Source organism: Rhamphochromis longiceps, linkage group LG16, assembly GCF_057381845.1.
Source record: "Rhamphochromis longiceps isolate RC_006_pf linkage group LG16, R_longiceps_female_GT1.1, whole genome shotgun sequence".
Lineage (NCBI taxonomy): Eukaryota > Metazoa > Chordata > Actinopteri > Cichliformes > Cichlidae > Rhamphochromis > Rhamphochromis longiceps.
Genome location: NC_140572.1, coordinates 20,671,992 through 20,728,178, shown reverse-complemented (window position 1 = coordinate 20,728,178; position 56,187 = coordinate 20,671,992). Strand labels below are relative to the sequence as shown.

Below are 56,187 nucleotides of genomic sequence, written 5' to 3'. Positions count from 1 at the left end.
GTAAACAAACAATGGTTCAAACCTGAGGGTTATCAGGTTTGAAGGGGCCCCCTCTAAAGTATACTGAAGAAACAGCATGGACCTACCCTCTTGCCCACTGCTGCAGGTGCCATAGGAAAGTAGTAGATAGATATATACATGAGTGCAGGTGGTGATCAGTGCCAAACATGGAATGATGCAGTGAACACAGTGTAGGGTCATGTGTTAGTGGTGGGAACAGTCATACGGTTATTGTTCATGAGTCCAACAGCAGAGGGGAAGAAACTGTTCTTATGGCGAGAGGTTCTGGTGCAAATGGACTGGAGTCTCCTGCCTGAGGGGAGCAGGTCAAACAGACTGTGTCCAGGGTGAGAAGGGTCAGCTGTGATCCGAGCTGCACGCCCCAGTGTCCTGGAGGTGTACAGGTCCTGCAGAGATGGGAGTCTGCAGCCAATCACCTTCTCAGCAGAGCGCACAACACGCTGCAGTCTCTGTTTGTCCCTGATAGTGGCTCCAGCGTACCACACGGTGATGGAGGAGGTGAGGATGGACTCGATGATTGCAGTGTAGAATTGCATCATCGTCCGTGTTGGCAGGTTGATTTTCTTCAGCTGCCTCAGGAAGTACATCCTCTGCTGGGCTTTCTTTATGACGGAGGTGATGGTGGACTCCCACTTCAGGTCCTGGGTGATGGTGGTACCCAGGAAGCGGAATGAGTCCAAAAAGGTGATGAGGGTGTCAGTCAGGATGATGGGGGGGAGTGGGGCTGTGTGCTTCCTGAAGTCCACAATAATCTCCACTGTCTTCTGGGCATTCAGCACCAGGTTGTTGTGGCTGCACCAGGACACCAGACGTTCAACCTCCCTCCTGTAGGCAGACTCATCCCCGTCTGAGATGAGTCCAATAACGGTGGTGTCATCTGCAAACTTGATTAGCTTGACAGACTGGTGGGTGGAGGTGCAGCAGTTAGTGTACAGGGAGAAGAGCAGGGGAGAAAGAACACAGCCCTGAGGGGAGCCGGTGCTGATGGTCCGGGAGTCCGAGAGATTCTTTCCCAGCCTCACATGCTGCTTCCTGTCCGTCAAGAAGTCAGTGATCCACCGGCAGATGGGATCAGGCACATTCATCTGGGAAAGCTTGCCTTGGAGATGGTCTGGAAAGATGGTGTTGAAGGCAGAGCTGAAGTCCACAAACAGGATCCTGGCGTAGGTTCCTGGGGAGTCCAGATGCTGCAGAATGAAGTGTAGTCTTTCTGGGAAGGTCTGTGCCAGAGTACTGCAGAGTCCGTCTGTTGAATGTCAGATTCCAGAGGAACAATGCGGTTTTCACTGCTGTTTCTTGTGTGGGTTGCTTTGAGAATGCCAGGTATGTGGCCATTATTATGAGACACTTGACTGCTGTACAGCCACAGTGGCAGGCTTGTTCTGCATTGTTGGTTGTATGTCAGACCAATTCCCAGTGGGTGATGGACTCCAGCAGGACTCAGTGTCCCAGCAGATGAGCAAAAGTCTGTTGATGCATATCACAACACTTCACTCCACACCCAACTCTGCTATGAAACTGTCAATCAGATAGGAGGAGAGTGGTTTATTTATTTGATCTGCCCAAAGTCCAAAACTTTCAGAACAGTGAACTTGAAAAAAAAATGGCCTGAGTGCTGAAATTAAAATTTGAGTTTGCTTCTGTAACACACTCAAATTAGTCCTCTCAGTCCACTGAACTGTTCACCTCTGCAGGAGAGACTGCAAAAAATGTAGTGAGAAATGTGTTCATCTTGAACCAAGGAAATATTAATGCTATCAAAAGTACCAAAGTAAATACTATCAGATATGTTTTAGTAAATTCTGGTTACTTTTCCATTTCGTTTCAAAGCTATTTTAGAAACAATTCTTTTACTGGCACAGCTCTGTTTATTAGGACCTTCATGTTTACGGTGCCTTTCTGTTTGAGATTTTGAAGCACAGAATGCTGTTTCTCATCACATTTTCCTCTAGTCATTGTCCTCTAATTTCAGGCCTATATTCACGGTTTTCACATACATAGCTCTAAATAGCTTGAAGCTCTAAATTAGAGGTATAGTGACCCTCAATAAGCATTACTGTTGTCTTACTTATTTTGTACTGAGTCCAAAATCCCAAACCAAGAGAATTATGTTTTATATTTCTGCAATCTTAGAATGAATCGCTGATTCTGCAGCATTCAACCACAAACAATTAAAATTGATGACTGAATAAAAATACATTTGTATTTTGTTTTAATTTTTTAAATTTTCTTTTATGTTTTTATTTTAATATTGATTTTTTTGACTATTGTAAGTGAGTGACACCAAATGTCACAATACCCCTCAACAAAGAGAAGTATGTTGACAAAGGTGTTTACAGAATTTTGATGTTGTGTCTTTTTTGTTAAAAATACCAATGTAGGGTTTTGTAAAGATTACTGGGAGTATAAAGATAAACAAATATATTTCATCATTAGATTAAAAAAAAACAAACCTCATGGCAAGATAAGGTTGAATAAAGTGCACTGAGTGCCTGAGGAAGTTTTGATGTCTTCAGCTCAGTAGCATCACCTTTTGGCTGAGTTTGTCATCCTCATATGTCTGTGAAGGTTCTCAGTCATCCAGGTCATCATAGTCAAAGGAGCTTGCAAAGAAAAGCGTCTGGACTTCTTTAAGTTGCTTGAAGACGTTTCACCTCTCATCCGAGAAGCTTCTTCAGTTCTAAGGTCAAATGGTGGAGAGTCCCAGATATAAACCTAGTGGGAGTAACCCCCCACAGAGGGACAAAAGGACCCCCTGATGATCCTCTAATCGCCTCAGCCAAGGTGTGAAACTGGGCGTGGGTCCCAATCAGCCAGAGTTTCGGGTGAGCTCATTGTGAAATCTGGCCCCACCTTATCATGCGAATTCCTGAGGTCAGATGGCCCAGGATGTGAGTGGGTGTTAAGGCGTCTGGGAAGGGATCTCAAAACTGGATTATAGATGGCAGAGAGTTGGTGTCGTAAACCCCCGCCTCTGTTCAAAGATGGTCGCTCACAGTGGACATAGATGGCTTCTTTCACTCCTCTTTCAAACCATCTGTCCTCTATGTCCAAAATGTGAACATTGGCATCCTCGAAAGAGTGTCCTTTATCCTTAAGATGCAGATGGACTGCTGAGTCTTGTCCTGTGGAGGTGGCTCTTCTGTGTTGTGCCATGCGCTTGTGAAGTGGCTGTTTGGTCTCTCCAATGTAGAGGTCTGGGCATTCCTGCACACTGTTAGAGCTCTGCCTCACCACTACATATTTCAAGTACAACGAAGGCTTTTACAGACAAAAACATGGCTGTGCCATGGGCTCCCCCGTGTCACCTATTGTAGCCAACCTTTATATGGAGGAAGTGGAAAGGAAGGCTCTTGGCTCTTTCAAAGGAAGAGTACCCAGCCACTGGTACAGATATGTGGACGACACCTGGGTCAAAATCAAGACACAAGAAGTGGAATCCTTCACTGTGCACATTAATGCTGTGGATAAAAACGTCAAGTTCACCAGGGAAGACACAAAGGACAACTGTTTGCCTTTCCTGGACTGCGCCGTGCACATTGAAGAGAACGGCAAACTCAACATCGATGTTTACCGGAAGCCCACACACACGGACCAGTACCTCCTCTTTGACTCCCATCACCCTTTGGAACACAAACTTGGAGTAATTAGGACCCTACACCACCGGGCAGAACATGTTCCCTCTAAGCCTGAAGGAAAAAAGAAGGAACACACACATGTAAAGGAAGCACTCAAAACCTGCGGCTATCCTAAATGGGCGTTCTTAAAGTCAGCAAAGAGGCACAGAAAAGAAGACCAGACACCAGTGAGGGAGGATAAGAAGGACAGACGCAACAACATTGTCACCCCCTATGTAGCCGGTGTATCAGAAAAACTCAGGAGAGTTTTCTCCAAGCATGACATCCCGGTGCATTTCAGACCCAGCAACACGCTCAGACAGAAACTGGTTCACCCGAAAGACAAAACGCCAAAACACAGACTTAACAATGTGGTGTATGCTGTACAGTGCAGCGAGGAATGCTCAGACCTCTACATCGGAGAGACCAAACAGCCACTTCACAAGCGCATGGCACAACACAGAAGAGCCACCTCCACAGGACAAGACTCAGCAGTCCATCTGCATCTTAAGGATAAAGGACACTCTTTCGAGGATGCCAATGTTCACATTTTGGACATAGAGGACAGATGGTTTGAAAGAGGAGTGAAAGAAGCCATCTATGTCCACTGTGAGCGACCATCTTTGAACAGAGGCGGGGGTTTACGACACCAACTCTCTGCCATCTATAATCCAGTTTTGAGTTCCCTCCCCAGACGCCTTAACGCCCACTCACATCCTGGGCCATCTGACCTCAGGAATTCGCATGATAAGGTGGGGCCAGATTTCACAATGAACACACCCGAAACTCTGGCTGATTGGGACCCACACCCAGTTTCACACCTTGGCTGAGGCGATTAGAGGATCATCAGGGGGTCCTTTTGTCCCTCTGTGGGGGGTTACTCCCACTAGGTTTATATCTGGGACTCTCCACCATTTGACCTTGTCAAATGTCTTCAAGCAACTTAAAGAAGTCCAGACGCTTTTCTTTGTCATCCTCACTTTGTCACCAGTGAGGCACCACTAAAATAAATCAACATGGTGGGTGAAAAGATGGTGAAAGTAATTCTCTGTCTCACAAATGTTTGTTTTTCATAGTAAGCAAGTTTAGAGGTATCTCAATCTTCTGATTTCCACTCGGAAACAAGGTGAAGATGCACGTTTATCTGCCTTCATCCTTCAGGGCAACATTGGATAACTGGAGAGTTCCATTTTTGTCATCAAAAATTACGACATATTTAAATCAGCCATCATGTCCATTGACAATCTGTAGTGCATTTCTGGGTTACATAGTAATAAAATTGCCATTGAGAGGTTTTTCTCTGGTCCTCCTCTGCCAGGTAATTTGTGTCAGGTCATCGTTGGTATCAGTGATATGACACGGTAAAATAGCGGTACCTCCCTGAACTACTGTCACACTTCCACCAATCACCTGGAGATCTGTAAAGACAAACACTATTAAAGAGATGAACTAGGAAAACCAGAAACAGGGGACCCAAGAAGATTTACAGGTTTAAACACTAAAGTACAAGTTTACTTGCGTCTGGCCTCCTCAAAAACTCTTGAGGGAGAGGCTGGAATTTCATTAGAAATTACTTGATGTATCAAACCTGTGTCATCCATTGCATCTTAGATGGAGCTAAACGAGAATCAGATCTTACACACCAAGTTTGATTGTCTTATTTCACAGGTTTGGCACATTCTTCATGAAACAAAAATAAAAATAAAGCCCACTTTGCACTTGTAGGGGTAAGTAAACTGGTCATAGGCAGTTGAAAGTCATGCCTGTATTGCTAAAAACAGGACTAGCTGGATTATATTCTATGCTCCAGCTACTGACACAACAAGCACACCTTTATCATGACTTGAATTTTCACAGCAGATTGGAAAAAAGGATAAAAATTAAACAACTCAACGGTGTGGACGATTGGCCTTCTCAGAGAATTACCCTATTTGAATAGAGTTGTTTCTGATTTAATGGTCTCATTCTTTGCCTATGCTTCATTTTTCTGCTTTGTGCTGTTTTGTATAACCTTGCTGAAAGACAAGTAACGACTAAGGAGAGTAATGAAAACATTTTTCCATTGCTCTCATTTTTTTACTAGCTTCCCACATCCTTGTTCAACAAAGCAAGATAAAAACCAATAGGCCCTAGATGTGTGGGACTGAGTCTGAGAGTAAAACAATGTGAAAGTTCATCTTCATCATGAAAAATTTCTTTAGTTATCCAAATTTAGTTAGGGCTCAAACCGGTGTCTACTGCCATACTGAGAAACTCTCAGCTCATGTGACAAATTATCACATAAAGGCAAATTTACAAATTTCACACATATATGAAGCATTGGAATTCTAACTGAGAAAGTAATCAAGCTTAAGTGTGAATTGATTTGCTGCATTGATGGAACTGTTCAACCTACAAACAGTTCAGAGACTTTCAGAAACACAGGGAGGCATAAAACTGTCACAGTTCCTAGGTGTTTGACTCAGTGTTTTGTTTTTCACTCTTTATTTTTTCAGTATAATTTATTATTGGGTTCTTTTTTTTTTTTTTTTTTTTTTTTTTTTTACATTTTTTTATTCTTTGCTTTGCTGCTTTATGTTGATCTCTATGCTATTCTTTTGCATATTGAGTCTTTAGTTCTTGTGAGTTTTAGTTATTGAGGATTTTCTGGCGCTTGTTGTCTTTGAGTTTTCTGTCAGTTCCCCCTGTACTCTCTCTGACCCTCTGTTAGTCTTGGTTCTGCGTTTGCCTCCATTCCAGTTTAATATCTTGTTAATATCTTGTTCCCTTGTTTAGTTATGCTTTGTGAAATAAATTTGATTGATTGTCTGATTGATCTGTGATTCCTAGAGTGCAAAAGAGACATAAACAAACAATAAAACAATATTTTATGGCTTTCTAAATCACCAAATTGATCTGCAGCCATCCCTGTGGTTTCAGTAAGGTACAGCTTAACAACTTGAATTCTGTCACAGCTGCGACGTTAGTTGTGTGATGTGGAGAGAAGGACCCAAGTGCAAGCACAGATGTAGGATTTGTTATGATATAACTTTATTTACAGAGGGGTGAAACAAACTACAAACAAGGGCTGAACACAAGAGCTGCTACACTGCAAAACCTAAACTGGAAAGACTAACTAAACAAACCTGAAACGCAGATAGAACACAGGGAATGAAGGGCAAAGATGACAGGACAGAGACTATCAAAGTAAAACGGCATGAGCTTAACTCTAAGACATCAGACATGGCAACAGGGAGGGAACACACAGGGAAGACATTACACAGTATTAAAAAAAAAAAAAAATGACACCTTCCCACTGTCGTGCACAGGGGTCCAAGAGATATTTTAAGAATTGTGAAGTTATTTTCTGCATAATCGATTGTTCAGTTACAGCATAAGTTGCCATAGCAAGCTATAGCAGTAGGTAGTGAACCAGAAAATCCAGTGTTAACCCTGAAGTTACCCAGATAAGCCAAAATCAGACATATGCAGGTAATTGTATTATAGGCTTAGGCCTCTAGATTTAAAACAAGGTATTATCACAATGAAAAGTTTCCATGGATATGAATGGGTTACTTTTTGGTTGTCTTGGTTATCTTTAAAAAAATAATAATAATAATATTTTTTGGATCAATAATAAACTCCAGTAAGGAGCACCACTCGTCAAGCATGGGAGAGTCTGTGGAGGTTTATTACTGGAAAACAATTTCAGTTCTCAGCACAAATGTTTCTGCAATCTGTACATTCTGCAGCTGTGGACTGTTGTAGAGCCCTTTGTGTGACCCTGAGGGATGAGGGACGTTTGTGTCACAGGAAGAGATGTTTATTATCGAGATTATGTCGACTTTCCTCGGACTGACTTCTATTTACTTCACTTTAAAAAAAAATGCTGTATGCATCCTCCTTTTATTTAGTTTAGTTAGTCTTACTTATTTGCCGGTAATATGTGGGCAATACATGACGAGTTAATTTATATGTATCTATATCTTTACATGATTATTAGCATATGCATAACAAAAAGGAGCACAGTCAGCAGCACCAGACGGCGCAGTATCACACTTTCATGTGCTTTGGTGCAAATACAACGGATGTCAGACTGAGAAGGAAATTGCCAACATTCCTCTGACACATCTGACGTGAACAAATGTCCCGCCCCAAGAGTTCTTCAACAGTACCTCTTTGTGAACCTTTTTCTGGCTGTTACTGTGGTCAGGCTGTGTGTAAACTTTCAAGTTGTGCATAGTTTCAAGTAAAGTTTACTAATAATTTGTTACCTATATACATTTAAAATGGACGCAAACTGTTCATTAGTGCAAAACCGTAGTGCTTCCAGCATCCTCAATACTGTTGTTGCTGTAATTCTGCCAGTGAACATTACTGTAATATGATTACCAGAACTACAAACAGCTGCGTCCTTTAAAAAGGCAGTTACTGCTGTTACCTGTACAGAGTCAAAGTATTTATGTTCTTTTGAAAAAGCCACAAAGTGCATTCAAAACTTGCAAGATCCAAATACCTAGACTTTTAGGTAGTTTCTGCCGCACCCTGGTAAAATAAACCACATTTAAACACAGGTGCTGTTCCACAGGCTTTTTCCAAAAGTACTGCATTTTTGCACAGTGACCAAGTGCTGTAACCTAAAACACATGGCACCTGTTTGTGATTGTTATAAAATATTAATTAATTATTTAGTTAAATTTAGCATATTTAACATCATTACACGTGGTGCTATCCACTGGTAAATTATTTGGGTTCATTTAAGCAGTCAAACCTCACTCTCATCTCCACACCAACTCAAAAAAGAGCTCATGTACCATCACTGGTAGCAAGCAGGTTGGGCTGAAGTACAACATATTGATAAAATATAAAGTTCTTTTTAAGTACTCAGAAGCATTTATTGAAACGACCACCAGAGGGTAGTGTTGATCCAGCAATGAGGGATTTAGCTGCAATTCTGTGTCTATGCCACGTTGTACAATCGGCTTCTATCCCATAATTAATATCATACTTTATTTTGTTATTGGCTTTAACTCATTCACTGCCAGCCATTGGCAGTGAATGAGTTAAACCCATTGACTCATTCACTGCAATTGACGGCTATAGACGTCAATGGCAGTGAATGAGTTAATACCGAATGTGAAAGAATCATTGAAATAGGTGTTTATATTATTTCCTACTTGTACCAATTTCAGAACCAAATCCTTACTCGAAAGCCAGAGTGCATGCTTAATGTGTGACAGCAAATACAGTCCTTGAGTACTGTGACACAGTCTCATGTCTCTGACTGGACATTATTAAACGGGGACTGGACTGAACCGTTCCAGAGATCGTGGGTTATTTTGTCCACTATAATAATGTTGGGATTAAACTGATGATGCAAATACATTTGTGAGCAGAACCACAGGAATTCTACAGACTTCTTGAAGGACATTCAAAGCTCTTCTTCAGATGTTGGCTGCCTTTTTGTCTCTATCAAGATGATCCCACACTGTTTCAATAAAGTTGAGTTTCATTGTGTGTTTTTCTTTCCAGGAAAGCTTCTATTATATATAATGAAAAAAATCAAATTTTAGTTCATCGCTTGATAAGACCGGATATCTCTAATTTTAATCACAGTTCTTGCGTTATCTGACATTTTTTGTATATTCAAAATATTATTATGTGTTTTTGTTACAGAGTGCTTGTAACAAAGTGCCAGAAGATATTATTTAAAATGGGTTCTTTGCTAAGCTGTTTCTTACTTGCAGATGCAACACTCCGCCGAGTTTGCTGCCTTTTGTTTAATGCATGAATGATTTATATTTCAGTGTTAAGTGTCCTTGTGTTCTGGGCCAGCCTTGCTGTTGTATGTTTGCTGTGTTTTAACTTTTGTACCACAGTCTTTGTGTCTACATGCAGAGCCCTGCTAACTGTGTTCACAGGCTTGTAAATCAGTCTACAAAGTAAGAGAATAAAATATTGAGAAATGTCTTCTTTTTTGTTTTAATGATTTGAGAGCATTGACCCAAGTATCCAATAAAAATACAGCTGGACAGACAATAAAACATTTCAGTTTCACCACTGGGTCCATCAAGCTCTCAGTCATGTCACATGATTAACACCAGTTGGAAGAAGAAGAAGAGTTTGCTGTCTCAACCACTGAATAAATAAATTAATGTAGTTTTAGAGCTACTTAAGATAAAAAAAAAAAAAAAGAAACACTTAATATTGAAACACGCTAACACTGCATTTACCAGGAATTTCTCATTTTTAATAGATCCGCAATGAAGTACAGAAAGAGAAGCCAAGGACTGCTGAGTGACACTGGTGCAGTTTAAAGTGAAAATAATTTATGTGTAATCAAATTCACAGTGTAAATAAAACTGCTTTGCTAAAAAAATAAATAAAAAAACACGTTTTTGTTTTTTTTTAAATTCCACTGTCGGTTTGTGAACATAAAGGATTTAGTTTAAGTTTTAAAGTCTCATTTGACAATTTGACAACAAATGATTTTTAAAAAAAAATCACCACAGTTTCTTCCTGTGCATGGATCTGGATTTTAAAATGTTCAGTTTCTGTGGTGAGCTGTTCAATAATCAACATTTACTTCAAAGCACATTGGTCGAGAACCTCAGGGTATAACAATTAAATGTTTTAATTGTTAGTTTCTTGACCTCTCTGTATTTTCAGTGTTCACTCAGTGTGGACCGACACATCGACAACAATGTCTCAGTCAGTAACATTTTCCCTCCTTCACTTTCCAGTTTACAGTCTTCAGCTATGACGGAGTGTCAGGATACCCAGTGTGTGGCAGGCAGATGTGAGAATAACAGAAGGAATTAAAATACCAACAGGACACATGGCCAGAGGGAGATTCCGACACTGGACGGAGGGAGACAGAGAATATATACGAGAGGGAGTCAGGGGAGAGAGGAAACACCTGTGTACACAAACATGATCTAACGGATGAGACAGGGGGAGCTAAACTGAACATAATGCACACAGGATGAAAAGAACTGTCAGAATAAAACCGAAAACACCAGGAACACACACTAAGACGCAGACTAAATACAGGGAACACAGCGAGGACCCAGGGTGACAGAGCAAGGGACGGAAATGAAGCGCCTTGAGGCGACTTATGTTGTGATTTGGCGCTATATAAATAAAATTGAATTGAATTGAATTGAATTGAATTGGAAACAGCGAGCGACATAATTCAGGAGCCAAACTGGCAAATAAACATGGAGACAAGATTGACTTAACAGGTAGAGACTGGGGGAAGGACACAGAGATGGGACAAAACCGTGAAGGGGACCAAACAACTTAAACTAGAAATATAGATAAACTCAAAAGCACAAAAAACCAAACTAAGAAACATAAGTCACACGGAGAATATAAATATAATGTATAAACAAGACGTAAAAATCCATAAACACAAAACACCAAGTAGGGGTCCAAGGAAGGGAGTCCTGATTTTAATGCTTGAGATTATAATTCTCAGCATCTAAACTGCAAAACAAACATGTTTGTACATTTATCTTTTATAGGTGTTCGAGGTCTGTGAAAACGTTAAGGATGCTAAGGAAAAAGAACAAAATATAACAAAAAAAACCTGAAAAAACACCCCAACCTTAATATGTGCTATACAAAGCCATTAAGAAGTGAGGGTGAATAAAAGGAAAAAGCTGTACAAAGGCATTAAATGTGCTTCACTCCCTCAGCCTTCAGAACAGGAACAGACTGCAGAATACTGCATCAGTGTGCTCCAAAATCATTGGACTGCTTGTAAGAACTCTGGCACAGGTTTTCAGCCAACATGCCCTTAGACAGGCAGCCAAAATCATCTATGACCCCTCTCACATACTTCACCCCGCATGTCCTGCAGGACTGAGAGGAGGAGAGCCACTCTGCTTTTTAACTCCAGCCAATAAGAACATTTCCCACACCAGAAACATAAACTACACTCTTCTTATACTACTGACACTTTATTCACTTTTAGTCACTTACAGTTATTTATTCACCTTTCAGTCACTTTAATTTTAAAACTGTATAATTTTAAAACTGTGTATATTCTGTATATTCTGTGTATTTATTATTTCACTCCTATTGCCTGTTCTTATTGTCCTGATCTTCAACGTATGCTGCTCGGTTGTTTGTTAATTGCCCCTTGGGGATAAATAAAGTGTTCTGATTCTGATTATTCTGATTCTCTTGGTTCCTCCCTCTTTCACAGTTACACACTCGAATGAGTCCTCTGAAATGTAACAGAGAATTCAAAGATCAAAAACAGAACTGTATAAACCCTCAACTGATGAAATACTGATGTCAAAACAATGTTTCGTACATGTTTGAATCCTGTCATGTCAGACAAAACCATAAATCTTGGTTTAGTATCAAGGAGTAATCCTTTCAAACACATTCAGAGTTGTCACTAGCTCACTTACAATCACCTTGGTCTGAAAACATCATATTAGGTTTCTTGGTCTTTGTTAGAAAAAATCCTCTTATTAAGTGAGACAGACAGAGTAGCAAGTTCTAACATGTTTATTTTACTTGCAAGGAAGCAAAAGCAAACACCATGAGTGTCTATGTGAGTGCTCACTGGGGCAATCCTGTGTGTTTCATTTATACACTTCTTCCAGAATTATCCTGGGAACAGATTTGTGTGTGAAGCTCTAACAGAAAAGCAGTTCAGTTACACGATGTACTCGTACAACAGATAGCAGAGCCGCAAAAACAAGGCCTGAGAAAAGAGCAGATTAGAGGGTCAGAGAGACAGATACATTCCTTCAGCTTACTGTAAATAGTCATATTGAATCATTATTGAATTACAGAATTTTCAGGCGGGGAATGAAGCAGCATCCAGTCAACAAGGCAGCTGCAGAGACTTAAAGAGAAGACACACTCCCACTTCACCTACCAAACCACTGCTCCACTGAAGTTTTGAATGGGTCAGTTCATCTAAAGCAATTCTATTCTGCCAAGTCATCAGAGAAGTTGCACGCAGTCAGAGATCCCCTTCACTCATACCGAGTGTGACTCAGAAATCTCTGTTGATTATAATCAACAATCCAATCTACGTTTTTATAAATTGTCACCCACCAGAAAAAGACTGACTCAAGCCATGCAGGTATTTGATTTCTAGCTTTAAACTCATTGGGCACTCCCCTTGGAACACAGAGGACGTCCATGTACACACCTCAAAACTAGGGAACAAAAATGCACGATGAGAGAAGCTTAGTGTGCAGGTTACTTTCCAGTCAGAGAGGATTTTAACTCTCAGCTTATGACCCCAGCAAAGCCACCACACATCACCCCTTCTGGTGGTATGGTTAACAAACCAATCCTATGGTAAGGGGAAGTAGCTCATGTCACATCATAGGTGACATTGTATCAGTTTAAGTCATGCAGATCCTGACGTTGCCCATTCCTGTAAACTGTCTGTGGATGCTGCTTCATTCCCCGCCTGAAAATTCTGCAATTCAATAATGATTCCATGGTAACTTTTAGCGTTGGGGGGGTTTACAGGTAAGTGATGCAAAGATTTATATGTCTCGATCGGGGGCAGTAAAGTACTTCTAAACAACTGCAGAACAAGTGCTAGGCTGGCTGGACCCATACCTGATGTCAGTTGAAATCATAATGTGGTCTGGGTTGGTCTAGCAGGTGCAAATGCCACACACCTCGAAACATTAACTTGGGAGACAGTCGAAAACACAATCTAACAACTTATTTTTCGTCTGTATCTCTAACACTTCTTTAGCATTTGCTATAATTAGGGTCATTTCTACTGTGAGGTTTGTGTGTTGGAAATACAGAAACTGTGTCAGTGATTTACTATTTTAAACATCGAAAATGGGCCGGTGCCTGATGCCCAAATACCTAATGCATCCAACCCTGTGTCCCTTATTTCAACATTTTTCAAATATATTATGCCCTTATGTTCTTAACCTACTTTCTTTATAATGGTGAGGCGACCCTTTACTCTGTGTATTAGCAGGTGTCCCCAGTCAGGGCCTGTATTAGACACTACAAGACCCCAAGCATTAGAATAACATCTGTCTGTCATTTGACTGTGCTGATGTCTCCTTATTTTAAAAAAAAGAGAAAAACTGCTTATGAAGGTTCCTTTTTTTTTGCCTGTCCCGTTTGGTTCTTTAGCCATCAGAATTCAATTCAATTCAATTCAATTCAATTCAATTCAATTCAATTCAATTCAATAAAACTTTATTGATCCTGATTGTTGACCCCGAAAGAAATTGGGGTAAGGCTGCCGAGAATTATTGTCTGACAGCCAACAAGTTACCTAACGGATTTACTTTACCAAGTGGATCATCACGGCCTTGCAGTATTGGTCTATTTGATCGACCTTTATTTTATTTTATTTTATTTTATTTTCAGTTGTTACAGACAGGACAGGCATGGTTGGGGGATAGGAAAGGGAGAAAGAAAGAGAGGAAGGAAAAAGAAAAACAGAGGAGAAGAGGGACAGTAAGAAAGGGCACTTAAAACGAAAATATCTCCCAGATCACCTGTTGAGAGAGTAAGAAAAAAAAGAGAAAACAAGCAAAAAGAGTAAATGGACTGATTCTTATATAGCGCTTTTCTACTCTCCCAGAGTACTCAAAGCGCCGTATACAACATGCCTCATTCACCCATTTGCACCCACTCATACAAGCACTTCTAAACACAAGTGCAAACTAAACTACATTCACACTCTGATGAACACATCAGAGGGCAACTTGGGGTTAGTATCTTGCCCAAGGATATTTGGCATGCAGACTGGGGAAGCCAAGAATCGAACAACTAACCTTCCAATCAGTAGCTGAGCTGCTGCACCTGAGCCACAGCCACTCTACAAGCAGCATAATAAACAAAACACCATCGCTTTAATCTAGCTAAGTGTAAATAATAGTACTAGATATTGAATGTTGTTGTGCAGCACACAAGACTGACAGCGCACAATGTGCTTTGAGGTAGCAGCGAAGAAAGGGGTAGTTTTTGTCAATGAACAGTGAATACCCGTGTGCACACCTGTGAGCACACCTGTGTGGACCAGCGGGCTTGTATTCAAAAGGTTTATCTATGTAATGATCTGCTAGGGGTGTGGGGAGCCATGGCCCCATCCCCCAGGGCATGAAGCAGGCATCAAGGAGATCCAGGCCCCAGACATCCAGAGGCTCCCAGAGTGCAAGAGCCCAAGGAGGATCATCGGAGGGGCATCTGTGCCACCCTCCTGGGAAGAGCTGAAGAGAGCCCCAGATGACGGGTCACCCAGCAGCCACGGAGTAGAAGCTAGTTTTTTTTGTTTTGTTTTTTTGTGTATATTCAAACATAACTGAAGATTAGCTCTGAAATTGCCAGCTCTGGCCATGGATCACATAAGCAAAAACTGAGAGGAGGGTGATTGGCTTAATAGTCACAGGAAGAACTGGACCAAGTGACTGACCTGGTTAAATAGTGGAAAATGAAATATCGAATTTTTCCAACCTCCACAGGAGGTTACAGATGGGAAGTGCATCTGTAACCGGAAGGTCACCGGTTCGATCCCCGAGCTCTCTGTCCTGGTTGTCGTGTCCTTAGGCAAGACACTTTACCCTACCGCCTACTGGTGCTGGCCAGAGAGGTGCGATATGGCAGCCTCGCTTCTGTCAGTCTGCCCCAGGGCAGCTGTGGCTACAACTGTAGCTGCCTCCACCAGTGTGTGAGAGTGAATGAATAGTGGCATTGTAAAGTGCTTTGGGTGCCTTGAAAAGCGCTATATAAATGCAATCCATTATTATTGGTGGACAGGACATTTTTCAATCTTTTTCAGTGGGTAAGCAATGTCAATGCAACCTAATGCCTCCCCAGCAGAATTGTCAGGTGAAGTGGAGGTAAACATTATTGTACTTGCTTCTTGCTGATAAGAAAGCCAAATTAAAGCTCCTGAATCCCTCTTTGTGTGAGTTATGAAGAGAAAGGTGAAATGTAGGTAAAGCAGCGCTAACCCACAGAAACACATTCTTCCTAATGAGATAAACCACATCTCTGTTACCTGCCACTACCTGACAGAGCAGGTATACGTCTGCAATACTTCGTTGTGCTGTCTGGATAGTTTCAGAAGAATATGCAAAGACTTTTAGCGTATCTGCAGATTTTAGAAAGAACGCTTGAGTTTTAATTCCTCAAAAATCAAGAAAGAAAAGAAAGAAAAAGATTTACTTTTGAACTGCTCAGTTCTTTAGAGAAAACCAAACAAGGTGCAATTCAAGTGCAAAACTCGTAATTTTAATTGAAGGCTTTGAACAAAACTACTGTATTGCATGAAGCTGAACTGTAACTGGAGAAACATAAACATAATCATAAAACAGACTGTTTGGTTTGAATACTTTATTGTATCCTTTGTAGGCAATGGGTGAAGTCTTAGAGATCATTGGAGAATGGGTTTTCTCTTCTTGATCCTTTCCAAGCCCTTTAATCTCAGGCTTTTCACTTTCTTATTCTTGGCTCTTACATCCTGTGTTCAGGATGTAAGATCCAGCCAAGTTGGAGTGACATCAGGGGACTGAGTCCATCACTGCAGAATACTACGCCTCCTTCAAAACCTCCTGGGCTTCTTTTTCAGTGTGTTTTGGATCATTGTCCATCTGTACTGTGAGGCACAGAATCAACTTTAATGTATTTGGCTGAAACCAAAGTATACAGGGAGTGCAGAATTATTAGGCAAGTTGTATTTTTGAGGAATAATTTTATTATTGAACAACAACCATGTTCTCAATGAACCCAAAAAACTCATTAATATCAAAGCTGAATGTTTTTGGAAGTAGTTTTTAGTTTGTTTTTAGTTTTAGCTATTTTAGGGGGATATCTGTGTGTGCAGGTGACTATTACTGTGCATAATTATTAGGCAACTTAACAAAAAACAAATATATACCCATTTCAATTATTGATTTTTACCAGTGAAACCAATATAACATCTCCACATTCACAAATATACATTTCTGACATTCAAAAACAAAACAAAAACAAATCAGCGACCAATATAGCCACCTTTCTTTGCAAGGACACTCAAAAGCCTGCCATCCATGGATTCTGTCAGTGTTTTGATCTGTTCACCATCAACATTGCGTGCAGCAGCAACCACAGCCTCCCAGACACTGTTCAGAGAGGTGTACTGTTTTCCCTCCCTGTAAATCTCACATTTGATGATGGACCACAGGTTCTCAATGGGGTTCAGATCAGGTGAACAAGGAGGCCATGTCATTAGTTTTTCTTCTTTTATACCCTTTCTTGCCAGCCACGCTGTGGAGTACTTGGACGCGTGTGATGGAGCATTGTCCTGCATGAAAATCATGTTTTTCTTGAAGGATGCAGACTTCTTGCTGTACCACTGCTTGAAGAAGGTGTCTTCCAGAAACTGGCAGTAGGACTGGGAGTTGAGCTTGACTCCATCCTCAACCCGAAAAGGCCCCACAAGCTCATCTTTGATGATACCAGCCCAAACCAGTACTCCACCTCCACCTTGCTGGCGTCTGAGTCGGACTGGAGCGCTCTGCCCTTTACCAATCCAGCCACGGGCCCATCCATCTGGCCCATCAAGACTCACTCTCATTTCATCAGTCCATAAAACCTTAGAAAAATCAGTCTTGAGATATTTCTTGGCCCAGTCTTGACGTTTCAGCTTGTGTGTCTTGTTCAGTGGTGGTCGTCTTTCAGCCTTTCTTACCTTGGCCATGTCTCTGAGTATTGCACACCTTGTGCTTTTGGGCACTCCAGTGATGTTGCAGCTCTGAAATATGGCCAAACTGGTGGCAAGTGGCATCTTGGCAGCTGCACGCTTGACTTTTCTCAGTTCATGGGCAGTTATTTTGCGCCTTGGTTTTTCCACACGCTTCTTGCGACCCTGTTGACTATTTTGAATGAAACGCTTGATTGTTCGATGATCACGCTTCAGAAGCTTTGCAATTTTGAGACTGCTGCATCCCTCTGCAAGATATCTCACTATTTGTGACTTTTCTGATCCTGTCAAGTCCTTCTTTTGACCCATTTTGCCAAAGGAAAGGAAGTTGCCTAATAATTATGCACACCTGATATAGAGTGTTGATGTCATTAGACCACACCCCTTCTCATTACAGAGATGCACATCACCTAATATGCTTAATTGGTAGTAGGCTTTCGAGCCTATACAGCTTGGAGTAAGACAACATGCATGAAGAGGATGAAGTGGACAAAATACTCATTTGCCTAATAATTCTGCTCTCCCTGTACAACACATATTTTCAAATCACAAATAAAACATCAGAGACCCAGTACATGAGAATGAATTCATTGTTTTAAGAGGATGTTGTAAGTTTTAGATTACGAGCTGTTCAAAAGGCTTCCATAGTTTCCCTGACATCATCATCAATGTCTGCAATTGAGGCTTGGCCTATTTTTATTCACTAAAACTTCAAAAGCTATTTGTACATTGTGTACATATCCTTTAATATTAGGAGTAGAGTGCTACGTATTCAGTGCACAAAGAGTTATTGTTCTAAGCACTTTTGAAAACACCCGGATTTATAAAAGAACCATGTAGCTCCAATGGCATTCAAGGAAAGCAAAAGACCAAATGAGGCCCAAGCAGCAGAGCATGCTCCTGCAGAGACACAAGAAGGAAGAATATATTGAGAAGGAGATGATTAATCGTTTTCTCTGTTTATTGGAATTTAGTTTTATATTTCACATTTAAATGAGTTGGACAGTATTCAAACACCACCTGACACCTGTATCCAACACATTGAAAAATGTTTTCCAACAGACAAGATCTGACATAGAAAAGAATGTGAGACAAATTTGGTATGAAAAGAACTTCAAGCTAAGACATGCTGTTAGCTTAAAGAACTGGTCGTATTACACTGGGTGGAGCATCACTCATTGATTGATTAACTTATCTCTAGGGTAATCGAACTACTTCTTTAACGTAACTATTCTCCAAGGAATTCTAACTTCTAGGGCATGATGAAAATGCTTAAATATGGAGAGAAATTTATATGGAATAATTTTACTCATAGTCTAGATATTCAAGTCTCTGTTTATATCTTTCAATAGGAGAAAACAAGAAAACCAAACAGAGTAACATCTAAATGACACAACATCCACAAAAGCTCAGATCTAAAAAAGAGAAACAAAAGATAAATTTGAACAAACTGCACAGCTAAATCCAAACTGATCTCACCTGATGCCACATGCACATAGAGCTGACCATGTTTTATTCCATATGAGTTAGCTGCTTCACACTCATAGAGGCCATTTAGATAAGCGGTCAGACTCAGCAGTTGTAGCTTTGCACCCTCTTCTTTGACAGCAGACTCCAGGAAAGACTGCCCAGATCTGATAAAAAACATGAATGAGGCTCAACATTAAATATACATAAAGTGAGTGAGTTGTGATTTGTGCCAAAAGTTAAATGAAAAGTTAAACAAATTTCAGTCTTTGTGATAGTATTTTTCTTTATTCACATAAAGACGATGGATACACAAAACATCATGTTAATGGAGACAATACTTGGACTACAGCTTGAGCTGTGGGGGAATAAAGGCAGTTGACAAAGTCTTTGTCTTTAGTGAAAAGCAGATAAAGAGCCATTCAGAAAACCCTATGAAGAGTAGGTTTTCACGGTGGGGTTATCAAGGCCCAACCCAGAAACGAGGCAAATGGTGAGCGGGTATCCCTGGGGCGAGGCTTTAACCCACGAAGCCCTAATAAGAATATCCTGAAGAAATAACATGTGCAGGAGATGCCCTAGGTGTTGGGTACAGTGTTTATCAGGGGCAGCCGAGGGAGAGATTTTAGATATCGTGGGTGTGTCTTGGTAGAGGAGATCTGTGGTGGTGCAAAGACAGGGTTTCTGGATAGTTTTAATCTCCCAAATATAGCAAAAATCTGTTGATACATATCAGAAAACTTTTCTTCGCACCCAACTCTGCTATGGTACCTTAAATCTGATAGGACCACTAGCACACTCTACTTAAAAAACATGCCTTAGGCAGTAAAAGAAATATTTATACTTTACCTGCTCCAGGTAAAGTTTGCATTTGGGTTGGCTTCTGTCACACACTCAAATGAGTCCTCTGAAATCACTGAAATGTTCACTTCTGTAGGAGACACTGCAAAAAATAGAGCAAGAAATGTGTTAATCTTGAACTGAGGAAATATTTATGCTATCAAAATAACATCTCACATATGTTTTAGTAAATCTTGGTTAGTTTAGATTTTGTTTTAAAGCCATTTTAGAAAACAGTTCTTTTCCTGCTTCATGGTTTTCATTGGCTCACTTACATACACTTCAATCAATCAATCTTTATTTATAAAGCACTTTTCAAAAAAAAAAAAAATGTAGCACAAAGTGCTTTACATGGTTAAAAGCAGCCCACCCCACCCTCCAACTTACTCCACACACTCTCATTAACATAAACAATGTGAATACACACATATCCCCCCCCCCCCCCCCCCCCCCCCCCCCCCCCCACACACACACACACACACACTTAAAGCGTAAAATTGGGCTGGGTACGCATGTGCCAAATGAGGAAACACTATAACAGGGAGCCGTCTGCACTGGGAGCCGGTCACAGACCGCAACCTCCAGGCCGGGCACACAGCAGGAGAGAGGCAAAGAAGCCCCCCAGCCAGGCTGAGAGGACCCCCAGAGACCCAGCAGCCACGGTCGATCACAGCCCCGGTGCAGAGAGCCCCCTCCGAGGAAACACTGGAGATATGACGCAATAGGATATATACAGGGTAAAACGATAAAATAAATAAGAACGGGATACAATATAAATATAAATATAAATAAAGTAAGAAGATTAAAAAATGAATAAGAATAAAATCAATAAATATTAGGTAAAGCCTAAATTAATAATAGAATAACCGGATAGAATAAAAAAAGCATAAAATAAATAAACGTTAAGTAAAAGCTGAATTAAAAAGGTGGGTCTTGAGCCTGTTCTTAAAAACGTGTACGTTCTCTGCGGCCCTGAGCTCCTCCGGCAGGCTGTTCCACAGACGAGGACCATACCACTGAAAAGCTGCCTCTCCGTGAGTATGTGTCCTGACTTTAGGGACAATTAAAAGGCCAGTACCAGAGGACCTCAGGGTCCGTGAGGGTTCATATGGTAAAAGCAGATCTGAGAGATAAGAAGGCCCAAGACCATTAAGACATTTAAAAACCAATAAAAGAACTTTAAAATCTACCCTGAAACACACGGGGAGCCAATGCAGCGATTCTAAAACCGGTGTAATGTGGGCCCGCCCTCTGGTCTTCGTCAGCACACGAGCTGCTGAGTTTTGTAAAAGTTGTAAAGTTGAAATATTCTTTTTAGGAAGACCAGAGAGCAGGGCATTACAGTAATCAATGCGACTGGTAATAAAAGCATGCATCAGCATCTCCGTGTTGGCCCGAGAGAGAATAGCGCGAACTCTGGCTATATTTTTTAGATGATAAAATCCAATTTTGGTTACATGTTTAATATGTGGGATAAAACCAAGCTCAGAGTCAAAAATAACACCCAGGTTTTTCACTTGTAGCAAAGGACATAGTGAAAATGCCTCTAATTTAGACAAGAGTTTCTCTCTCTGAGCCTCGGGACCGATGATTAAAACTTCAGTTTTGTCCTGGTTAAGCTGTAAAAAGTTTTCTGCCATCCAAGATCTTATATCTAGAATACAGTTAAAAAGGGCACTTATAGCTTTAAACTCTAAATTTGAGGTATATTGTTCTAAACAAGCATACCGTTGTGTTACTTATTTTATACTGTTGTTTAGGAGTCAAAAATAAACTCTCATAATAAGGCTTATTGCAGTGGAAACTGTTAACGGGGTTTTATTATTATTTTTTCTATGCATACAGACAACAAACAACTAAAATTACTGATCAAACAATAATATTTTTTCTATTTTAATATTCTTTAGTTACTATTTTATGTGGCCGAGGTAAAATGTTACAGTCCCACTCAACATAGAGAAGTAAGGAGAAACGTGTCTCAATTTAATACTTAATGCTACTTGTTATAAAAAAGTGTGTGTCTGTTTTTGTTAAAAACACTTATGTAGGGTTTGTAAAAAGAACTGAAAGGATAGACATTACATTATTCATAAACAAATGTATTTTATCATTAGATAATGAAACTATTTTTGTCTCATGGCTGGATGACCGGTACAGAGTAATTTCATACTGTGAAAAGAGGTTTTTGCTCATTTCAGTTCAGTAGCATTACCTTATGGTTGAATGTAAACGTGTGTGTGTCTGGCTGTGCACCTTGTTAAATAGCAAATTAAACAATTAAAATTATTAAATGGACAGCGACACAAAAGAGGGAAAATAATAAACTCTATTACCGTAATAGATGATACTCACAGTAGACCTGTATGGGGAAGGGCAGGGTTTCTTCTTTAGTCAGGGAGTCACCGCTAATGACACACTGGACCTTGTGACCATTAATTTCTCTCGTAGGAACACCAAACAGAGAGCTGACTGTGGTAGTCGTGCTGTTGTCACACTGGGTGGAGTTTGTTGTCGTCCTCACTTTGTCTCCCAAAGCACCAGTTAGCCACCTCATCACTGCAGGAGGCTTCGATCCAGCAGCCGTGCAGGTAGCAAATAAAACCTCTTCTGTGCCCAAAGTGGGAAGATTGTCCTTGATGCTTGTGAAAGGAGGCACTAGGAGAGTTACAGCACTTAAATAAATCAACATGCAAGCAGGATGGTGAAAGTAACTCCTTCTCTATGTCACACACAAACACAAAGAGTATTTTAAATAAATGTTTTTTCATACCGAGCAAGTTCAGAGGAATCTCAGTCTTCTGATTTCCACTTGGAAACAGGGTGAAGATGCACGTGTAGCTGCCTTCATCCTTCAGTGCAACATTGGATAACTGGAGAGTTCCATTTTTGTTGTTAAAATTCCCGATATATTTAAATCTATCATCACGTCCATTGACAAACTGGAGTCTATTTCTGGGTTGGATAGTAATAAAATTGTCATTATGAGGTTTTTCTCTCATCTTCCTCTGCCAGGTAATCTGTGTCAGGTCATCATTGGTATCAGTGACATGACACGGTAAGATGGCCGTACCTCCTTGAACCACTGTCACACTTCCACCAATCACCTGCAGAGCTATAAAGAGAATGAAACACTATAAAACTGAACTGGACAAAGCAGAAACAGAGGATCCAAAAAGATTTACAGGTTTAAACACTAAAGTACAAGTTTACTTATGTCTGGCCTCCTCAAAAACTCTTGAGGGAGAGGCTGGAATTTCATTAGAAACTTGATGTATCGAATCTGTATGATACAGTGCATCTTAGATGAACCTAAATGAGAATGCCATAGATCTTACACGCCAAATTGATTACCTTATTTCACAGGTTTGGCACATCCTTCGTAAAACAAAAATAAAAAATAAAGTCCACTTTGGACTTTCAGTCTTTGTTATAGTATTTGTGGGGATAAGTAAACTGATTATAGGCAGTTGAAAGTCATGGCTGTATTGCTAAAACAGGACGAGCTGGATTATATTCTATGCTCCAGCTACTGACTTAGCAAACACACCTTTATCATGACTTGAATTTTCACAGCAGATTGAAAATGAAGTGTCTAAAATTACTGTAACAGTTTGCAGAGAAGGCAACACCCATGTTTTGATTTAATGGTCTCATTCCTTGCCTATGCATCATGATTCTAAATGCTGGGGTGTGCAGTTTTGTTTACACTTGCTAACAGACAAAGTCATGACTAAGTATAGGATATGTAAAGATGTTTTTGCTCGTTTCAAACATACTGTGTCTGAGAGTGAAACAATGTGAAATTTGATCATGATCTTTAGCATTTCTTTAGCACTATCCAAATTTAGCTGTGGCTCAAACTGGTATCTATAACCATATTTAGAAACTCAACACTAATTTGGGAACTTATTACACAAAGGCAAAATCACAAATTTCACAAATGGACTATAGAAATCCCTAGCACAGCAGGTTCACAGCACAAGTTACCATGGGGAATGACCCCAGCAAGAACTCAATCACCTTTAAAGTAGAGAAAATCAAGCATCAACCCCAGAGGTACCAGTATAAGCTTTAAAAAAAATGCTATTATTTTAAAGATATTAATAAACGTTTTTAGCGGTGCTCCGAGGTTAACCAGCCCCTTTTTATACTGTGAAAAGATTGTGAATCATAAACCAGCCGTGGATATTTTTGCCATGATCACACTCTGAAAAGTAAAAAGCTAGGTTAACACATAATAGATCAAACAAACTGTGAATTCTGTCAGAAATAAACACTTTATTTGTTGGGAACAAAATACAAAAACGAAGTAGCCATTTTTTACAATTATTATGGATGTAAAACCCCTCACTACACACTTTAAACACTTTTCTCAGACAGGCATGATCATTTTCACACTTTTCTCTCTTGTTTAAACAGTTCAAACCTGCTTAGAAAATATAAGTCTAGCATTATAGAATGAAACCAAAGGCTCGCGCTGTGCCTTTGATGGTGAAAAACGTTTCCTCGACATTGTTGTGTTTGTTGGGGAGAAAACTAATAAAGATTCAATACAGCACTTCAGAGTCACACTGCTAGCGATCGAAGATTTAAGTAAACTTGACAGGCCGAAGGCATTCTGTTCTCTACAGGAGATGCGGCACGAGACTGATTGACAATGGTCGACAGCCAATCAGGAATCTCACATCACAGGTTCATTTGAGTTACTTTTAATGTATCTATACCTTTACATGACTATCAAAAAATGAGTGACATAGGCAGCAAACAAACAGCTTCTATATACTGTCAGCATCTCTGCTCAGCAGGAGTGCAGCCAGGAGCACCAGACGACAGGGGATCATAGAGAATTTACTTAGTATGAAATTACTGACCAAGAACACACAAAGAAAAGCTCCATCCATCCATCCGATCTTTTTTCTTGCCATTAGCTCATTGCTGGAGGAGGAGTGAGGAGCGATAATTACAATATAACACAAAAAGAACTTTTACGTTTACGTATACACCATTTATGTAGTATACACCATTGCAACTCAGTATCTCCTGCTTTAATAGTAGCAGGCGTCTGGGTGAGACGGAAACTGCCAACATTCCTCTGGAAGAGAAAAAAAAAAAAAACTCAGACAGTATGTCTTTGTTAGTGAACAGGTTTCTGCCTGTTACTGTGGCCAGGCTTTCAAGTAGAGTTCACTAGTAATTTATTACCATTACAAACGAATTTGAAATTGTACTATTTTGTTATTTTGTTTCTGTGAACATTGTTACACTGTAACATGATCACAAGAAACAGCTTAGCCCTTTAAAAAGAAGTTTTTAAAAAGTCAGTTACTTTGGAATGACACCTTTCAAATAACAGAAAAAAAAAAAAAAAAACCACAAAGAACTTGCAAAGCTTCAAATAGCCATATTTATTTTTTAGGTTTTAGGGAAGCTTTACCCCCACCTAGTGAAATAAACCACAAGTGGATTTCACAGGCTTTTACCAAAGATATTGCATCTTTGCACAGTCATTAAAATTTATAGGATAAAAAGTAGATGGTCAAACCTAAATAAATTGAAATAGAAGGTCACTGATAAGAAATGCCTATCAGTGACTGGTTGTTTTTAGATCATCCTAAACAAAAGACAACTGTTTGTGAATCATACATATAGGGAGTGCAGAATTATTAGGCAAGTTGTATTTTTGAGGAATAATTTTATTATTGAGCAACAACCATGTTCTCAATGAACCCAAAAAACTCATTAATACACAGCAAAATCTCCAGTGTTAAATTAACACTAGAGAGTGTCTATATGGGTCCACACCTTTGAGTGTTAAATTAACACTTTTGACAGTGTTATATGTTTAAAAGTAACCTAGTCAGTTGATTTTCTAACACTGGAAAATAACTCAAAATGTTAGAAATATTCCAGTGTTAGAAAATCAGCACTGGTCAGTGTTAGTCTTTGTTAATCTTCAAAACTGACTAGGTTACTTTTAAACATATAACACTGTCAAAAGTGTTAATTTAACACTCAGTGTTGTATTTAACACTCAGAGGTGTGGACCCATATAGACACTCTCTAGTGTTAATTTAACACTGGAGATTTTGCTGTGTATCAAAGCTAAATGTCTTTGGAAGTAGTTTTTAGTTTTAGCTATTTTAGGGGGATATCTGTGTGTGCAGGTGACTATTACTGTGCATAATTATTAGGCAACTTAACAAAAAACAAATATATACCCATTTCAATTATTGATTTTTACCAGTGAAACCAATATAACATCTCCACATTCACAAATATACATTTCTGACATTCAAAAACAAAACAAAAACAAATCAGCGACCAATATAGCCACCTTTCTTTGCAAGGACACTCAAAAGCCTGCCATCCATGGATTCTGTCAGTGTTTTGATCTGTTCACCATCAACATTGCGTGCAGCAGCAACCACAGCCTCACAGACACTGTTCAGAGAGGTGTACTGTTTTCCCTCCTTGTAAATCTCACATTTGATGATGGACCACAGGTTCTCAATGGGGTTCAGATCAGGTGAACAAGGTGGCCATGTCATTAGTTTTTCTTCTTTTATACCCTTTCTTGCCAGCCACGCTGTGGAGTACTTGGACGCATGTGATGGAGCATTGTCCTGCATGAAAATCATGTTTTTCTTGAAGGATGCAGACTTCTTCCTGTACCACTGCTTGAAGAAGGTGTCTTCCAGAAACTGGCAGTAGGACTGGGAGTTGAGCTTGACGCCATCTGTAGCTGTTGCTGTTCTGAGAGTCTATTGTGCAAGTGGTGTGATATGCCCATGTAGAAAGGACGGCACTGCAACGCTGGACTTGCCCTTACTCTGGGCTCCCTCTTTATTCTGGCAACTGGTACAAAGAAAACAGCACACAGTCTTCATTAACAATCTGCAAAGCAACTGCAACATTCAGTTCACCAGCTTGGGAGTTTTTTTTCCTTTTCCAAACATAACACTTAACAAATGACTAAGATATTTATACAACACAACATCAACAAAATCTTTCTTTTAAAAGTTCTAGCTGAAACCAAACTTGTGATCATATAGTAGCAATATTATTTATTTTTCTCCTTTTTCCTAACCAACAACAACAACAACATAAAAACAGCTTTTCTATTATAAAACAATCATCATTGTTCATCTTTTTTTTCTATACAACAGCATCAATTAAAACTTATACTTAACAGCGCCTACCTGGTACAAAGAAAACAGCACACAGTCTTCATTAACAATCTGCAAAGCAACTGCAACATTCAGTTCTGTTAAAAAGAATTAGAACAATCACAATCTCATAGAGAAGCATTAGAGCTGAGTGCAAGTCAAAAAGTACCCGACTAGCTAACGAGTATTAGCTTAGCATGCTAACTAAAAATGCTACTCGTGAATAAAGTTACTACCCATGCATCAAAATGCCTGTAACTTTCGGGATACATGCTAGTACTGCTTACAATCAAAATACATGTTGACAATTACCACTATGAGGGTGTTTTCATTAATACAATTACAAAATTGACAACAGTATCGCTCACTAGCACCTACCACCAGCTTGGGAGTTTTTTTTCCTTTGCTGAGGCATGCGCTGTGCAGCAATTTGGAACCTTAACAGTTGCAGTTGCTGTGTTTGTCCACCAGGTGGCTCCAACTATTCACAAAGCACATCAATTTTGAGGAAATTCATTAAGCTATTTTCTAACTCTGTTACACATCCTCAACCCGAAAAGGCCCCACAAGCTCATCTTTGATGATACCAGCCCAAACCAGTACTCCACCTCCACCTTGCTGGCGTCTGAGTCGGACTGGAGCTCTCTGCCCTTTACCAATCCAGCCACGGGCCCATCCATCTGGCCCATCAAGACTCCCTCTCATTTCATCGGTCCATAAAACCTTAGAAAAACCAGTCTTGAGATATTTCTTGGCCCAGTCTTGACGTTTCAGCTTGTGTGTCTTGTTCAGTGGTGGTCGTCTTTCAGCCTTTCTTACCTTGGCCATGTCTCTGAGTATTGCACACCTTGTGCTTTTGGGCACTCCAGTGATGTTGCAGCTCTGAAATATGGCCAAACTGGTGGCAAGTGGCATCTTGGCAGCTGCACGCTTGACTTTTCTCAGTTCATGGGCAGTTATTTTGCGCCTTGGTTTTTCCACACGCTTCTTGCGACCCTGTTGACTATTTTGAATGAAACGCTTGATTGTTCGATGATCACGCTTCAGAAGCTTTGCAATTTTGAGACTGCTGCATCCCTCTGCAAGATATCTCACTATTTGTGACTTTTCTGAGCCTGTCAAGTCCTTCTTTTGACCCATTTTGCCAAAGGAAAGGACGTTGCCTAATAATTATGCACACCTGATATAGAGTGTTGATGTCATTAAACCACACCCCTTCTCATTACAGAGATGCACATCACCTAATATGCTTAATTGGTAGGAGGCTTTCGAGCCTATACAGCTTGGAGTAAGACAACATGCATGAAGAGGATGAAGTGGACAAAATACTCATTTGCCTAATAATTCTGCACTCCCTGTACATACACACACACACACACATACACATATACATACATGTACATATATGTACACGTACATAAAAGAATAAATAAAGAAGAACAAAGAAGAATTGTTAGTTTGGTTAACTGACCTGTTTCACAGTTTCCTCAACACTGTTTTAACAATAGCTCTTTGTTTCTTTTGTATTTTTTCCCCGTTTTTAATCTTCATTGACAAACTGCTCTGGGAGAATACCAAAAGAGGAGAGGGAGGTGACTGAGAACAGGTTGTCCCTGTTTCTGTGTTTTTTTTTAATGCACCTGAACATGCACAAAATGCTTCTGTGATGGAGTTACACTGTCCCGGGCTGTAGACAGCTGACCTGAGCACATACATGCACCACCACCATTAGTTTCTACACTTGTCACGCTGGGTCACCGCGGCGGCGCGTCTTTTAGGTGACAGATAACAGAAAGGGGTGAGAGCAGGGGCGGCTCTAGATGGGTGGCATGGGGTGGCAAATAAAATTGCCACCCTAAAATAATCCTTTGCCACCTCAAGTGCCACTCTAGTTTTGCATATGACAGTGTTGTTTATTAAAGTAAGATAGCATTACCACTTTGAGCGTAGTTACAGTTAACATTAAATATAAATGCTGAAACTGAATATATTGCATAGTGTTAAAAAACAGCTTGATTTTGCCACCCCACTTGATTTCTTTGCCACCCTAAGAAAATTTCTCTAGAGCCGCCCCTGGGTGAGAGGTATATTCGAGCGGTACAGAGAGTGGCCACTGGCCAACATATTTTTTTTAACTTACCGTTATTAAAGCTGGTTGTGTAGACTCTCTGTGATCGCCGATTATGTGAGTGGTTATGTAAGCCGATGGTATGGTGTTCCAGGGTTCAAATAGTGGGTTTGCGCGCGCTTCCAGTTTAGACGTGAACTGTATTATTTTTGTTTGTTTGTTTGTTTGTTTTTTTTGTTGAAACACTGTAGGCTGCCTCGTAGTGGCCATTAATGTCTGTATACATGACGGCCAACAATAATAAACATCGATTATTGTTGGTAAGTATCCAACTTAGACACGGAAAGGCCTATGCTACTAAAAAAAAATACACTTAACCACATAGAAATAATCAAGCTATAGATTTAACACTATATTTACAATAAAGATAATAAACTATCACCATTTGGAGGGATAGACAATCATTCTGGAAAATACAATAATTATAATTCTACAACTGTTTACAACTGTTTATAACTTGCATAGTTCATATTTCTGTATAGTTTTCATATGTATATCCCCAAAAGACAAGGGTTGAATTGTAACCTCTTAAGCCCTAACACCCCCTGATACGGGGGCAAAAGGCAGGAGATCAGTGAAACATACATTTTAGAACAGTATATAACTTAGATGCACTCTAGGCCGAGTAGATTTTAATTGTCCCCAGTCGGTTTGAAAGGTCTTTAAAAAAAAAAAATAATAATAATAATTCCATCGTGGATTTTTGTACCATGGAGCTAATTAGCACAAAGGGGTTGAGCTTGACAGCAAATTGCCAAAAAAAGCCACCTTGCATTCAGACATTACTTGCAGATACAGAAAAACTGATGCCTGGTGAAGAATATCGTGGAACCCCACAATCATCATAATGACTATCCTCCTTCCCATCCATGATACTGATGAAATAAAGATGTAAACAAGTGTTTTGTTTATTTGTTCTTCTTTTGGGAGTTGGAGTGAAACAGAAAAATGACTGACTGATCATGCAGATCTGATACATTTGTAAGGAACAACACAACTTGAAATACTAAACAACCAAAAATGACATTAACAATGAAACGTTTGTACATATTATCTTATTGCCGCACACCAGTCTAGATGCATTAGGTTTTAAAGAAATTATTTACGTTGTTTTTCAATTTTACCACAAATAAATAAATAAACATGGAAGGTCATTATTGTCTGAGTTTTTAAGGAGCTTGGAAAGAAAAGCGTCTGGACTTCTTTAAGTTGCTTGAAGACGTTTCACTTCTCATCCGAGAAGCTTCTTCAGTTCTAAGGTCAAATGGCGGAGAGTCCCAGATTTAAACCCAGTGGGAGTAACCCCCCAAAGAGAGACAAAAGGACCCCCTGATGATCCTCTACCTCAGCAGTTCCCAAACTTTTTTTGTGAGGCTACCATATGTGAGGAGCAGAATCTTAAATTTAGTTCTGGATTTGATGGGAAGCCAATAAAGAGAAGCCAATATTGGAGAAATATGCTGCCTGTTTGTAGTTCCTGTCAGTACTCTTGCTGCAGCATTTTGGATCAACTGAAGGCTTTTCAGGAAGTTTTTAAGACAATCTAGAAGATTACAATCTAGAAGTAATAAATGCATGAACAAATTTTTTAGCATCAATTTTAGAGATATTGCCCAAGTGGAAAAAATACTGCATGTTTCTTTAAGACATTCTTGCAGTATAACTGGTGTGTTGTGTGTGTTATCTGGTTTCATGGACAGATAAAGCGGGGTATCATCTGCATAGAAGTGATTATGTGTCATATGCCTTCAAATGAAACTGCCTAAGGAAAGCATGTATAATGTAAGCATAATTACCTAAGTGTGTAAAGAGGACTCAACATTTAGGTCAGGGGTCTCAAACTCGAGTCCTCAAAAGCCAGTGTCCTGCAACTTTTCAACGTGTCCCTATTGCAACACATCTGAATATAATTAGTAGGTCATTAGCAAGACTCAATAGAACTAGACTGCATGCTCAGGTGGCAGTTCAGCCATTTGATTCATGTTACAGCAGCTCATGAGTACACGGTGGAATGATTTTTCCAAACACTTACATGCACTTAAATTTATTTGAGTAGGGTTAAGGGTTGCCATATCAGCATGCAGTCAAGTTCTATATTCTTGCTAATAACCTAGTAATTGGGCACTGTGTCGCACCGTCTATCTATCGTCAGTCTATCTTCGCACAAGCCAGGTCCTTTCCCCTCGAGCCTGGCTTCTACATGCTCCTTCTTCCTGGAGTCTGAGCCTCTCTTCCTTTTTGCCTGCTCAGCCAGTTTTTTAACAGATCCATTCAGCAGCTGATAAGCCACCTAAGGGCGCACCCACACCTCAACAGGTGGCTACTAATTACCAATTCGTCCATTGCCCAACCAGTCCACAGTGAATTAAAAAGAATTCCTGCAAAGCACTGAAAACATGCAATACAAATATCAAAATCAAAATGAAAATCATGCAAATAAACACACTAAAATTGACTATAAGACAAATCCAAATTTTCACTGTGTGACATTTGCATGAACCAATTGAAGTACATTAGATAGCATGCTCTAATCCAGCGGTGCCCAAACTTTTTTTTCGCTAGGACCCCTCTGTTTCACAAGAAAAATGTTACATTAACATTTTAAGATCTTACTATCTTCAGGTTTTACATGCTTAGATATACACACACAACTCCTGTTCCTCCATTTAGAAAGGCAGAGGCGACATGGTGTAATTATTTTACTTGTAGTTGTTTTTTTTATGTGTAATAATATTCAAAGTTGCTATAAAATGAAAAAAATGCCTCACTGTACAAAATGGTTTCAAAAACATAAACAAGTGTGGGATACTGTTTGTCCGTGACAGGGGGAACAAATTACAGCAGGATCAGCCTGATATTATTTGTATCCCACTGTAACTTTACTGTATAAAGAGCTAACATCTCCAAAATGTCAGGAGTAGTTAGTCATTAAGTGTTTGTGAACTTAAAATCAAGAATGAGGGATACTGTTTGTCCGTGATTTGGAGAGCCCAGTGCGTGCTCCCGACGAAGGGAAAAGCAATTATGCAGGGGAGACCTACCTTGGCACTTGTGCAGGTGAAGCCAAAGGGAGGACATGCGTCATCATATTTTCTAGTCTTTGGGTTGGAAGGAGGTTGGTTTGGAAATGCTTATGCTTCATTTCCTGCTTTGCGTTTGTGTGGGCGCCCCGTCAAAAACCTGTCTAAAGCAGTGTCCAAGCATTCATTCTTTTTTTTTTCTTTTTTTTTTTAAAAATGTATTTATTTATGCAAGTTTCAAAATTTTTACACATTCACAAACAGGGAGACAGAGGAACACAGACAATAAAGACAATAACAACAACAAAAAAACAAAAAACAAAAACAAAACACAGGAACAAACAAAAAAAAACAAAAAAAAAAAAACAGAGCAACAAACCCCACAACAGGGTACACAGCCAGCACTTATTAAAAACAGCAGAGAAGAAAAAAAAAGCAACTGGTATACATGTCAAACAACTCACAATCTAGTGAGTCCAATCCACAAGATCAAATCCAAAGATCGCTAGGAAGAGCTGATAACAATTATGCAATAACAGTTATGGGCAACAGCTCAGAATGAAAGCAGTTAAAACAACGTGGTCAGGACCCAGGGCGTGGACTGTCCTTCTTAATGTGGTCTATAAAGGGCCCCCATATCTTCCTGAACTTCTCCATGGAATCAGACGTAGAGAACCGAATTTCTTCCAGGTATAAACAGGAGACCATCTCCTCGAGCCACCTCTTGAAGCAGGGAGGGGAGGCAGATTTCCACTCCCCCAGAATCAGACGTTTGGCAATAACCATACCAAACATGAAGGCCTGTTGAACAGCAAAGGGAAGTGCCAAGGAGTCGCTGGAGCAGCCCAGGATCACCATAAGACAGTCAGGATACAGTTGCCTATCATAAACAGTGCTATAGAAACTAAAAATACTAGTCCAAAAGGCTGTAAGCGTAGAACAGGACCAAAAAAGATGGCCAAGAGTACCGTCCACAAGTTTACATTTATCACATTTGGGGGAAACATTAGGAAAAATCTTGTTCAATTTGGTTTTGGAATGGTGCAGTCTATGGACAACCTTAAATTGAATTAACTGAAGTTAACAGAGCATAGTTTTATCCGGTTTAACACTTCAGCCCATAAATAGTCAGTGATAACCAAACCAGTGTCCCGTGTCCAAGCCTCTTTAATATGGCAAGAGGGGGCTGCCGAAGAAAAAAGGTTAACAAGCCGAGAAATTAAGTGTTTTGAGGTGGGAAGTTCGTTCATTATATTGTAAAAGACATGCTGTATGGGGATGGTATCTAAATTTGAGAATGCTTGCTTGACATTAATTCCTAATTTGTAAGTACCGAAAAAAATGACTTGTAGGGAGATTGTACTTTGTCTGAAGCTGAGCAAAAGAGGCAAAATGATTGTCAATATAAAGATCCTTTATAGCAATTAACCCTTTGACAGGCCATCGTTTGAAAGCAGCATCCAGCATTCTTTCTTTTTTCTTCTTTTCATTCTGCGCCCCCCATGGAATGGCTCTGCGCCCCCCTAAGGGGTGGGCTCCACACTTTGGTAAGCTCTGCTCTAATCGCTGTAATAAAATATTGTGGTCAACAGTATCGAACAATGAACTGAGATCTAGCAGGACAAGCACAGAGATGAGTCCACTATCAGAGGCTGTAAGATCCTCTGTAACCTTCATTAAAGCTGTTTCTTTACTGTAATGAGTTCTGAAACCTGACTGAAACGCTTCAAATCACCCATTCCTCTAAAGATGATCAAGAATTTCTGAGATACAGTTAGGTCCATATATATATTTGGACACAAACACAATTTTTTTCCAAAGGTAATTGGACACTTGATTCAAAGGCTATTTCATGGGCAGTTGCGGGCAACTTCGTCATTATGTCATCATCAAGCATTATGTTCTGTCAGTGCGCCCCAGGGTGGTTGTGGTTACAATGTAGCTTGCCATCACCAGTGTGTGAAGCGCTTTGGGGTCCTTAGGGACTAGTAGAGCGCTATATAAATACAGGCCATATGTTCATGCAGGTGAAAACAAGCCATCCTTAAGCAGCGAAAACAGAGAAAAAAGAAACCAAATGAACAATCTCTACAAGGTAGGCGTATTGATAGTCCAGCATAAAGAGAAGACTGCATGAAAGTAAAAACAGAAGGTTCACTGCAAGATCCAAGTCATTCATAAGGCTAGAGAACAGAAAGGTTAGATTGGACAAAAAAAAAAAAAAAAAAGCCAGCCCACTTCTTGAAAATCATTCTTTGGACAGATAAAGCCAAGATCAACCTCTACCACAGTGTCAGCAAGAAAAAGTATGGAGAAGATATGGAACATTCTCATGATCCAAAGCATACCACATCTTGGGAGTGTAAGGCTGCCAGTGGCACTAGGACACTAGTGTTTATTGACCATGTGACACAGGACAAGCAACCAAATTAATTCTGAAGGGTAAAGAGCCATACAGCCAAAGCAACAGCCAAGCAGGAGTTTAATAAAGCACAGAAGTGCTTAAACCGAATTGAGCATTCACTTCCCTTGTTGAAGAAAAAACTTTGGACAGAAAGGCCCACAAACAAACAGCACCTGAAAGCCGCTGCAGTAAAGGCCTGGCAGGGCATTAAAAAAATTGGAAACTCAGGTTGTGATGTCCATGAGTTAAAGGCTTCAAGCTGTCATTGCCAGCAAAGGGTTTTCAACCAAGTATTAGTAATGAACATTTCATTTTCAGTTATTTAATTTGTCCAATTACTTTTAGCCCCTGAAATGAAGGAATAAAATGCTTTAGTTCCTCACATTTTATGCAATCTTTCTGTTCAACCCACTGAATTAAAACTGAAAGTCTGCAATTTCAATGCATCTGAGGTGTGTTATTTAACATTCATTATGTGTTAATGTACAGAACCAAATTAAAAAACAAACAAACCTGTGCCTCTGTCCAGATATTTATGGACGTAATTGTACTACACACCATGATGAAATATGACAAGTTTTCAACTAACAGATCTTTGGAAATCATCTTATCGTTGCAAAAAAAGAAGAAAAAAAGAATGAGAAAAACATTTTAAAAACGTATATGTATGCAGGTTTATTTAACTTTTAAGACAAATAAAAAAACAAATCAATTTACAATGCAGACCAAAGACCATGTTTTAGTTATTTAATCTTTTACGCAAAGCTGCCACATTTGAGACACCAGAGTATGTTATACTATCACTACCATATACCAAAGTGGTTCTCAGAAATTTTCTGCTATGCCCCGTCTTACAAAGTTGATCCCAGGAAGTCATTAACAATCAGTAAGGTGCAAGTCCTGTAGTTAAAGGGCAACATTAACACATAACCAGACTGTTGGCTGTTTATTGACATTCACAAAAGTAACAAGTAACAAACAAAGAATCAAAAAAAATATATCAGTTTATTTTAATTTCACCTCAGTTTGTCCCCAGGTAATCCATGCTTTTATAACAGTGTCTTTGTGAAGCCACCAGTAAGTAATACCTCATAATTTTAATGTGTAAAGATATGATGCCAAAGGGAAGAGATTTTTACTGGGTTTCACTTTTTTGACAGGTTTTAAAGAGCCAAATGTGCCTTGGCTGTTTTGTTGCATGCTAAATTCAGGCTTCAGGATAGGTTAAGGCTTTTCATATAGCTGTGATGGCTAAGGTTGTGGAAAGGTCAAATGTAACAAATAACCATTAGTGTAAAAATAAAAACAATGCTGTCTACACTTCAGTAACAAGAGAAAAATAGCTCAAGGTGTACAGTTAAAATACATATACAAGTGCATCGAATGCTAAGAAGGATTAAGATAGCTAAATATGTTTTAGTAAAAAATATGGAGGTACAAAAAATACTTACTTCTAAATACTTATTTACTTACAAAATCTAAACACTGATTTAGCAACAATGACTTGATTGGTCAGATACTGGTCAAAAGTCATGCTCCTCAGAAAAAAAATTTGGTATCTCTATCATTCACTGCAGTAAAAGTTCGTACCTAAAACAGATGTGCAAAAGTTCCACTAGGAAATCAACAGGTCTGTGAAAACAACATGAAATAAGGGAAACAAAACCTTTCCTTTCTAGCTAAACTCTCCCGGAAAATGTTCAGACTTAATGTTTCTTATAGATGGTTAAATGAAAAAATTTAAGCAGGATAAGACCTTTGATTTTAATTCAGTGTGCCCCAGAGCAGCTGTGGCTACAATGTAGCTTGCCATCACCAGTGTGTGAATGTGTGAATGACTGAATGTAGTGTAAAGCACTTTGGGGTCCTTAGGCATTAAGTAAAGTGCTATACAAATACAAGCCATTTACCATTTAATTTAAAAAAAACAAAACCCTAAAATAATAAATCTGGCAAAATGGAGGATCTTTTATCTGTATAAAAAAGTCCCTGATGAGTGATTGAGATTCCTTTTTTTTTTTTAAATAAAAAGGACAAAGGCAGGGCTGCATAGTTATAAAATTATATACTAATGATACTGGTTGAAATTACAGAGCAAGTGTTTGCACCCTCAGCTTTGGTTGCTCAGTAGTAATTATACACCAGACAGACAGATTACTGCATTCAAGGTGTTGTCTGGTGTGAGTGTTTGTACTGTCTGCGAGCTGTTTTGAACCCAATGTCTGCGTGGGCTTTCGTGGTGTACTGCTGATGAACAGGCTGTGTGTCTAAACTTGTGCTGGTACTGTACATTTTAAACCTAAAAATATACAATTAACATTGTTACCCTTCATGAAGGGTAGTAATAATAAGTAGATGGGGAAAAACAAAAACAGCTGTAACCACATTAATATAACTGCTATCAACAGCCAACTGCAGATGAAAGCACTTCAAACTGTTGGTGGAAACAGTATGGATCCCAAATACTGCTTAAGTTGTTCATGACAACAGGAACAGGCAGTAAAAGCCACATCCAAAATGCTGTGGCAGTGGGAGTGACATGCAAGGAGAGTGGGAGTCAGTTACCAATGTTTTGCGTGTATTTATGCAATTACTGCAATTTTAAAGTAAGACAAAAACATTTATAAACCTGAATCACAAAATAAAAGGGATTCGCGGGTAGGAAATGTTACCAAATACCTCCATCTATTCATCTGTATGTTTACCAGTTGACTGTGGAATGACACGTTGGTGGAGGCATCGGTCCAGATGTTGTCCCTTATTTGCTCCCACAGCTGTTAGAGGAAGCCGGGGCAGAACACTAATTTAAAATTGCATTTAATTTCAACTGAACATGAAGAGACTTTCAGTTTATCTGCTAATGAATGTTTAATATTATAAAACTATTATAATTATAAACGTTTAATATCCTAGACAATAGTAATGGAAAAATTATTATTTTAACTTCTCAGCTGCTTTAAATTGTTTCCTCAAGAAAAGCATATTTAATAAAATGCCTTTTGCATAACTAAAACTATAAATATACCTCAGATAATAGAGTTTTACATTAAATTCAAGTAAAACTAATCACAACCAAGGCAAGAGAGACTCAACTCCCAATAATAATGTCATTTATATAGATCATCAACTAATAAACTACCTGTGGTATTGCAACATACTTTTTTAATAGAACGAATTATGAAATATGTTGCTTTAAGAAGTACTCAGCCCTTGATAATGCTGCAAACAGCTAGTTTGCAATGTGTCTTTCAATAGCAGCTTAGTTACAGCCTATTGTGGTATGTGGGCCATGTGTAAGCACATTGTGTGGGCCAGATCTGGGCCATACCAAGTTTGCTATGTGGGACACTTCTGTAAAAGCTTCTGAGGAAATTATCCAATTTGAGACCCTCAAAACGGATGTTTGATTTTGAATTGTGCAAAAAAAGAAAAGAAAAAAAGAAAGAAAGACATTTATATTGTTTTCCAGCCCCTTGAATTAAACCTGAGTCTGGACTGTACCTGCATTTGATTTTTTACCCTTTTCTACTTACCAAAGATTACTAGACCCAGTTGTCCATTATGTCCATATACTGTTATATCAGAATGACTACATATTATACCACATATTAGCTATGTTATTGTTCAAAGTACCTTTTAAAACGTCCAGATTTATAAAAGTACCATGCTGCAGCCCCAACATTCAGGGAAAGCAAAACAAGAAATAATGCCCAGGCAACACGGCTTGTTCCTGCAGGGGCACAAGAAGAAACAATATCATGGGAAAGAAATTAAATATTGTTCTTTCTCACTTCCTTAACATTTAGTTTTATATTTCACATTCAAAACTTCCTTGTATTTTCAAGTTTTAACGTACAAAAATAAATTAGATGAACTTGATATGACCCTGAAAAAAGCTTTCACAAGCTAGGACACGCTCTGAGATTCTGTCAGTGAGGCAGAATAACATGTATTAATAACATGTGTTGCACTGGGTGAAGCATCCGACAACCATTCATCAACATGCAACATGACACAACATCCACAAAAGCTCAGATCTAAAAAACAGAAACAAAAGATAGATTTGAACAAACTGTAAAAGCTAAGACTTCACCTGATGTCACATGCACATAGAGCTGACCGTGTTTACTTCCATATGCGTTAGATGCTTCACACTGATAGAGTCCATTTAGATCAGACGTCAGGCTGAGCAGTTGTAGGTTTGCACCGTCTACTTTGACAGCAGACTCCAGCAAAGACTGGCCAGATCTAGAAAAACACGAATGAGACTCAACATGAAATGTACAGAGAGAGCAGAAAACTGTTGTACCAAAAGTCGAATACATTTCAGTTATAAGCTCTTTGTTATAGATCTTTACTTGCTCACACTAAGATTTTGTATAAAAAAAATAAGAGTAAATGGCACTTTTCATGTTAATTTCTGCTTTTTTGAAGAAAATCTTGTGTGAGTAAGGTTTCATGCCACTGTATTTTGTGCATATCAGCAGAGCCCTGCTAAATCTGTTCAAACTACATCAGTCTACACATTTGTCTTCAATAATTGATGATTCAATGATTTGGGAGCATTGATTGAAGCATTCAATGTAATGCAGCTAAACAACATCAATTTCAGATATTAGATAATAAAAGATTCAGTTTCACCACATCTGATTCTCATTTATCTCACCTGATTAACACTAGCAGAATGAGCTTGCTCTCTCAAGTATTGAAAAAAAATATAGCCACTTAAGATTAAAAAAATATAACTTGAAAATATTTAAAGCACTGCATTGGCCAGGGATTCCTCACATTTATTGGATCATCAGTGAACTACAGAGAGAGAAGCCAAAGATCGCTGAGTGACACTGGTGCGGTTTAATATGAAAAGAGTTTATAAGTATGTGAAAAAAAATCATGTTATTTGTAATTCCACTTTTGTTTTATGAACATAGTGAATTTCTTACCTACAATTACATTTAAAAATGTCCCAACTTTAAGTATGAACATCATACATCACGAAAACAGCTTTCCCTGAAGACCAGGCATTTCTATAGTTCAGAAGCACCTGATAAAATTATTTGTTTAGTTGCTATTTTTTGGAAAGCATCATCCATATATCGACCGACACATCACCTATGGGTATGTGTATAAAAGTATAGTAAAAATGCAAGGCAGGGTGTCTGTACTGCTGTGATTGGCTGAAAAGCCAAGAAGACAAATGAATCATCAATGCTCACAGCTGATCTTCTTGAGAGCCTCTTTACCATCTGCCTTTCTACATCTAGTAGCAATAAAGGGCATGCTGAAGCAGTTTTCATTACTTTTGAAGAGTCTACCTAACAGATGCAGCAGGTAAATGTAATGCTTTAAGCATTTTGTGTTGCTGTGTTTATGTTTTGTTTTTAATGCAATTTTTGACTGTTTTGCTTTTCCATTACTTTAAGTGGGAACACAGAAGCTGGGAACAATTCTTGCCTTTGTCACTGGAGCTAATACTCTTCCACCAGTTAGCTTCTCTCCACAACTTACCATTTAGTTTTTTTTTTACCAACACCAATCCAGGAACCATGTGTAAACTACCTCATGAATCCTCATATCATGAACAAATTAAATGGTCTTGGGTTGCTTGGCTGCTATTACTTCAACAAAGAATTCTACACCCAACCCTAACATGAGATAATCATCTGTTGAATAAGATTTTTTTTCTTTTTTTTTTTAAATTAGGCGACTTTATGAATTTTACACTCTAGTTGTTGAAAACTTTTAGCAAGGTAACACGGTCGCAGTCTTGTTACCTTTGTTGCCCAACACCAATATAGCCCTGGTTTTGAATCCAAAAACTTGGACTTATAAAGATCTAACTAAACACAAAAACCTTTTAACTATTTGGAAGCAATATCTAAAAACAGTAAAAGGCTAATGTGTGTGTGTGTTAGTCCCCATAGGGAAATTGCTCCTCTGCATTTAACCCATTCACCCAGTGAAGCAGTGGGCAGCCACCAATGCAGCGCCCGGGGAGCAGTGTGTAGGGACGGTACCTTGCTCAGGGGTACCTCAGGGTAACCGTTCAGTGGAGTCGAACCCCCGACATTCCAATCATGGGGCCACCACTCCACCTACTGAACTATCCCTGCCTTAATGTAATTGTCTGGACATTGTAACAACAATTAAATAGAGCTCTTATGCAAAATTCTAGTTTATCCTCACATTTAGACTTTATGTGTTTAAAATCTCACTGTAGGGTTTGGTATAACCTTTGTATGCTTAGGTGAAGTGTGTGTGTGTGTGTGTGTGTGTGTGTGTGTGTGTGTGTGTGTGTGTGTGTGTGTGTGTGTGTGTGTGTCAGTATGACGTCGTAAGGAAAACTGCTTAGCTAGGTGCAATGATGTTTCATTATGTTATTTGCTAACTGTTTTGCTCAGAAGGATGAATCTCAGAGCCAGCGCCAGGGGCTTCCTGGGAAAAGATAGTGGGAGTAGCTTTTAGGTCTTCATCCACAGGCCGTGGGACCTAAAGATACAGAGAGTTGTGTGTGGAGGGGTAAAAGAGAAGCATCCGAAGGGCAGAGCAGGCATGACTGTGAACTGTGATGTTTAATGTGTGTGTTGGCTCTCCTGCCCAGAAATAAATAGCTCTTTCCGTGTTGCAGACTTTATTCCACTTTATTCCATTTTGCAAAATTCCACAACAATACTGACTCACTGTTGGTATATGTATTAAATAGCAATATTTAAGTCCATCTAATTTTCTTTGGACACATGGGCAGCATCTCTGTATTCCCATTCACACATGGAAAATCCAACATCCAATTAGAGTCATCATGTATGTGCTCTAGCGGTCAAGACAATGGCATTACTGAAGACACCAGTGTTACAGTATTAACCTGAAGTGACCTCCCTATAACTTCAAAGTAGTTCAGAGTTAAACCATCTAAAAGTTACATTATCAACCACATTATATATGTACTATACACAAATGAACTGGGTTTATATAGTTTATACAACGATATCAATTAAAGATGAAAGTGAGGCCACATAGGCAATTTATGGAAAAGCAGCACACTTGATGGTCTCTCAAATGTAATCCCTGTTCATACAAATAAAGGTGGATCAGTTACACGTATAACTGAAAGTCTTATCTTTTCTCTGGCTATTGGCTAAAAGATCAGAAAAATAAAATCTCAATAGCCGAATCTTGATAGCATCTGCAAGAGCTTGCCAAAAAAAACAGTACCTAAAATACTGGTATGAATGACGTTAATGTCAAAAGGTGATGTCGCTATCAATAAATCATCTCCTTGGGTTCCCCTCCAGTTGCTCTTCAGTTTCTGGGATAACACCAATGGGATAGAAGTATGCATGCAAAATAGCTGCAGGTTCAGGTAACTGTCTGTTCTTTTTTTTTCCTTTTTTTAAAATTTTCTTTATTTTTTGCTCAGACACATGAAAAATTAGAGGGAACATTGATCGTGGGACAGAAATAAAGTGAGTAAAAAAACTACCTAAATGCATTTAGAATATATTTAGAACTATAAATTAAATTATCTTAGCAATTATTGGTTTTTTTAATGTCATAATTCCAACCCTCCTCCTTTATCCAGGCTTGGTACCGGTGTTCTGACAAACCATTCTATTTTGGCAAAACGTCCTACTGTAAGTAGTTTATGCACATTTCTCCTGTGACAGAGTAATTCCAGCACAAATATAAGTAGGTATGACAGTTTGCCACTTAACTTTGCCCATCAGAGTATGCTTGTAGCTCATATTCATAAAGCCAGGATGGTTTGCACTTAATTTTACCCTTTAAGTATGCTTGTAGGTCACATTCACAAAGGTAGCATGGTTTGGCATGTAATTTTGCCCATCAGTCGCTAAGTTGGCAACACTGTTCATAAGGACAAAGACATGAGCTCACCGGTCCTCTGGCCAGGTCAGCTAACAATAACACAACTTTCCATGGTACCTTATCATTAAGAATCAGAAACTTTATTGTCATTGTCATGAGAACAACGAAATTAAGAATGGTCCCCGATCATTGCATCATCCCTAGCAATATCAAAATATAAATAAAACAATAAAATTCAATAAATAAAATAAGAAAAGAATGACCTCATAAACTTTTTAAAACAGCACCAGTTCTTTACTTTCTAAAAGGATTGCATTAATAGAAAAATGGCTCCTTTCTCTGTCATATGCGTGGGCATACATTTTCTAAATCCATGTTATGGATGTTATTTTCTTAACAAACTGAACATGAGGAACATTATGCTTCTGAGAGAAAGTGAGGTGGAGGATTTTTTTAGGGTATTAAATCACTGAGCAATTAAGTTTAACTGGCTGACCTTTTGATCAGATCGCAGATTATGTGCTTAAAGTACTCACACTGAGCTTTCATCTGATATCATAGTCTGCAGTTTATTTTGCAAAATTCACTGCCAGCACTACAAAAAGAGTTTTTACCCACATGTGTACATGTGCCTCTAAATATAAGTCTCTTTCTCTCTCAGCATTTAAATGAATATTTCAACCGAAACCATTACTAAAACTGCTTTACCTGATCCAGGTGAATTTTGCATTTGGGTTAGCTTCTGTCACACACTCAAACGAATCCTCTGAAATTGCTGAAATTTTCACTTCTGTAGGAGAAACTGCAAAAATCAAAGAAAAAACAAACAAAAAAAACTGTAAACCCCAAACTAAGGAAATACTAATCATGTCAAAATAATGTTTCATAAATGTTTGAACCCTGTCACGTCAGGCAAAACCACAAATCTTGGTTTTCATTCAGTTTCAAAGATTAATCCTTTCAAACACAGTCAAAGGTGTCACCGGCTCACGTACAGTCACTTTATACTAAAAACAACATATTAGGTTTCTTGATCTTTTGGGGAATTCCACCAGAAACAGAACACCACAGTTATATAACATCACTAAAAAAAAAGAGCACACAATACTTCAAAACAGCCTCATTTAATTTTACTTATAGTTTGACATATAAATTGCTTGTTTGATAATACCCATGTTTATATTATATATATATATAATGTTCTTCCTCTACCCCCCTGCAATTTTTGCACAAGTCGAGGAGCGTGTCAGGTTACATTTCACTGTTTTATACTTGTATAACTATGCATGTGACAAATAAAGAACCTTGAACCTAGGGGAACTGCACAGATTTTCTCACTGGAAAGAGAATGATGCTAATTGAACTCATCATCTAGCTTGAGAAGACAGCTTTTACTTAGTGACATGGTGTTTTGTCATGCAGGAACCAGTAGGACATAACCTCAGGCCACAAACTCTGCAGGACAGGCTGAATATCTGAAATAGTAGTTTATTGGTACTGAGAGGTGAAGGTCTGCAGAGAGAGCAACTAAAATTACGGAACAACTGACAAAAAGTGACATACATTATATTAATAATGTATCTAATAAGAATGCATGTATAGAACCACATTGCACACAAATATTCCAGTATTGTAGTACCAGTCACTGAGGAAACAGACTTGTGTCTGGACTCAAAGTCAATAGTTTCATCTCACTGGAATAACTACTGTGGTATGACTTCACTGTATTTTTTTGGTTACATGATTTCATCTTTTGCAATAGTGGCGTAACAACACCCTTTATACGAGTCTAAATGTCGCCACTTAGTCTTTCTGGTTTTTGAGGAAATCTCTCCGTCTGCTGTGACAACCTAAATTTAAGAGACTTAACACAGAGGCAAAGTCATGCCAGCAGGGATAAGGTTGCAACTGCAAATGCAACCCCCCCGCTAAAACCTTCTCCTGAACAAAGACAGAAATATGAGAACGTTTATGTCTGTTTTTGTATAAAACAGGCTGAGATTGATCCTGGGTGTGTTGGTGTACTTTATTAATGATTTCATTAAACTGTTAAAATTCTTAAATGAACAGTGATAAAAAAAAAAAGAAGAGGAAAAATAATAAACTCCATGAACAGCTGATACTCACAGTAGACCTGTATGGTGAAGGCCAGGGTTTCTTCTGCAGACAGGGAGTCACCACTGATAACACACTGGATCTGGTGACCATTAATCTCTCTCGTAGGAACACCAAACAGAGAGCTGACTGTGGTAGTCGTACCGTTGTCATACTGGGTGGAGTTTGTTGTTGTCCTCACTTTGTCTCCCAAAGCACCAGTGAGCCACCTCACCTCTGCAGGAGGCTTCGATCCAGCAGCCGTGCAGGTAGCAAATAAAACCTCTTCTGTGCCCAAAGTAGGAAGATTGTCCATCACACTTGTGAAAGGAGGCACTAGGAGAGGTACAGCACACAAATAAGTTGACATGTAAGCATGACAGTAAAAGTAACTCTATCTACATCGGTTATACAAACACCTAGAATATCTTAAAACACATTTCATTTGTATACCGAGCAGGTTTAGAGGAATCTCAATCTTCTGATTTCCACTTGGAAACAGGGTGAAGATGCACGTGTAGCTGCCTTCATCCTTCAGGGCAACATTGGATAACTGGAGAGTTCCATTATTGTTGTTAAAATTCCCGACATATTTAAATCGATCATCACGTCCATTGACAAACTGTAGTCCATTTCTGGGTTGGATAGTAATAAAATTGTCATTATGAGGGTTTTTTCTAGTCTTCCTTTGCCAGGTAATCTGTGTCAGGTCATCATTGGTGTCAATGACATGACACGGTAAGATGGCCGTACCTCCTTGAACCGCTGTCACACTTCCACCAATCACCTTTAGAGCTGTAAAGAGCATGAAACACTAAGATCAAACCTCAGCTTAAAGATAAGAGACAAGAGAGGAGATGCTTTACACAGATTTAAAGTTACAGCTAAAGCAGTTAATTAAAAGTAGTCTAACATAAATGTAAATGCTGTAATTTGATTATTTTAATAAACCATATAACTTGGATGGATTCGATGCTGGCGTGACCACAGTGCACGTCTGATTTACACAGATTTAAAATTACAGCTCCAAGTCCATCTAGGATAAATTGTTCAAAACCCAAGCAAAAACTCTCAGAGCATAGTGTCTGATTTGGTTATTTGGCCTGTACAGAACCATTTGGAGCCATGGGTGTGGCTTCCTGGTTTTTACCTAAAATGGGACACTCAGCTACAATGCGTCCAGGCTTCATACAATAAAAACACATTTTTCCAAGTTCAATATAGAAGAACTAGAAACGTTGGTACGGCCACTTCCTTTAGCATCAGGATGAGATATTTGTCACTAGTGCGGACTTAATGGGTGTCAGGGTATTTCATACATTATTCCAAATCAAGCACCATGGTGACAACTCAAAACAGTCACTTTATTCAGTCTTGCAAAGTTGCCTGCCTCCAACAGCTCTTTTGTCTTGTACTAGCAAACAAAAGGAACAAAAGAAAAAACACTAGCAAAACAGTTTTAGTAACTGTAGGCCACAAAGCACAATATAATTACAATACAACAAACCACAGTACAGTAAAGACAATTAAAACTCAAAATACCATTTACCACACAAAATGTGACCGACATAAACACAACTGCACAATTACAAAACTCAGACAAATCAAAGTAAAAATAACCTGTTGGGTAATCGTTGGGTAATTGCTCCAAAATACACTCTGAAAATCTAAAGCATACGCAAGAATCCATGTGCTACCAACTACTACTGACTTGTTTTGCCTTATTAATCTAAAACCTTCCAGGTTCCTACCTATCTGTAAAGTCTGGCTTCAATTGAATTTATTCAGCTGAAGACAAACTTGTCTTATATAATCAGCATTCGCCGAAAAAATGTGAACAAAATATAAAAGTTTTTGAACTTTTCACTTTTTACTTTATAAAAAGCGTTACTGCTGTTTCGGTTTAAATTTAACTTTGTCATACCTGGTTTTTCATTTCTAGTCTGTTTTCCCTTCACTCACGTTATCTAGTCCCACATTTTTCGCTGTTAGATTTTTACAGCCTTCAGTTGTAACATCTGCCAGATTATCTCCCTTCAGCTGCAGCCTATCGAAGTATGGAAAACAAACTACGTACCGTCAGCTTCTCTGGCAAATAGAAGCGCAGATATTAGCAACAAACGACAAGTTATCAGGGGAAAATAGCGTTGCATGACTTCTCGCTGTAATTGCCAATGAAAAAACAGAAAAATCCACTCGCTCTGCTTACTGCGGTCAAGTGAGCCCTCACTTACGAAGTCACAGTCAAGCTAGCCGCCCCGCCAGCCGCACCTAAAATGTGGTTGCACTACTCTTACGCATATTACGGTACAGGTGCCGACTGGCTTAAAAACGAAGTGTTTTCTGTCCTGACACTATTTTACTTCACAATCCACTCCCAGTTTTGGTTTATCTCCACTTTCCCCCCTGTGATCCACAGCCCAAATTACTGTATGATTCAGAGAAAATTAACAATAAAATTTGCCCAATTTACTCTACTGTACTCTTAATATTCTCATCTTTGAGCTCAGATTACAGGAAAACTGTAAGAGGTGACACAGATATTTCACTGGATTCTGACTCTGGGTGACCCCCACTCTTCACACTGTCATCCACAGCAAAAATTACTGTACGGTTTTTGAGAAAATTGATAGTAAAATCTTCCCATTTTGCTTTACTGTACTCTACATATTGACATCTTTGAGCTCAGATTACAGGAAAACTATAAGAGGTGACACAGATATCTCACTGGATTATGACTCTGGGTGACCCCCACTCTGCACCCTGTGATCCACAGCCAAATATACTGTACTGTTTTTGAGAAAATTGATAGTCAATTTACCCAATTTACTCTACTGTACTTTTAATATTCTCATCTTTGAGCTCAGATTACAGGAAAACTGTAAGAGGTGACACAGATATTTCACTGGATTCTGACTCTGGGTGACCCCCACTCTTCACACTGTCATCCACAGCCAAATTTACTGTACGGTTTTTGAGAAAATTGATAGTAAAATCTTCCCATTTTGCTTTACTGTACTCTACATATTGACATCTTTGAGCTCAGATTACAGGAAAACTGTAAGAGGTGACGCAGATATTTCACTGGATTCTGACTCTAGGCTGTCTCCACTCTTCACCCTGTGATCCACAGCCAAATATACTGTACGGTTTCTGAGATTGCTGTGTTGACAGAGTATGATAAAGGCTAAGAAAATATACTGCCTAAAATAATATCAAATTTATACAACAAATTACAAAATTGCCACATCTGCTGTTATTGCCATGTGTTAGAGCATTATTTAGTCATAGAAAATACATATCATTGTAATATCATCAGTAAAAGAAATACTCCCACTATGTAAGACATGTTTTTAAATTCAGTTAATAAATATTGTATCAAGTCCATACAGATGTTTAAAGACATAATGCAAAGCATGTTTGTTTCTTATTGCTTACAAATGTGTTTGCCTTTAACATAATTTACATTTCATTTATACATTTTCACAGACGAAACAATAAAAGAGGTTTCCTGAACTGTTCTTGATGGCCCAAATTTTGAATCCTTTTGAGGGTGATGCATTATCCAAGAAAGTGGGAAATTTGTTCATTGATCTCTGACCCTAGCTGACTATGACGCCTCCTAATTCTGCTTCCAGCCTTGCTGATTAATTTGTTCTTCCTTTTGGCATCCCTGTCACTGATGCTGTCACCAGTTGTACACAGCATCTCTGTTTGTCCACCAGTCTAATCTGTAATTCAGGTGAACCCAGAATTACATGTATCTTAAGATAAGATAAGATAAGATAAGATAAGATAAGATAAGATAGAACTTTATTAATCCCTTGGGTGGGTTCCTCTGGGAAATTCGACTTCCAAAAAAAGCACAGCAACGACCGAAGTTACAGTTACAGAATTGTTATATATATATATATATATACACACACACACACACACACACACACACACACACACACACACACACACACACACACACACACACACACACACACACACACACACACACATATATAAATACAGAGACAAATATAAATAAAATATACAAAGGGGATAAATAGAATAAATAGGAATAAAAAATAAAAATACAAGTGAATTGCACATTTCAAGTATTGAGTCTATTGCACTGTTGACTATTTACAAAAAGTATTGCACAAGGTATTGCACAGTGAGGTGAAGAGGCACTACAGCTTAGTTGTTCCCCCCTCCTTTGTCCTCCTGTTTCCCCTCCCTCTCCCCTCCAGAGAGGAGTTAAACAGTTTGATGGCGTGTGGGACAAAGGAGTTTTTAAGTCTGTTAGTTCTTGTCTTGGGGAGAAGCAACCTGTCACTGAACAGACTCTTCTGATTGTTTATGGCCATGTGCAGAGGATGCCCAGCATTGTTCATAATGTCCAGCAGTTTCTTTAATGTCCTTTTCTCTGCCACTGTCACCAGAGTGTCCAGCTTCATGCCGACCACAGAGCTAGCCCTCCTGATCAGTTTCTCCAGCCTGGATGAGTCCCTCTTTGCTGTGCTGCTCCCCCAGCACACCACAGCATAGAAAAGTACTCCAGCAACCACTGACTGGTAAAACATCCTCAGGAGCTTCCTGCAGATGTTAAAAGACCTCAGCCTCCTGAGGAAGTACAGTCGGCTTTGGGCTTTTTTATACAGGTGCTCTGTGTTGCATGACCAGTCCAGTTTATTGTCCACCCACAGCCCGAGGTACTTGTACTTGTTGACCACCTCCACCTCCTCCCCCTCTATCTGAACCGGCAGTGGACCTTCTCTGGACCTCCCGAAGTCCACAACCAGTTCCTTAGTCTTTGAGGTGTTGAGTTGCAGGTGGTTTGTGTGACTCCATGCGACAAAGTTCCTCACCAGACTTCTGTACTCCTCTTCCTGATCATCCCAGATACACCCCATGATGGCCGTGTCATCTGCAAACTTCTGAATATGGCATAATTCAGAGTTGTAGCAGAAGTCAGAGGTGTACAGGGTGAAGAGAAGAGGGGACAGCACAGTTCCCTGTGGTGCTCCTGTGCTGCTGACCACAGTGTCAGACGTGATGTCCTTCAGCCTGACGTACTGTGGTCTGTCGGTGAGGTAGTTGGAGATCCAAGCCACCAGGCAGGGGTCCACCTCCATCCTGTTCAGTTTTTCCTGAAGCATACAGGGCCGGATGGTATTAAAGGCACTGGAAAAGTCAAGAAACAGGATCCTGACCGTGCCTTTTCCCCCATCCAGGTGTGAGTGGGCTCTGTGTAGGAGGTACAGGATGGCATCCTCCACTCCGACACCCGCCTTGTATGCAAACTGTAGTGGGTCCTGGGCATGTTGTACCTGTGGTCGGAGGAGGTTGAGGAAGAGCCGCTCTAGAGTCTTTATAAGATGTGACGTCAGTGCCACCGGTCGGAAGTCATTCAGCTCATTGGGCCGGTTCTTTTTGGGGACCGGGACAATGCAGGATGTCTTCCATAGGGCGGGCACTCTCCCCAGTCGCAGACTGAGGTTGAAGACTCGTTGTAGCGGCTCCCCAAGTTCAGCAGCACACGCCTCTTTGTAATGTTTCAAAAAATATACACTATATGTTGATGGGCATTGTCACACTTTTCTTTCCTTTATAAGTAAGAATCTCTATGGTTTTAATGACAATTCATATACAGATTGTGGAGGACATTTAATTCAACATTCAAAAAAGTTCCTCATCAGCAGACTATAGTACAATTTCAGCCCACCGTTAATAAACCCATCCAATGCAGGGTTATCAGAGAAATTATGCAAATGTTATGTTTTCATGTACTGGTAATCTATTTATCATTTATCATGATTCCTGCTCTGATGATTACTTTCTTCTACTTCTGTAATTTTAATAGATAAAGGATGTTGAACATTAAGCTCCAAACAGGATGAGTGAGGAAGACCACAGAGGAGAATTGTGGATGTAGTAAAAGAATGCATGCAACCGTTTTTTTTTTCATGGTGGAGGAGCAACTTCTGATACTATCTTAAAGAAAAAACACATCAAATTGAAGAGTAAAAATAATGACAACAATATGTCTACATTTTTTTTATTAATTCCTTAAAGTAAATGCAGTCTTGTCATGGTCAGAGTTGCCCACTCATATTTAACTAATTCAAATACAATTACTGCATATCAATGCTTATGTTCTAATAAAAGGCATTGTTTAATACTTCTTCCATGACAACCCAAATAAATCAATGAGAGGGAAACGGGAAGATTAGTAATCAGGCAAGGTTTACTGTTCATTTACCATGCCCTGATAACAGTAAGCTTAACAAAAGAAAAATGTTGGGGACGAGAACCGGGCGGCTGAGCCAGATCAAAGACATTACTAAAACAAAAAGACGCCAACAGCTTCCCTAAAGTGGAAATAAAATAATATGCAAAACAAAAGGCCTGTCTACCTGCTTGACACATACAGTGGGGCAAAAAAGTATTTAGTCAGCCACCGATTGTGCAAGTTCCCCCACCTAAAATGATGACAGAGGTCAGTAATTTGCACCAGAGGTACACTTCAACTGTGAGAGACAGAATGTGAAAAAAAAGTCCATGAATCCACATGGTAGGATTTGTAAAGAATTTATTCGTAAATCAGCCTGGAAAATAAGTATTTGGTCAATAACAAAAATACAACTCAATACTTTGTAACATAATCTTTGTTGGCAATAACAGAGGTCAAACGTTTACTATAGGTCTTTACCAGGTTTGCACACACAGTAGCTGGTATTTTGGCCCACTCCTCCATGCAGATCTTCTCGAGAGCAGTGATGTTTTGGGGCTGTCGCCGAGCAACACGGACTTTCAACTCCCGCCACAGATTTTCTATGGGGTTGAGGTCTGGAGACTGGCTAGGCCACTCCAGGACTTTCAAATGCTTCTTACGGAGCCACTCCTTTGTTGCCCGGGCGGTGTGTTTTGGATCATTGTCATGTTGGAAGACCCAGCCTCGTTTCATCTTCAAAGTTCTCACTAATGGAAGGAGGTTTTGGCTCAAAATCTCACGATACATGGCCCCATTCATTCTGTCCTTAACACGGATCAGTCGTCCTGTCCCCTTGGCAGAAAAACAGCCCCATAGCATGATGTTTCCACCCCCATGCTTCACAGTAGGTATGGTGTTCTTGGGATGCAACTCAGTATTCTTCTTCCTCCAAACACGACGAGTTGAGTTTATACCAAAAAGTTCTACTTTGGTTTCATCTGACCACATGACATTCTCCCAATCCTCTGCTGTATCATCCATGTGCTCTCTGGCAAACTTCAGACGGGCCTGGACATGCACTGGCTTCAGCAGCGGAACACGTCTGGCACTGCGGGATTTGATTCCCTGCCGTTGTAGTGTGTTACTGATGGTGACCTTTGTTACTTTGGTCCCAGCTCTCTGCAGGTCATTCACCAGGTCCCCCCGTGTGGTTCTGGGATCTTTGCTCACCGTTCTCATGATCATTTTGACCCCACGGGATGAGATCTTGCGTGGAGCCCCAGATCGAGGGAGATTATCAGTGGTCTTGTATGTCTTCCATTTTCTGATGATTGCTCCCACAGTTGATTTTTTCACACCAAGCTGCTTGCCTATTGTAGATTCACTCTTCCCAGTCTGGTGCAGGTATACAATACTTTTCCTGGTGTCCTTCGAAAGCTCTTTGGTCTTGGCCATGGCGGAGTTTGGAGTCTGACTGTTTGAGGCTGTGGACAGGTGTCTTTTATACAGATGATGAGTTCAAACAGGTGCCATTCATACAGGTAACGAGTGGGGGACAGAAAAGCTTCTTACAGAAGATGTTACAGGTCTGTGAGAGCCAGAGATTTTCCTTGTTTGAGGTGACCAAATACTTATTTTCCACCCTGATTTACGAATAAATTCTTTACAAATCCTACCATGTGAATTCATGGATTTTTTTTTCACATTCTGTCTCTCACAGTTGAAGTGTACCTCTGGTGCAAATTACTGACTTCTGTCATCATTTTAGGTGGGGGAACTTGCACAATCGGTGGCTGACTAAATACTTATTTGAGTTAGATTTAAAACCGTTGTAATTGATTACAATGAATGTTCTCATAAGAAGAATTATTTGAATTTAGTTACTATTGTCTTGTTGAAACACAGGTCGCATATTTGTGGAAACAACAGGAAACGGAAGTTGTTGTTTCTGTGGTCCCATCTCAGATTAGAGGTAACAACTTTGTCATACGTCACAGTGAGTTCCTGACCCTTAGACCACACAGCTGGCTTGTTGGAGAGGTATGTAAACTAGTTATTTAAAAAAAAAAAAGTACTGCATAAGGTTAACGTTAAAGCTGGTGCAGGACATTAGTTTTTCCCTACACATTCAGTAAGTACTACTTTAGATCGACATTCCAGGCATATCCTCATGACTGAATACTGAGTATACGTAAGTTAAAAAAATCTTTATTAAACTTTGTATTCCAAAACTTTATCATGTTTACAAAGTAATAAAAGGTTATTTATTATACTCCTCAGGTCATTGAAAGTCTCCTGCACCACTGGGCCATTCGGCTAAATCAGGGGAATAATATCTACATTATGAACCACTACACGAGCGGTGTGATCCTCTATGGAGAGAGAGAACTAATCAGGAGACAAAGCTTGTCCAAGGTAAAAAAATTTTTTTATATATTCTAGAATTAATTTTTTAAAAGTTCATTAATATCTCGAAATGGAAAAGGTATTGTTGCAAATTTGTAATTAATTCCTAATATGTCACAGGTGAACTTTGACAACTACAGAGCCGTTTTATCCTTTGTGAACATTGGAAATATACACTGGAAGTTTCTGGTTAGTATGAGCAGCATTTCTGTGAAAACAGTTTGTTTCAATAACACATTATTGAAAATTTATGTACTTTTTAAATTTATATATCTATCGCAGTACATAAATGCAGATGACAGCTGTCTGTATTTGGTCGATCCTTCAAGAAACTCTTTGGAGCAGGAAGAGTCTGACCGTGCAGCCAAAAGATTCTGGTAATTATGCGTTATTACATGTATATAATAACATGAAGTATTAGAGAAGTGACAGGAGGACTTAGGAGGTCTTTTTCTAAAGGTGAACGTATGGTTGTAGATTAAAGTTTAATAAAATCTGTGGTTATCAGTTCTTTAAAGAATTTAAAAAAATAATTCAAAATTACACACATATGTAATTTTAAATAATAAAAAAACCACTGACAGTGTTTAAGCAGTGATACATTTGAGACAGTTAACATTTGTAGATTTAAAAGAACATGTTAATAAGTTTGATACTTCATCTAACATAATGTAGAGCACAGGGCTTTCTGACACACCATTAAAAACAGTGATATGTACTATATGTGTCTTTTTCTGTGTGACTTTTATCTTTCATTTGTATATAAATGTGATGTATGTTATGTTCACAAAGTGAATACTTCAAAATGAGGAGGACATGCTACAACAAAACAGACTGGGTGAATGTGAGACTTCGAGGAGGAGTACTGACACATCCATTTCAACGGGATGGTTCTAGCTGAGGAGTAATGGTCATCATGGTATGGTACCACAGTAACGCAATAATATTTTTCTGTGAAATTAGATAAGAAGATGGGGTGGGGGAAGTTAAAATAACCTTAAAAGGTTAAATTGTGTAAACAGGAAGTGTAACATTTGCAGATGTTTTCAATTAATTGTTTTTGGTTTTTTTTTATTTCAGATGGTCAAAGTAGTAATGGAAGCATTCCCAAATAAACCAGAAATGACATTTTTGACGACAAAAAAAGAGATGGCCCAGGCACGAAGGACATTTGCACAGACAATACTTGAGGCCTCCGGTGTGTAATATCTTCTTCAAATGGACATATTTATTTGTGTCAAACTGATGAACACTAACATATGTATATATATATATATATATATATATATATATATATATATATATATATATATATATATATATATATATATATATATATATATATATTTTACACCAGTCTTTACGGTAGCGCCTTTTCGCTTTATGTGCCGATTGAAAGCCTATACCCGTGCACACGTGCGCGCGCGCGAACAGTCGCACGCACATGCGCGCACACAAATTACAATGAAACAGCCCGATACAGTCAATACAATTATGGAAATGTCAGAAATTCATTAAAAATCATCCTAAGTAGTTGATGTCCAACTTTCAACACATCCCTCCTCTGGGACACCTACTGTACCTGTGTGCCAAGTTTCAGCCAGATTTACTGTAGAATTCCTCAGAAATTAAAGGAAACTTATATTCAACGCAATCAGCCAATACAATAGAATTATGTCAATTTTCAGAAATTCATTAAAAATCATCCTGAGTAGTTGAGGTCCAACTTTCAACACATCCCTCCTCTGGGACACCTACTGTGCCTGTGTGCCAAGTTTCAGCCAGATTTACTGTAAAATTCCTCAGAAATTACAGGAAACTTGTATTCAATCTAATACAGTCAATACAATAGAATTATGTCAATTTTCAGAAATTCATTAAAAATCATCCTGAGTAGTTGATGTCCAACTTTCAACACATCCCTCCTCTGGGACACCTACTGTACCTGTGTGCCAAGTTTCATCCAGATTTACTGTAGAATTCCTCAGAAATTAAAGGACATTTATATTCAATCTAATACAGCCAATACACTACAATTATGGAAATTTCAGAAATTCATTAAAAATCATCCTTAGTATTTGAAGTCCAACTTTCAACACATCCCTCCTCCGGGAAACCTGCTGTACGTCTGGGCCAAGTTTCAGCCAGATTTACTGTAATATTCTTCAGAAATTGCAGGGAACTTATGTTCAGTTCAAGAAAGGCTGAAAGACGACCACCACTGAACAAGACACACAAGCTGAAACGTCAAGACTGGGCCAAGAAATATCTCAGGACTGGTTTTTCTAAGGTTTTATGGACTGATGAAATGAGAGTGAGTCTTGATGGGCCAGATGGATGGGCCCGTGGCTGGATTGGTAAAGGGCAGAGAGCTCCAGTCCGACTCAGACGCCAGCAAGGTGGAGGTGGAGTACTGGTTTGGGCTGGTATCATCAAAGATGAGCTTGTGGGGCCTTTTCGGGTTGAGGATGGAGTCAAGCTCAACTCCCAGTCCTACTGCCAGTTCCTGGAAAACACCTTCTTCAAGCAGTGGTACGGGAAGAAGTCTGCATCCTTCAAGAAAAACATGATTTTCATGCAGGACAATGCTCCATCACACGCGTCCAAGTACTCCACAGCGTGGCTGGCAAGAAAGGGTATAAAAGAAGAAAAACTAATGACATGGCCACCTTGTTCACCTGATCTGAACCCCATTGAGAACCTGTGGTCCATCATCAAATGTGAGATTTACAAGGAGGGAAAACAGTACACCTCTCTGAACAGTGTCTGGGAGGCTGTGGTTGCTGCTGCACGCAATGTTGATGGTGAACAGATCAAAACACTGACAGAATCCATGGATGGCAGGCTTTTGAGTGTCCTTGCAAAGAAAGGTGGCTATATTGGTCGCTGATTTGTTTTTGTTTTGTTTTTGAATGTCAGAAATGTATATTTGTGAATGTGGAGATGTTATATTGGTTTCACTGGTAAAAATAAATAATTGAAATGGGTATATATTTGTTTTTTGTTAAGTTGCCTAATAATTATGCACAGTAATAGTCACCTGCACACACAGATATCCCCCTAAAATAGCTAAAACTAAAAACAAACTAAAAACTACTTCCAAAAACATTCAGCTTTGATATTAATGAGTTTTTTGGGTTCATTGAGAACATGGTTGTTGTTCAATAATAAAATTATTCCTCAAAAATACAACTTGCCTAATAATTCTGCACTCCCTGTAGGTCTGTTGACAGAGCTCTGTACAGGTCTGCTCGAGCTGACCTGAAAAGGGGTCCCACCTGTCCAGCAACAACACATGGCATGGAATAATAGACATC

General features: G+C 39.2%; 2 protein-coding genes across 2 annotated transcripts; both read right to left on the bottom strand.

Moving 5' to 3' along the window:
- Positions 1-18,070: 18,070 nt before the first annotated feature.
- On the bottom strand, positions 18,071-26,559 carry LOC146651023 (nectin-4-like). The gene is made up of 7 exons (XM_085384275.1): positions 25,958-26,559; positions 24,407-24,715; positions 22,394-22,735; positions 21,976-22,278; positions 19,633-19,726; positions 18,796-18,950; positions 18,071-18,216 (listed from the first exon to the last, which is right to left on the bottom strand). Exons 2-7 carry the CDS (start codon positions 24,546-24,548, stop codon positions 18,104-18,106), a joined length of 1,149 nt encoding a protein of 382 aa, XP_085240401.1. The 5' UTR covers positions 24,549-24,715; positions 25,958-26,559; the 3' UTR covers positions 18,071-18,103.
- An 8,453-nt stretch (positions 26,560-35,012) lies between these two features.
- Positions 35,013-46,521, bottom strand: LOC146651022 (nectin-4-like). The gene is made up of 7 exons (XM_085385288.1): positions 46,337-46,521; positions 44,713-45,054; positions 44,293-44,595; positions 42,874-42,967; positions 38,435-38,589; positions 37,975-38,071; positions 35,013-37,115 (listed from the first exon to the last, which is right to left on the bottom strand). Exons 1-7 carry the CDS (start codon positions 46,410-46,412, stop codon positions 37,100-37,102), a joined length of 1,083 nt encoding a protein of 360 aa, XP_085241414.1. The 5' UTR covers positions 46,413-46,521; the 3' UTR covers positions 35,013-37,099.
- Between the last annotated feature and the right edge of the window lie 9,666 nt (positions 46,522-56,187).

Coding starts and splice junctions, on each gene's coding strand:
- LOC146651023 (XM_085384275.1), bottom strand. CDS start 24,548: ATGGCAAGAAAAAAGATCGGATGGATGGATGGAGCTTTTCTTTGTGTG. Junction 22,736..24,406: donor GCTGAGCAGAGATGCTGACA/GTATATAGAAGC, acceptor TTCTCTTTATAG/CTCTGCAGGTGATTGGTGGA. Junction 22,279..22,393: donor GATTCCTCTGAACTTGCTCG/GTATGAAAAAAC, acceptor TAACTCTCCTAG/TGCCTCCTTTCACAAGCATC.
- LOC146651022 (XM_085385288.1), bottom strand. CDS start 46,412: ATGCAACGCTATTTTCCCCTGATAACTTGTCGTTTGTTGCTAATATCT. Junction 45,055..46,336: donor ATTTGCCAGAGAAGCTGACG/GTACGTAGTTTG, acceptor TGCTCTTTACAG/CTCTAAAGGTGATTGGTGGA. Junction 38,590..42,873: donor GCAAAATTCACCTGGATCAG/GTAAAGCAGTTT, acceptor GTGTTTTTCTAG/ATCTGGCCAGTCTTTGCTGG.